The 53426-nt window shown below is 45.7% G+C and overlaps 3 protein-coding genes and 1 pseudogene across 3 annotated transcripts; 2 read left to right on the top strand and 2 right to left on the bottom strand.

Moving 5' to 3' along the window:
• Nucleotides 1-6734: 6734 nt before the first annotated feature.
• Nucleotides 6735-16961, bottom strand: LOC124027447 (early nodulin-like protein 2). The gene is made up of 6 exons (XM_046339871.1): nt 16822-16961; nt 12585-12767; nt 12275-12385; nt 7115-7150; nt 6901-6999; nt 6735-6771 (listed from the first exon to the last, which is right to left on the bottom strand). The coding sequence occupies exons 2-6, from the start codon at nt 12737-12739 to the stop codon at nt 6735-6737; spliced, it is 438 nt and encodes a 145-aa protein (XP_046195827.1). The 5' UTR covers nt 12740-12767; nt 16822-16961.
• Nucleotides 16962-18194: 1233 nt separating this feature from the next.
• On the top strand, nt 18195-35806 carry LOC124027445 (annotated as a pseudogene).
• Nucleotides 35807-39605: 3799 nt separating this feature from the next.
• On the bottom strand, nt 39606-45107 carry LOC124027444 (protein aurora borealis-like). Its single transcript, XM_046339870.1, has 10 exons — nt 44993-45107; nt 44512-44679; nt 43702-43808; nt 42096-42226; nt 41782-41892; nt 41378-41631; nt 41059-41215; nt 40731-40823; nt 40143-40699; nt 39606-39849 (listed from the first exon to the last, which is right to left on the bottom strand). Exons 2-10 carry the CDS (start codon nt 44662-44664, stop codon nt 39670-39672), a joined length of 1743 nt encoding a protein of 580 aa, XP_046195826.1. The 5' UTR covers nt 44665-44679; nt 44993-45107; the 3' UTR covers nt 39606-39669.
• Nucleotides 45108-45136: 29 nt separating this feature from the next.
• Nucleotides 45137-47410, top strand: LOC124027448 (mitotic-spindle organizing protein 1). The gene is made up of 3 exons (XM_046339872.1): nt 45137-45410; nt 45745-45890; nt 46798-47410. The coding sequence occupies exons 1-3, from the start codon at nt 45356-45358 to the stop codon at nt 46810-46812; spliced, it is 216 nt and encodes a 71-aa protein (XP_046195828.1). The 5' UTR covers nt 45137-45355; the 3' UTR covers nt 46813-47410.
• Nucleotides 47411-53426: the final 6016 nt, after the last annotated feature.

The raw sequence follows: 53426 nt of genomic DNA, 5'->3' as shown, positions 1-53426 counted from the left end.
TGTTAGGTATGGACTAGAGGAGAGTCTGGGTTGGAGTCAGGACTGACCTGTTAGGTATGGACTAGAGAGGAGAGTCTGGGTTGGAGTCAGGACTGACCTGTTAGGTATGGACTAGAGGAGAGTCTGGGTTGGACTAGAGTTGGAGTCAGGACTGACCTGTTAGGTATGGACTAGAGGAGAGTCTGGGTTGGACCCTGTTAGGTATGGACTGTTGGGTTGGATCAGGACTGACTATGGAGAGAGAGTCTGGGTTGGAGTCAGGACTGACCTGTTAGGTATGGACTAGAGAGAGAGTCTGGGTTGGAGTCAGGACTGACCTGTTAGGTATGGACTAGAGAGAGTCTGGGTTGGAGTCTGACCTGTTTGGAGTCTGGGTTGGGTCAGGACTGACCTGTTGGGTATGGACTAGAGGAGAGTCTGGGTTGGAGTCAGGACTGACCTGTTAGGTATGGACTAGAGGAGAGAGTCTGGGTTGGAGTCAGGACTGACCTGTTGGGTATGGACTAGAGGAGAGTCTGGGTTGGAGTCAGGACTGACCTGTTAGGTATGGACTAGAGAGGAGAGTCTGGGTTGGAGTCAGGACTGACCTGTTAGGTAGAGGAGAGTCTGGAGTCAGGACTGACCTGTTAGGTCTGGAGAGGAGAGTCTGGTTTGGAGTCAGGACTGACCTGTTAGGTATGGACTAGAGGAGAGTCTGGGTTGGAGTCAGGACTGACCTGTTAGGTATGGACTAGAGAGGAGAGTCTGGTTTGGAGTCAGGACTGACCTGTTAGGTATGGACTAGAGGAGAGTCTGGTTTGGAGTCAGGACTGACCTGTTAGGTATGGACTAGAGAGAGAGTCTGGGTTGGAGTCAGGACTGACCTGTTAGGTATGGACTAGAGGAGGAGAGTCTGGGTTGGAGTCAGGACTGACCTGTTAGGTATGGACTAGAGGAGAGTCTGGGTTGGAGTCAGGACTGACCTGTTAGGTCTGGAGAGGAGAGTCTGGGTTGGAGTCAGGACTGACCTGTTAGGTCTGGAGAGGAGAGTCTGGGTTGGAGTCAGGACTGACCTGTTAGGTATGGACTAGAGGAGAGTCTGGGTTGGAGTCAGGACTGACCTGTTAGGTATGGACTAGAGGAGAGTCTGGGTTGGAGTCAGGACTGACCTGTTGGGTATGGAGGACTGACCTGTTAGGTAGGAGTCTGGGTTGGAGTCAGGACTGACCTGTTAGGTCTGGAGAGGAGAGTCTGGGTTGGAGTCAGGACTGACCTGTTAGGTATGGACTAGAGGAGAGTCTGGGTTGGAGTCAGGACTGACCTGTTAGGTATGGACTAGAGGAGAGTCTGGGTTGGAGTCAGGACTGACCTGTTAGGTATGGACTAGAGAGACCTGAGAGTCTGGGTTGGAGTCAGGACTGACCTGTTAGGTATGGAGTCAGGACTGAGAGGAGAGTCTGGGTTGGAGTCAGGACTGACCTGTTAGGTATGGACTAGAGGAGAGTCTGGGTTGGAGTCAGGACTGACCTGTTAGGTATGGACTAGAGGAGAGTCTGGGTTGGAGTCAGGACTGACCTGTTAGGTATGGACTAGAGAGGAGAGTCTGGGTTGGAGTCAGGACTGACCTGTTGGGTATGGACTAGAGAGAGAGTCTGGGTTGGAGTCAGGACTGACCTGTTAGGTATGGACTAGAGAGAGTCTGGGTTGGAGTCAGGACTGACCTGTTAGGTATGGACTAGAGGAGAGTCTGGGTTGGAGTCAGGACTGACCTGTTAGGTATGGACTAGAGGAGAGTCTGGGTTGGAGTCAGGACTGACCTGTTAGGTATGGACTAGAGAGGAGAGTCTGGGTTGGAGTCAGGACTGACCTGTTAGGTATGGACTAGAGAGGAGAGTCTGGGTTGGAGTCAGGACTGACCTGTTAGGTATGGACTAGGAGGAGAGTCTGGGTTGGAGTCAGGACTGACCTGTTAGGTATGGACTAGAGAGGAGAGTCTGGTCTTGGAGTCAGGACTGACCTGTTAGGTATGGACTAGAGAGGAGAGTCTGGGTTGGAGTCAGGACTGACCTGTTAGGTATGGACTAGAGGAGAGTCTGGGTTGGAGTCAGGACTGACCTGTTAGGTATGGACTAGAGAGGAGAGTCTGGGTTGGAGTCAGGACTGACCTGTTAGGTATGGACTAGAGAGGAGAGTCTGGGTTGGAGTCAGGACTGACCTGTTAGAGGAGAGTCTGGGTTGAGTCAGGACTGACCTGGGTATGGACTGAGAGGGAGAGTCTGGGTTGGAGTCAGGACTGACCTGTTAGGTATGGAGTCTGGGTTGGAGTCAGGACTGACCTGTTAGGTATGGACTAGAGGAGAGTCTGGGTTGGAGTCAGGACTGACCTGTTAGGTATGGACTAGAGGAGAGTCTGGTTTGGAGTCAGGACTGACCTGTTAGGTATGGACTAGAGGAGAGTCTGGTTTGGAGTCAGGACTGACCTGTTAGGTATGGACTAGAGAGGAGAGTCTGGTTTGGAGTCAGGACTGACCTGTTAGGTATGGACTAGAGGAGAGTCTGGTTTGGAGTCAGGACTGACCTGTTAGGTATGGACTAGAGAGGAGAGTCTGGTTTGGAGTCAGGACTGACCTGTTAGGTATGGACTAGAGAGGAGAGTCTGGGTTGGAGTCAGGACTGACCTGTTAGGTCTGGAGTCAGGACTGACCTGTTAGGTATGGAGAGGAGAGTCTGGGTTGGAGTCAGGACTGACCTGTTAGGTATGGACTAGAGAGGAGAGTCTGGGTTGGAGTCAGGACTGACCTGTTAGGTATGGACTAGAGAGGAGAGTCTGGGTTGGAGTCAGGACTGACCTGTTAGGTATGGACTAGAGAGGAGAGTCTGGGTTGGAGTCAGGACTGACCTGTTAGGTATGGACTAGAGGAGAGTCTGGGTTGGAGTCAGGACTGACCTGTTAGGTATGGACTAGAGAGGAGAGTCTAGTCTGGGTTGGAGTCAGGACTGACCTGTTAGGTATGGACTAGAGAGGAGAGTCTGGTTTGGAGTCACTGACCTGTTAGGTATGGACTGAGAGGAGAGTCTGGGTTGGAGTCAGGACTGACCTGTTAGGTATGGAGAGGGAGAGTCTGGGTTGGAGTCAGGACTGACCTGTTAGGTCTGGAGAGGAGAGTCTGGGTTGGAGTCAGGACTGACCTGTTAGGTATGGACTAGAGAGGAGAGTCTGGGTTGGAGTCAGGACTGACCTGTTAGGTATGGAGAGGAGAGTCTGGGTTGGAGTCAGGACTGACCTGTTAGGTATGGACTAGAGGAGAGTCTGTCTGGGTTGGAGTCAGGACTGACCTGTTAGGTATGGACTAGAGAGGAGAGTCTGGGTTGGAGTCAGGACTGACCTGTTAGGTATGGACTAGAGAGGAGAGTCTGGGTTGGAGTCAGGACTGACCTGTTAGGTATGGAGAGGAGAGTCTGGGTTGGAGTCAGGACTGACCTGTTAGGTATGGACTAGAGAGGAGAGTCTGGGTTGGAGTCAGGACTGACCTGTTAGGTATGGACTAGAGGAGAGTCTGGGTTGGAGTCAGGACTGACCTGTTAGGTATGGACTAGAGAGGAGAGTCTGGGTTGGAGTCAGGACTGACCTGTTAGGTATGGAGAGGAGAGTCTGGGTTGGAGTCAGGACTGACCTGTTAGGTATGGACTAGAGGAGAGTCTGGGTTGGAGTCAGGACTGACCTGTTATGTATGGACTAGAGGAGAGTCTGGTTTGGAGACAGGACTGACCTGTTAGGTATGGACTAGAGGAGAGTCTGGTTTGGAGTCAGGACTGACCTGTTAGGTATGGACTAGAGAGGAGAGTCTGGTTTGGAGTCAGGACTGACCTGTTAGGTATGGACTAGAGAGGAGAGTCTGGGTTGGAGTCAGGACTGACCTGTTCATGGAGAGTCTGGGTTGGAGTCAGGACTGACCTGTTAGGTATGGAGAGGAGAGTCTGGGTTGGAGTCAGGACTGACCTGTTAGGTATGGACTAGAGAGGAGAGTCTGGGTTGGAGTCAGGACTGACCTGTTAGGTATGGACTAGAGGAGAGTCTGGGTTGGAGTCAGGACTGACCTGTTAGGTATGGACTAGAGAGGAGAGTCTGGGTTGGAGTCAGGACTGACCTGTTAGGTATGGAGAGGAGAGTCTGGGTTGGAGTCAGGACTGACCTGTTAGGTATGGACTAGAGAGAGTCTGGGTTGGAGTCAGGACTGACCTGTTAGGTATGGACTAGAGAGGAGAGTCTGGGTTGGAGTCAGGACTGACCTGTTAGGTATGGAGAGGAGAGTCTGGGTTGGAGTCAGGACTGACCTGTTAGGTATGGACTAGAGAGAGAGTCTGGGTTGGAGTCAGGACTGACCTGTTAGGTATGGACTAGAGGAGAGTCTGGGTTGGAGTCAGGACTGACCTGTTAGGTATGGACTAGAGGAGAGTCTGGTTTGGAGTCAGGACTGACCTGTTAGGTATGGACTAGAGGAGAGTCTGGGTTGGAGTCAGGACTGACCTGTTAGGTATGGACTAGAGGAGAGTCTGGGTTGGAGTCAGGACTGACCTGTTAGGTATGGAGAGTCTGGGTTGGAGTCAGGACTGACCTGTTAGGTATGGAGAGTCTGGGTTGGAGTCAGGACTGACCTGTTAGGTATGGACTAGAGGAGAGTCTGGGTTGGAGTCAGGACTGACCTGTTCGGTATGGACTAGAGTCTGGTTTGGAGTCAGGACTGACCTGTTAGGTATGGAGAGGAGAGTCCGGGTTGGAGTCAGGACTGACCTGTTCGGTATGGAGAGTCTGGGTTGGAGAGGACTGACCTGAGTTGGAGTCTGGGTTGGAGTCAGAGAGGGCGGGTCAGGGAGTCTGGTCTCTAAACTGAGAGAGGAGAGAATGAAGAAGAGTCGTTATGGTGTCGCTGACCCTGCTCAGTCCTGATTCATTTAGGATTTTAGACATCTCTGACAGTTGACCAAATCTCCGGACACATTTTATCGGAATCACAGTTTGGAGATAAAAGTTATTTAAAGTCATAAAGGGCAAGAAGATACATTAAACACTTTTTTAGTTAATCTTCATTATTATTTTAGAATTCATCAAATATTCATTATTATTTTAGAATTCATTATATATTCATTAGTATTTTAGAATTCATTATATATTCATTATTATTTTAGATTTCATTATATATTCATTATTATTTTAGAATTCATTATATATTCAGTTTGAAATCCGGAGAACAACATTTCCTGGCATAGAGCCAACATGGAAATGAATCGTTTTGGAAATATTTAGAGAATTCCAAAAACAAATCTTCCCCCTTGTGACAGCCTGGTCTCATAGACTAGACGTAACATAGTAAAAATAATTCCAGGGCTCTAATCCGTATGATATGTTACCTTGGGTATGGTTACGGCAGGGTAGCCTAGTGGTTAGAGCGTTGGACTAGTAACCGGAAGTTCAAATCCCTGAGCTGACAAGGTACAAATCTGTCGTTCTGCCCCTGAACAGGCAGTTAACCCACTGTTCCTAGGCCATCATTGAAAATAAGAATTTGTTCTTAACTGACTTGCCTAGTTAAATAAATAAAATAAAAAACATAAGACAGAAGGTTATTAAGGCAAAACCCCAAATGTTGCGTGTTCGAATCTCATCATGGACAACTTTAGCATTTTAGCCAATTAGCAACATTGCAACTACCTTTTAATTTAACTCCTAATCTTAACTCTAACCCCTAGCCTAGCTAATGTTATCCACCTAGCTAACATTAGCTTTAGCCACCTAGCCAATGTTAGCCACCTAGCCAACGTTAGCCACCTAGCCAATGTTAGCCACCTAGCCAACGTTAGCCACAACAAATTGAAATTCGTAACATATCATACATTTAGAAAATTCCAGCTGTGCTGGGTGGAGATGAGAGTACATGGCCATTAAGTCCAGATCGTTCTTCAAGATGTTCAAACGTTCATAGATGACCAGCAGGGTCAAATAATAATCACAGTGCAGAGTTAAAAAGTAAGAACATAACAAAGGAAACAGTAACACAATAAAATAACTGTTCATTGTTGTCATGACTTTGAATGCATACTGCCAATCATCAATGTTCATTATGTCAGAAGTACCTGATCTCACTGATTACAACTTGGGACATTGGAGGTGGTGGTGGAGTTGTTGGAGGTGGTGGTGGAGTTGTTGGAGGTGGTGGTGGAGTTGTTGGAGGTGGTGGAGTTGTTGGAGGTGGTGGTAGTGGTAGAGTTGTTGGAGGTGGTGGTGGTGGTAGAGTTGTTGGAGAAGGTGGTGGTGGTAGAGTTGTTGGAGAAGGTGGTGGTGGTAGAGTTGTTGGAGAAGGTGGTGGTGGTAGAGTTGTTGGAGAAGGTGGTGGTGGTAGAGTTGTTGGAGAAGGTGGTGGAGTTGTTGGAGGTGGTGGTGGTGGTAGTTGTTGGAGGTGGTGGTGGTGGTGGTAGAGTTGTTGGAGAAGGTGGTGGTGGTAGAGTTGTTGGAGAAGGTGGTGGTGGTAGAGTTGTTGTTGGAGGAGGTGGTGGTGGTGGTAGAGTTGTTGTTGGAGGAGGAAGTGGTGGTGGTAGAGTTGTTGGAGGTGGTGGAGTTGTTGGGACTGCCGGGGGCTCTTCATCAGTGATGTGGGTAATGGCGTAGGGGAGTACCTCTGGAGGGCTTAGTGGGGAGTAGAATAGTTTTTTGGGGGAGGAAAAGACCTTTGCAGTAAAGAGGGACATGGATGGGCTCTTCAGCGATGGATGGATGGGCTCTTCAGCGATGAGATTCTACAAAACCACACGGAAATAAAACAAGAGTTTTGGTCAGTTACTGTAATACAGCATTAAATAAAAGCTCACAAACACAATCAAACTTTAAACTCATGTAAAGTCACTTGTTCTATGTGTCTGACTTACGTGGGGGAGTTTAGGGACTTTGGGGAGTTTAGGGACTTTGGAGAGGTGCTCCCAGGACTCATGGCTGTCTTGGGATCGTTCATGCTCTTTGAGGTGGTGCTGGGAGGAGAGCGAAGACCGTCACGGTTGAGTACACTATTAGGAGGGTCTGACACTTTTTTTTCTGAGTTTGGTACAATTTTAGTCCCCTGAGTTCGAATTTTGACCTTTTTACCTTAAAACAGTCTTGGTCTTCGGAGGAAGTGGAGGGCTGAGGTAAAACGAAACAAACGAAAAACACATACAAACACAAAAATCAGTTTAAGGAAAACATTGACTAGCAGATAGTAGATATCTAGTTAAACACTGTGACTACCAGATAGTAGATATCTAGTTAAACACTGTGACTACCAGATAGTAGATATCTAGTTAAACACTGTGACTACCAGATAGTAGATATCTAGTTAAAAAACACTGTGACTACCAGATAGTAGATATCTAGTTAAACACTGTGACTACCAGATAGTAGATATCTAGTTAAACACTGTGACTACCAGATAGTAGATATCTAGTTAAACACTGTGACTACCAGATAGTAGATATCTAGTTAGAGAAAACACTGTGACTACCAGATAGTAGATATCTAGTTAAACACTGTGACTACCAGATAGTAGATATCTAGTTAAAGAAAACACTGTGACTACCAGATAGTAGATATCTAGTTAAACACTGTGACTACCAGATAGTAGATAGCTAGTTAAACACTGTGACTACCAGATAGTAGATATCTAGTTAAACACTGTGACTACCAGATAGTAGATATCTAGTTAAAGAAAACACTGTGACTACCAGATAGTAGATATCTAGTTAAACACTGTGACTACCAGATAGTAGATATCTAGTTAAACACTGTGACTACCAGATAGTAGATATCTAGTTAAACACTGTGACTACCAGATAGTAGATATCTAGTTAAACACTGTGACTACCAGATAGTAGATATCTAGTTAAACACTGTGACTACCAGATAGTAGATATCTAGTTAACACTGTGACTACCAGATAGTAGATATCTAGTTAAACACTGTGACTACCAGATAGTAGATATCTAGTTAAAGAAAACACTGTGACTACCAGATAGTAGATATCTAGTTAAACACTGTGACTACCAGATAGTAGATATCTAGTTAAACACTGTGACTACCAGATAGTAGATATCTAGTTAAAGAAAACACTGTGACTACCAGATAGTAGATATCTAGTTAAAGAAAACACTGTGACTACCAGATAGTAGATATCTAGTTAAACACTGTGACTACCAGATAGTAGATATCTAGTTAAACACTGTGACTACCAGATAGTAGATATCTAGTTAAACACTGTGACTACCAGATAGTAGATATCTAGTTAAACACTGTGACTACCAGATAGTAGATATCTAGTTAAACACTGTGACTACCAGATAGTAGATATCTAGTTAGAGAAAACACTGTGACTACCAGATAGTAGATATCTAGTAAACACTGTGACTACCAGATAGTAGATATCTAGTTAAACACTGTGACTACCAGATAGTAGATATCTAGTTAAACACTGTGACTACCAGATAGTAGATATCTAGTTAAACACTGTGACTACCAGATAGTAGATATCTAGTTAAAGAAAACACTGACTACCAGATAGTAGATATCTAGTTAAACACTGTGACTACCAGATAGTAGATATCTAGTTAGAGAAAACACTGTGACTACCAGATAGTAGATATCTAGTTAAACACTGTGACTACCAGATAGTAGATATCTAGTTAACACTGTGACTACCAGATAGTAGATATCTAGTTAAACACTGTGACTACCAGATAGTAGATATCTAGTTAAACACTGTGACTACCAGATAGTAGATATCTAGTTAGAGAAAACACTGTGACTACCAGATAGTAGATATCTAGTTAAACACTGTGACTACCAGATAGTAGATATCTAGTTAAACACTGTGACTACCAGATAGTATATATCTAGTTAAACACTGTGACTACCAGATAGTAGATATCTAGTTAAACACTGTGACTACCAGATAGTAGATATCTATTTAAAGAAAACACTGTGACTACCAGATAGTAGATATCTAGTTAAACACTGTGACTACCAGATAGTATATATCTAGTTAAAGAAAACACTGTGACTACCAGATAGTAGATATCTAGTTAAACACTGTGACTACCAGATAGTAGATATCTATTTAAAGAAAACACTGTGACTACCAGATAGTAGATATCTAGTTAAACACTGTGACTACCAGATAGTATATATCTAGTTAAACACTGTGACTAGCAGATAGTAGATATCTAGTTAAACACTGTGACTACCAGATAGTAGATATCTAGTTAAACACTGTGACTACCAGATAGTAGATATCTAGTTAAACACTGTGACTACCAGATAGTAGATATCTAGTTAAAGAAAACACTGACTACCAGATAGTAGATATCTAGTTAAACACTGTGACTACCAGATAGTAGATATCTAGTTAAACACTGTGACTACCAGATAGTAGATATCTATTTAAAGAAAACACTGTGACTACCAGATAGTAGATATCTAGTTAAACACTGTGACTACCAGATAGTATATATCTAGTTAAACACTGTGACTACCAGATAGTAGATATCTAGTTAAACACTGTGACTACCAGATAGTAGATATCTAGTTAAACACTGTGACTACCAGATAGTAGATATCTAGTTAAACACTGTGACTACCAGATAGTAGATATCTAGTTAGAGAAAACACTGTGACTACCAGATAGTAGATATCTAGTTAAAGAAAACACTGTGACTACCAGATAGTAGATATCTAGTTAAACACTGTGACTACCAGATAGTAGATATCTAGTTAAACACTGTGACTACCAGATAGTAGATATCTAGTTAAACACTGTGACTACCAGATAGTAGATATCTAGTTAAACACTGTGACTACCAGATAGTAGATATCTAGTTAAACACTGACTACCAGATAGTAGATATCTAGTTAAACACTGTGACTACCAGATAGTAGATATCTAGTTAAACACTGTGACTACCAGATAGTAGATATCTAGTTAAACACTGTGACTACCAGATAGTAGATATCTAGTTAAACACTGTGACTACCAGATAGTAGATATCTAGTTAAACACTGTGACTACCAGATAGTAGATATCTAGTTAAACACTGTGACTACCAGATAGTAGATATCTAGTTAAAGAAAACACTGTGACTACCAGATAGTAGATATCTAGTTAAAGAAAACACTGTGACTACCAGATAGTAGATATCTAGTTAAACACTGTGACTACCAGATAGTAGATATCTAGTTAAACACTGTGACTACCAGATAGTAGATATCTAGTTAAACACTGTGACTACCAGATAGTAGATATCTAGTTAAACACTGTGACTACCAGATAGTAGATATCTAGTTAGAGAAAACACTGTGACTACCAGATAGTAGATATCTAGTTAAACACTGTGACTACCAGATAGTAGATATCTAGTTAAACACTGTGACTACCAGATAGTAGATATCTAGTTAAACACTGTGACTACCAGATAGTAGATATCTAGTTAAACACTGTGACTACCAGATAGTAGATATCTAGTTAAACACTGTGACTACCAGATAGTAGATATCTAGTTAAACACTGTGACTACCAGATAGTAGATATCTAGTTAAACACTGTGACTACCAGATAGTAGATATCTACACTGTGACTACCAGATAGTAGATATCTAGTTAAACACTGTGACTACCAGATAGTAGATATCTAGTTAGAGAAAACACTGTGACTACCAGATAGTAGATATCTAGTTAGAGAAAACACTGTGACTACCAGATAGTAGATATCTAGTTAGAGAAAACACTGTGACTACCAGATAGTAGATATCTAGTTAGAGAAAACACTGTGACTACCAGATAGTAGATATCTAGTTAAACACTGTGACTACCAGATAGTAGATATCTAGTTAGAGAAAACACTGTGACTACCAGATAGTAGATATCTAGTTAAACACTGTGACTACCAGATAGTAGATATCTAGTTAAACACTGACTACCAGATAGTAGATATCTAGTTAAACACTGTGACTACCAGATAGTAGATATCTAGTTAGAAAAACACTGTGACTACCAGATAGTAGATATCTAGTTAGAGAAAACACTGTGACTACCAGATAGTAGATATCTAGTTAGAGAAAACACTGTGACTAGCAGATAGTAGATATCTAGTTAAACACTGTGACTACCAGATAGTAGATATCTAGTTAAACACTGTGACTACCAGATAGTAGATATCTAGTTAAACACTGTGACTACCAGATAGTAGATATCTAGTTAAACACTGTGACTACCAGATAGTAGATATCTAGTTAGAGAAAACACTGTGACTACCAGATAGTAGATATCTAGTTAGAGAAAACACTGTGACTACCAGATAGTAGATATCTAGTTAAACACTGTGACTACCAGATAGTAGATATCTAGTTAAACACTGTGACTACCAGATAGTAGATATCTAGTTAGAGAAAACACTGTGACTACCAGATAGTAGATATCTAGTTAGAGAAAACACTGTGACTACCCGACGCCGAGCGCCGCCCGTACATAGGAGAGGACCCGACGCAGAGCGCCGCCTGTACATAGGAGAGGACCCGACGCCGAGCGCCGCCCGTACATAGGAGAGGACCCGACGCAGAGCGCCGCCCGTACATAGGAGAGGACCCGACGCCGAGCGCCGCCCGTACATAGGAGAGGACCCGACGCCGAGCGCCGCCCGTACATCGGAGAGGATCCGACGCCAGCGGAAGCCGTGACAACTCCTGTGTTCCAACGTCACGTTGTGTTAGCTCATCCAAGTTTATAATTTTAAAAGGCTAATTGATCATTAGAAAACCCTTTTGCAATTATGTTAGCACAGCTGAAAACTGTTGTCCTGATTAAAGATGCAATAAAACTGACCTTCTTGAAATTAGTTGAGTATCTGGAGCGTCAGCATTTGTGGGTTCGATTACAGGCTCAAAATGGCTAGAAACAAAGAACTTTCTTCTGAGAAATGAAGGCTATTCAATGCGAGAAATTGCTAAGGAACTGAAGATCGCGTACAATGCTGTGTACTACTCCCTTCAAAGAAAGACGCAAACTGGCGTTGTGCACTGGGGCCTCCCACTCCCAACTGAGCAAGAGGACAAGTACATTAGAGGGTCAAGTTTGACGAACGGACACCTCACAAGTCCTCAATTGGCAGCTTCATTAAATAGTACCTGCAAAACACCAGTCTCAACGTCAACAATGAAGAGGCCACCCTGAGATGCTGGCCTTCTAGGCAGGAACGCTGCTAAGATAAACACAATGCAAATGTACCTCTTGGTCAGATGGTTGACTGGGGTGCTGGGGCTGGCAGGGACGGGCTGGCAGGGATGGGCTGGCAGGGACGGTCTGGCAGGGATGGGCTGGCCCACCTCCGACTGCAGGCTGTGGTTAGCATTAAACAGACAGAGGGAGATGGATGTTAGAGAGAGAGAGAATTTTACCAAATTTGACATTGTCAAATCATTTAGATGTTTGACATTGGTAAACTTCTAACCATGGTGACAGTGTCAGTAGATTTGAGACAGCTCAGAACCTCTCCACACAGTGAGTGTGTGTGTGTGTGTGTGTGTGTCCCACTTACTCCACTTGCTCCTCCTCCTCCTCCATGCTGCTTCTGATCCAGCTGTTGTCTTTCAGCAGACTGGTCTTCTTCCTGCTGCTGTCAACGTTGTTCTGACTGGCACTCATCTCCTGACTCCTTCTGACAGGCTTCGACTTCTGACTGAAAACAGACATCGCAGAAAGCAGGCGAGGATGTTCCAGTCTGTGCTAGAAGAAACATGAAATGTAACAGAGATATCGGTGTGATGAACACTCACAACCTGGGTCACCTGCTACGTTTCAACATTCCAATGACCTGTCCTGAGGACATACCTGCATGTGGAGGTATCTGTTTTATGATGAACGCTTCCTGATGTGGTTAAGAATGGTGTGCTAGATGGTATGTTTGATTATGCAATAATGTTCAACACACAGAGCCTAAGTTATGATTGAACAATCACAAACTTAAATGGTTGAGAACAGCAGAATTTGTTTCACTGTGGCTTAATAGTGTTGCTATGGCTTAATAGTGTTGCTATGGCTTAATAGTGTTGCTATGGCTTAATAGTGTTGCTATGGCTTAATAGTGTTGTTATGGCTTAATAGTGTTGTCAGGGCTTAATAGTGTTGTTAGGGCTTAATAGTGTTGTCAGGGCTTAATAGTGTTGTCAGGGGTTAATAGTGTTGTCAGGGGTTAATAGTGTTGTCAGGGGTTAATAGTGTTGTCAGGGGTTAATAGTGTTGTCAGGGGTTAATAGTGTTGTCAGGGGTTAATAGTGTTGCTATGGCTTAATAGTGTTGTTATGGCTTAATAGTGTTGTTATGGCTTAATAGTGTTGCTATGGCTTAATAGTGTTGTTATGGCTTAATAGTGTCATGGGTTAATAGTGTTGTTATGGCTTAATAGTGTTGCTATGGCTTAATAGTGTTGTTATGGCTTAATAGTGTTGTTATGGCTTAATAGTGTTGCTATGGCTTAATAGTGTTAATAATGTTACTTACCCTACATTATTCATCTCATATGCATATGTATATACTGTACTCTACAACATCGACTGCATCCTTATGTAACACATGTATCACTAGTCACTTTAACTATGCCACTTTGTTTACTTTGTTTACTTTGTCTACACACTCATCTCATATGTATATACTGTACTGGCCATCTAATGTATGTGCTCTGTACCATCACTCATTCAATATCCTGTACATGTTCCTTATCCCCTTACACTGTGTATAAGACAGTAGTTTTGGAATTGTTAGTTAGATTACTTGTTGGTTATCACTGCATTGTGTAGAAGCACAAGCATTTCGCTACACTCGCATTAACATCTGCTAACCATGTGTATGTGACAAGTAAAATTTGATTTGATTTAGTGTTGTTATGGCTTAATAGTGTTGCTGTGGCTTAATAGTGTTGTTGTGGCTTAATAGTGTTGTTATGGCTTAATAGTGTTGTTATGGCTTAATAGTGTTGTCATGGCTTAATAGTGTCATGGCTTAATAGTGTTGCTATGGCTTAATAGTGTTGCTATGGCTTAATAGTGTCATGGCTTAATAGTGTTGCTATGGCTTAATAGTGTTGTTATGGCTTAATAGTGTTCTTGTGGCTTAATAGTGTTGTTGTGGTTTAATAGTGTTGGTATGGCTTAATAGTGTTGTTAGGGCTTAATAGTGTTGCTATGGCTTAATAGTGTTGTCAGGGCTTAATAGTGTTGTCAGGGCTTAATAGTGTTGTTATGGCTTAATAGTGTTGTTATGGCTTAATAGTGTTGCTATGGCTTAATAGTGTTGCTATGGCATAATAGTGTTGTTATGGCTTAATAGTGTTGCTATGGCTTAATAGTGTTGTTGTGGCTTAATAGTGTTGCTATGGCATAATAGTGTTGTTATGGCTTAATAGTGTTGTTGTGGCTTACTAGTGTTGTCAGGGCTTAATAGTGTTGTCAGGGCTTAATAGTGTTGCTATGGCTTAATAGTGTTGCTATGGCTTAATAGTGTTGTCAGGGCTTAATAGTGTTGTTGTGGCTTACTAGTGTTGTTGTGGCTTAATAGTGTTGTCATGGCTTAGTGTTGTCAGGGCTTAATAGTGTTGTTATGGCTTAATAGTGTTGTCAGGGCTTAATAGTGTTGTCAGGGCTTAATAGTGTTGTCATGGCTTAATAGTGTTGTCAGGGGTTAATAGTGTTGTCATGGCTTAATAGTGTTGTCAGGGGTTAATAGTGTTGTCAGGGGTTAATAGTGTTGTCAGGGGTTAATAGTGTTGCTATGGCTTAATAGTGTTGTTATGGCTTAATAGTGTTGTTATGGCTTAATAGTGTTGCTATGGCTTCATAGTGTTGTTATGGCTTAATAGTGTCATGGGTTAATAGTGTTGTTATGGCTTAATAGTGTTGCTATGGCTTAATAGTGTTGTTATGGCTTAATAGTGTTGTTATGGCTTAATAGTGTTGCTATGGCTTAATAGTGTTAATAATGTTACTTACCCTACATTATTCATCTCATATGCATATGTATATACTGTACTCTACAACATCGACTGCATCCTTATGTAACACATGTATCACTAGTCACTTTAACTATGCCACTTTGTTTACTTTGTTTACTTTGTCTACACACTCATCTCATATGTATATACTGTACTCGATACCATCTACTGTATGCTGCTCTGTACCATCACTCATTCTTATCCTTATGTACATTGCCTATCCCTTACACTAGTGTTGTTTTGGCTTTAGTTAGAATAGTGTTGTTATCAGGGCATTAAACTAGTGTTTGCTACACTGGCTTAACATCTGCTAACCATGTGTTGTGACAAGTAAAATTTGATTAATTTAGTGTTGTTATGGCTTAATAGTGTTGCTGTGGCTTAATAGTGTTGTTATGGCTTAATAGTGTTGTTATGGCTTAATAGTGTTGTTATGGCTTAATAGTGTTGTCAGGGCTTAATAGTGTTGCATGGCTTAATAGTGTTGCTATGGCTTAATAGTGTTGTATGGCTTAATAGTGTCATGGCTTAATAGTGTTGCTATGGCTTAATAGTGTTGTTATGGCTTAATAGTGTTCTTGTGGCTTAATAGTGTTGTTGTGGTTTAATAGTGTTGGTATGGCTTAATAGTGTTGTTAGGGCTTAATAGTGTTGCTATGGCTTAATAGTGTTGTCAGGGCTTAATAGTGTTGTCAGGGCTTAATAGTGTTGTCATGGCTTAATAGTGTTGTTATGGCTTAATAGTGTTGCTATGGCTTAATAGTGTTGCTATGGCATAATAGTGTTGTTATGGCTTAATAGTGTTGCTATGGCTTAATAGTGTTGTTATGGCTTAATAGTGTTGCTATGGCATAATAGTGTTGTGATTGCTTAATAGTGTTGTTGTGAGAACTGTGATAACAGGGCTTAACACTTGTCAGGGCTTAATGCCATGGCTTAATAGTGTTCTATGGCTTAACAAACAAAGTTAAACATCTTACAGAAAAACATGGCTTACAGGGCTTAATAGTGTTGTTAAATCCAGGGCTTAAACTGTTGTCAGGGCTTAATAGTGTTGTCATGGCTTAATCAATGTCATGGGTTAATAGGATCATGGCTTAATAGTGTTGAAACTCAATAGTGTCATGGGTTAATAGTGTTGTTATGGCTTAATAGTGTTGTTATGGCATAAAAGAGACCACTACCATAATAGTGTTGTGGCTTAAAGTGTTCCTAGGGCTAAAAGGGTGTTATTAGGGCTTAAAGTGTTGCTACCAAAGAGTGTTGCTATGGCATAATAGTGTTCCACTACTTAATAGTGTTGCTATGGTATAATAGTGTTGCTATGGCATAAAAGTGTTGCTATGGCAAAGAGACTTGCTATGGCAAATAGTGTTGCTATGGCAAATAGTGTTACTACCAAAGAGCTACTACCATAAGAGACCACTATGGCAAAGAGTGTTGTGGCTACCAAAGAGAACTACTAAGAGACCACTGACCATGCCATAACCTTTCCTGAACAAACAACGTTAAACATCTCAGAGAAACACTACAAAGAAGTCCCACTACCAAAGATGACTCTCAGTCAATATCATGACCATAATTTCAAACTGAGAAACTACAGCAAAGAGACCACTACCAAAGAGACCACTACCAAAGAGACCACTACCAAAGAGACTACTACTAAAGAGACCACTACCAAAGAGACCACTACCAAAGAGACTACTACCAAAGAGACTACTACCAAAGAGACCACTACCAAAGATGTACCCTCTTTATAGAAAATGATAGATGTATCTGTTTAACTCACCGTGAAGAAGACCAGTGTTCACAATAGTGGCTGATGGTCGTGGATTAGAGGATTTTCTCTCTCTCTCTCTCTCTCTCTCTCTCTATCTTTCTGTAACTCTCTCTGTCACTTTCTCTATTTCTCTTTCTCTCTCTCTCTCTTTCTCTCTCTCTCTTTCTCTCTCTGTCTCTTTCTTTCTCTCTCTTTCTTCTCTCTCTCTCTCTCTCTTTCTTTCTCTCTCTCTCTCTCTCTCTCTTTCTTTCTCTCTCTCTGTCTCTCTCTCTGTCTCTCTCTCTCTATCTTTCTGTAACTCACTCTGTCTCTCTATCTTTCTGTAACTGTCTCTGTCTCTCTCTCTTTCTCTCTCTCTCTGTCTCTGTCTCTCTCTCTCTGTCTCTCTCTGTCTGTCGCTCCCCTTTCTGTCCTGAAGGGTAAGGATAGGGGTCAGGGAGGGAGGTGTGTCATGCTCTGAGCCAGAACAGTACACACATTTAAACCTGAAAGGTGAGTTACCTGAGTTGACTTATCAGTGAGACTAGAAAACCACTGGAGGATGATCATAAAGAACTGATGAGGACTAAACTCAACGAGCTGCTCTACAGCGCAACAACAGTGGTGATCATGGATGTGTGGCTGCCATTAATTAAGGGATGTAGCAATGGCTACATGTTGCTGTTTTGAATCCTGTGTATTATGGCATTGCGACTGACCTGAGGCAACCTGTGTGTGACACTTAATATGCATTAAACAAAGAGAGTGACGTCATCTTTGATTGAAGTCATTACACTATTCATGAAAAAAAAGTTACACACTTTGTCATAATCAGCACATAATGTAATAACTAACTGTAGTAACTATTACATTATGCTCAAAAATGTTATTACATTATGCGTTCAGCATATTTATTACACATTATTGGCAATTTATTACATTATCAGCATTTATAAAATGTTAAACGTAAAAGTTATTACATTATTACCAGATATTCCATTATTGTCAGTTATTACATTATCTGTCGCTACTGACCGTATAGATTTCAAGGAAACAAGATGACGTATCCACCCTGATTATGCATGCAAGTGTTGTTGATGAGCACTTGCACTGTGTCTATGACACTCCAGCCCGCAACGGCGCTGTAAATGCTTCTTGACGTTGGTTTGCACACCGCCATTCAAATGAAGAAGAAAAAGAAGATGGCCTTAAAAGGTTTTACACAGAGTTGGAAAATATTATATTATGACATATTTAATTATCTATCATAAAATTCCCCCTATATTGTTTTTAAAATACACACATGTCATTGATATATGTATAAAAAGTACACAAAGTATCTGGTAACTTTCACAATAGAATATGAATCAGATATGATCCGTCACAAGAAACCCCGGGAACGTTTTTATCTTCCCTCCCCTCCACGTGTGTACATCGGTCTCGGGTGGAATGTTTGTTGATGTACACCTATGAGTAGAAACGTATCAAAATTACTGTTGTAATATATATTTATCGGAGTAATGTTGAAATCAAAAACTTTCGTAAAGAAAACCCGATCAGGCGGGATCATGAAAATAGTCCGTGAGCATTACCTGCGAGACGATATTTGGTGCGGAAGTGAAGTTTGTACAGAATGCAAGCAAGAAGAGACTGTGTTGCAGAAAGACGCTTGCATTGAAAGCAACTTGTGTTCTTTCCCACACTATTTACTCCCAGACACAAATATTGTGTTGAGCCAGGTAAGTTACTGTGCAATAATGTCTAACGTAAACGTTATTATTAACAACAAATCAATACAATAAAAGTACATGTCTAAAGTAAACGCTAGATTTTCCCACCGCATCACTACAGTTTTACATTCACACGCCTCTAGTGAAAGTGTGAACCCCACTTATCGAGCTCAGGGTTTCGCAAATTCGGTCCTGCCCCCGTCCCCCGGTGGCACGTTCTGGTTTGTACCCTACCCAGCTGATTAAAATAATCAAAGCTTGATGATGAGTTTGATATTTGAGTCCGCTATGTAGTGCTGGGGCAAAAACCCTGATCTAGCTAACACTAATTTGACTAACTTTCAGGTGTGACATTCTACCACGCTGAGTCAGTATCCCTTTTAATGTCTGTAGATTGATATCCTGGAGGATCCCTTGATCAAGAACGTGATCATTCTGCAGACTGTACTCCAAGAGGTCCGCCACAGGAGCGCTCCCATCTACAAGCGGTTGAAAGACATCCTTCACGACAAGGAAAAACACTTTTACACTTTCACTAACGAACATCACAGGTAGAAAATAGATATACTGTTTGCCTTAGATAACTGACTGTTTTGTAGTGATTTAAGAGGGTGCACCCTAACTTGGTTTTGAATCAGTGACCCTTGGGGTTATCCCACCACTGACGCCAATGTAGCAATTGACTGAAATAAGTTGGAGCAAGACTGAAGTCAGCATGTTTCCCAACCAAAACAGTTTGGGAGAGTTTGCGTATATTAAACGACAAACAACATTTAGTTTGTTTTTGTTTGTTTTTTGGACTTGGGCAAGGTTTCTTAAACTGTTCTTATTCACGTTTTCTCTTGAGAAATACTGCACCTAACAACCTAATCAGATGAAAAATTGCGTGACTAAGATCTCCTAGGCAAAAAAGTAAATTTAGCTCAGGCTAGTCGCCAGCCGAACTGAAGCATGTTGACTCCTTAACTGTCCATCCATTTGTGATCAATGCTTTTCAAAGCGACGTATGGTTGTATTCTTCTGTTCCAGAGAAACGTATATAGAGAGAGAGCAGGGGGAAAGCGCCAACGATCGTAATGACAGAGCCATCCGCATATCTACCAAGTGGTACAGTGATCACCTGAACAACACCCCCACGGACAAGAGGTTAAAGGTTGTTTTGCTGACCAACGACCGGGGCAACAAGGAGAAAGCAGAGGAGTCCGGCCTGCTCACATACAGATGTAAGAAACAAGACACCTCCGTTACCTCAGTACCCCAAGATGAGACCTCTGTTCTTACCTCAGTACCCCAAGATGAGACCTCTGTTCTTGTCTTTAATATCACAATATCTGTTACCTCAGTACCCCAAGATGAGACCTCTGTTCTTACCTCAGTACCCCAAGATGAGACCTCTGTTCTTGTCTTTAATATCACAATATCTGTTACCTCAGTACCCCAAGATGAGACCTCTGTTCTTACCTCAGTACCCCAAGATGAGACCGGTGTTCTTGTCTTTAACCTTAAACACAAGGTCACAATACTAGGTGTGTTCAATATGTCGACTACGTGTTTACTCTAGTAGATGTGGACTACGTGTTTACTCTAGTAGATGTGGACTACGTGTTTACTCTAGTAGATGTGGACTACGTGTTTACTCTAGTAGATGTGGACTACGTGTTTACTCTAATAGATGTGGACTACGTGTTTACTCTAGTAGATGTGGACTACGTGTTTACTCTAGTAGATGTGGACTACGTGTTTACTCTGGTAGATGTGGACTATATGTTTACTCTAGTAGATGTGGACTACGTGTTTACTCTAGTAGATGTGGACTACGTGTTTACTCTAGTAGATGTGGACTACGTGTTTACTCTAGTAGATGTGGACTACGTGTTTAATAGTAGATGTGGACTACGTGTTTACTCTAATAGATGTGGACTACATGTTTACTCTAGTAGATGTGGACTACGTGTTTACTCTAGTAGATGTGGACTACGTGTTTACTCTAATAGATGTGGACTACATGTTTACTCTAGTAGATGTGGACTACGTGTTTACTCTAGTAGATGTGGACTGCGTGTTTACTCTAGTAGATGTGGACTACGTGTTTACTCTAGTAGATGTGGACTACGTGTTTACTCTAGTAGATGTGGACTACGTGTTTACTCTAGTAGATGTGGACTACGTGTTTACTCTAGTAGATGTGGACTACGTGTTTACTCTAGTAGATGTGGACTACGTGTTTACATCCGTGGACTACGTGTTTAATAGTAGATGAGGACTACGTGTTTGATAGCCAACCCTAGATGTGGACTACGTGTTTGACTCTACAAGGTAGATGTGGACTACGTGTACACAATATCACATTTACTAGTAGATGTTACTGTTTACAGCAGATTTTAGATTCATAGAGAAAGTGTTTACTCTGTAGATGTCATAGAGAAAGTTTACTCTGGTAGATGTCTGCGAGTTTACTCTGGTAGATGTGGACTAGAGCGTTTTACTCTGGTAGATGTGGACTACGTGTTTCTGCATATTCATAGATGTGGATCTGCATATTTTACTCTAAAGATGTGGCCTCTGTTTTCATAAAGATGTGGTCTGTTTATTCATAAAGATGTAGACTCTGTTTATTCATAAAGGTAGATCTGGATATTTTACTCAGTTAGATCTGGACATATTTTATAGAGATGCCGATCTGCATATTCATAGAGATGTGGATCTGTTATTCATAGTAGATCCGCCATCTTCATCCGTTAGATCTGTATCCATACAGGTGAGATCTGCATAGTCTGATAGCCAACCCTGAGCTGGTGGATCATAAAGCTTAGATCTGCATATTCGATGACAAGGTAAGCTGCATATCTACACAGATATCAGTTAGATCTGCATATTCATAGAGACAGCTATTTTGCATATTCATAGAGAAAGTTAGATCTGCATATTCATAGAGACAGTTAGATCTGCATATTCATAGAGAAAGTTAGATCTGCATATTCATAGAGAAAGTTAGATCTGCATATTCATAGAGAAAGTTAGATCTGCATATTCATAGAGACAGTTAGATCTGCATATTCATGGTTATTCCTGTAATTTATCCCTTTAATTTCTCTCTCCCTCCCCCAGAATGAGATCACCAGCAGTAAGGTGTTGTTCCCGGAGCACCTGCCCCTGTCTAGGATCCAGTCTGGGATTAAGAGTGGGACCTTCCAACAGGGAACGTTCCGGGCTAGCAGAGACAACTACCTGGAGGCTACTGTGTTCGTCCACGGAGAAGGAGATGACAGTACAGAGGTGAGTGCTGCTGAAGCATAGCTCGTGTTCATTAGTGGATTCTGGCCGTGTAACCTGACATAGAAGTATGGAACATTCTTTAAGTCCTCCAACAGTTGCTGAATATTTCCTCCTGGTTAGTTAACTCCTCTGTTCATGTACCTGGTTAGTTAACTCCTCTGTTCATGTACCTGGTTAGTTAACTCCTCTGTTCATGTACCTGGTTAGTTAACTCCTCTGTTCATGTACCTGGTTAGTTAACTCCTCTGTTCATGTACCTGGTTAGTTAACTCCTCTGTTCATGTACCTGGTTAGTTAACTCCTCTGTTCATGTACCTGGTTAAAAGTTAATCAACAGTATCTGTTCATGTACCATTGGTTAGTTAAATCCTTTGTGCTGTTCATGTACCTGGATGGGGATGAGTGAGTGAGTGATTGGATGGGAAATGTAAACGAAGTACAGCGTTGGTTACCATTAACTCCTCTTCCTGTCCCGCCCCTGGTTAGATTAACTCAGAACCTCTGTTCCATGTACCTGGTTGCTGTGGAGATCCTCCTCTGTTCATGGGTGGCTCCGTCCTCTGTGGTGCTGCAGGAACCCTGATGTTCATGGAGGAGGAGGCAGAGTTGAAGAGTCCGTCTGTTCATGTACCTGGTTGGGCATCATCAAGAGGAACTGGAGACCCTTCTGTGGCATGCTCTTCCTGTCCCAAATCAAAGAGGTAAACTAGCATCACTCGCTCTGTTCTGTCAATCAACACATCAATCAAATCAAGCTCTGTTCATTTATCCATGGGATGCATATACCACCATGCTTTGGTTTCTCATGTGATTATTTTTATCGTCTGTTCATGTACCTAGTTTTGTGCTGACTCCTCTATCTCATTGTTCCTGGTCTGTTATACTCCTCTCCCTTCCCAGGCGACCTGTTAGTTTCACCCCACTCCTCTGTTCCCCAGGATCCTGGTTAGAGACTCCTCTGCCACGTTGGCAGGACAGAGGATCATGGTGGCCATGTACCTGGCTGGCCCAACACTCCAGATCATGTATGTGTCTCTCAGGTCCTCTTTATTACAGTTGGGCTGCTCAGATGATCATTATGGGATATCAATGCCTGGAGAAGTGTGTGATGTACATGGTTGTGCAGCTCGACTGCAATGAAGAGGACCTGGAACGCACCTCAATCATAACGGCTTATCTCTCTGTTCGGTCTTTGAGGAACTAGCAGAGACTAGACACCATTCTCTCCTCACCCACCTGGTTCCTTAACTCCTCTCTCCTCCTCTCCCTGGTTCCTCACCCACTCCTCTGTTCATGTACCTGGTTCCTTAACTCCCTCTGTTCATGTACCTGGTTCCTTAACCCCTCTGTTCTCTCCCTGGTCTCCTTAACTCCTCTCTCCTCACCCACCCCTGGTCTCTCCTCACCCACCCCTCTGTTCCTCTCCCTCTCTCCTCCTCTCCCTCTGTTCCTCTCCCTGGGGAAAAGTGAGTGATCATTCTCTTCCTCCTTTCTCCCTTGGATACCCACAATCTTCTCCTCACCCACCCCTGTTCCCTGCCCACCCTCAGGATCTCCTCACCCACCCCTCTCTCCTGATTGGATGGGAAATCCTCTCACCCACCCAGCGTCCTGGTCTTCTCTCTCTCCTCACCCACCCCTCTCTCCTTCTCTCCCTCTCTCCTCACCCCCCTCTCCTTCTGATCCCTCTCTGCAGAACCTCTCCCTCTCTCCTCCTTCTCCCTCTCTCCTTCTCTCCTCTCTCCTCACCCACCCCTCTCTCCTCCTCCTCTGTCCTGCTGCTCTCCCTCTCCCAAGGAGGATGATGTCACAGAGGAGGAGGAGGCGGAGTTGAAGAGTGGTCCCTCTCTCCTTCTCTCCCTCTCCCTTCAGGCAGGGTGGTGGGCATCCTCACCCAGGAACTGGAGACCCTTCTGTGGCATGCTCTTCCTGTCCCAAATCAAAGACCCCTAAACTTCTCATCACCTCGCTCTGCTCTGTCTCCCCTCAACACATCAATCAAATCAAGCCTACATGAGTATTTATCCATCTCTGCATATCTCCACCATGCTCTCTCCTTCTCTCCCTGATCTCCTTTTCTCTCTGGTCTCTCCCTCTTCTCTCCCTCTCTCCTCCTTCTCTCCCTCTCTCCTCCTTCTCTCCCTCTCTCCCCTTCTCCCTCTCCTCACCCACCCCCTCTCTCTTCTCTCCCCCCCTCCTTCTCTCCCTCTCTCCTCCTTCTCCCCTCTCTCCTCACCCAGGCCCTCGTTGGCAGGACAGAGGATCATTCTGGCCCTCTCTCCTCCTCTCCCTCTCTCCAGATCACCCACCCTCTATGTGTCTTCTCTCCCTCTTTATTCTTGGGCTGCTCCTCATGATCATTATGGGATATCAATGCCTGGAGAAGTCTGTGATGTACATCCCTGTGCAGCTCGACTGCAATGAAGAGGACCTGGAACTCTCTCCTCAATCATCCCTTATCTCTCACCCACACCTCTTTCACCCACCCCTCTTTGAGGAACTAGCAGAGACTAGACACCACCCCTCTCTCCCACCCCACCCCTCTCTCCTTCTCCTCCTCCCTCTCTCCTCTCCCACCCCTCTCTCCTTCTCTCCCTCTCTCCTCTCCCTCTCCCCTTCTCTCCTTCTCTCCTTCTCTCCTTCTCTCCCTCTCTCCCTCTCTCTCCTTCTCTCCCTCTCTCCTTCTCTCCCTCTCTCCTTCTCTCCCTCTCTCCTCACCCACCCCTCTCCCTTCTCTCCCTCCTCTCCTTCTCTCCCTCTCTCCTCCTCTCTCCCTCTCTCCTCACCCACCCCTCTCTCTCCTCCTCTCCCTCTCTCCTTCTCTCCCTCTCTCCTCTCTCCTCCTCTCCCTCTCCTCTCCCCCTCTCTCCTCTCTCCCTCCCTCTCTCCTCCTCTCCCTCTCTCCTCACCCACCCCTCTCTCATCCTCTCCCTCTCTCCTCCTCTCCCTCTCTCCCTCTCTCCTTCTCTCCCTCTCTCCTCACCCACCCCTCTCCCTTCTCTCCTCTCTCCCTCTCTCCTCACCCACCCTCTCTCTCCTTCTCTCCCTCTCTCCTCCTTCTCTCCCTCTCTCCTCCTTCTCTCCCTCTCTCCTCCTTCTCCCTCTCTCTCCTCCTTCTCTCCCTCTCTCCTCCTTCTCTCCCTCTCTCCTCCTTCTCTCCCTCTCTCCTCCTTCTCTCCCTCTCTCCTCACCCACCCCTCTCTCCTTCTCTCCCTCTCTCCTCACTCCCCCTCTCTCTCCTTCTCTCCCTCTCTCCTCACCCACCCCTCTCTCCTTCTCTCCCTCTCTCCTCTCTCCCTCACCCACCCCTCTCTCCTTCTCTCCCTCTCTCCTCTCTCCCTCACCCACCCCCCCTCTCTCCTTCTCTCCCTCTCTCTCCCTCTCTCCTCTCTCCACTCTCCCTCTCTCCTCCTCTCTCCTCTCTCCTCTCTCCCTCTCCCTCTCTCTCCTTCTCTCCTCTCTCCTCCTTCTCCCTCTCTCCTTCTCTCCCTCTCTCCTCACTTCTCCCCTCTCTCCTTCTCTCCCTCTCTCCTCCTTCTCTCCCTCTCTCCTCCTTCTCTCCCTCTCTCCTCCTTCTCTCCCTCTCTCCTCCTTCTCTCCTCTCTCTCTCCCTCTCTCCTCCTCTCCTCTCCTCCTCTCTCCTTCTCTCCTCTCCCTCTCCTCTCTCCCCTCTCTCCTCCTCTCCCTCTCTCCTCCTCTCCATCTTCCTCCTCTCCCTCTCTCCTCCTCTCCCTCTCTCCTCACCCACCCCTCTCTCCTTCTCTCCTCTCTCCTCCTCTCCCTCTCTCCTTCTCTCCCTCTCTCTTCACCCACCCTCTCTCCTCCTCTCCCTCTCTCCTCCTCTCAGGGCCATTTTGTTCGTAGCCTGGGAAGTGCAGGGGACAAGGAGACGGAGACGGAGGTGCTACTGCTGGAGCATGATGTCCCTCACCAGGACTTCTCACAGGCCGTCCTCAGTTTCCTCCCCAAGATGCCCTGGAACATCACAGAGGAGGTAACTGCACCGCACAGGGGGGTTCTGTTATGGCGGCCATTTTGTGTCAAGACATATATATCAATGGTTGTCAGCTGGTGGCTACGTTGTTGTAGCTATACCAATCAACAATTTGGTAACACTACTTAAAGCCTGTTGGTATAATTGCATTATGATGTGGTTATAATACTTTATAAAGGCTCATAACATGCTTATAACAGGTAATAATGCATCACTAAACCTTATTTGATCTCCTATCAGGACATGGCTGTGAGAGAGGACCTGAGGAACCTGACGGTCTGCAGTGTGGATCCTCCTGGCTGTACGGACATAGATGATGCTCTGCACTGTAGAGAGCTGCCCAATGGAAACCAAGAGGTAGGACACTGAGCAACTAACACAGTTTACCACAGCATTTTATTGGGACGGGTGAATGTTTGGATGAGGTAACAGAATCTATTTTAATTGGTAATATGGTGGAACAGAAGTGAAAGTTGAGAAGTCATCGTGTGTGTGTTTCTTTGTGGGTTGAAGGTTGGTGTCCACATTGCTGATGTGAGCCACTTCATTCGGCCAGGCAACGCTATGGACCTGGAGGCTGCTAACAGAGGAACTACAGTCTACCTGACTGGAAGGGTACAGACCATCTGTTTCATCACATAGTGACCTTGATGAACCCTAACTAGCTCTTTTAGTGAGTCTTAAATGGCACCCTATTCCCTATATAAGTGCACTATTTTTTTTTTTTACCAGAGCCCGGGTCAAAAGTAGTCCGAAATATATTTTTATTTCACCTTTATTTAACCAGGTGGGCTAGTTGAGAACAAGTTCTCATTTACAACTACGACCTGGCCAAGATAAAGCATAACAGTGTGAACAGACAACAACACAGAGTTACACATGGAGTAAACAATAAACAAGTCAATAACACAGTGGAAGGGAAAAAAAGAGTCTATATACATTGTGTGCAAAAGGCATGAGGAGGGAGGCGAATAATTACAATTTATCAGATTGGACTGTTAAATGATCAGATGGTCATGTGCAGGTAGATACAGGGATCCATTTCAGTGTTGTATTGCTAACACAGCTGATTGTCTCCCACAGAGGATCGACATGGTTCCTGAACTGCTGAGCTCCAACCTGTGTTCTCTACGATCCAGTGTGGAGAGGTGACTTCAATACTTCCTGAAGACATCATATATGTTGTTGTTGTTGTTGTTGTTGTTGTTGTTGTTGTCATTTACCATTAGTGGTGTTCATGGTCTCTCCTCTTGGCAGGCTGGCCTTCTCTTGTATATGGGAGATCAACGACAAGGCTGAGATAGTCCAGACCAGATTCACTAAAAGTGTCATCGACTCCAAGGTAGAGGGAGAGGAAACTCACACATTTGACAATGTAACAGTTGCGATTGAGACGATGTAAGAAATGCCCCTCAGGGATCAATAAAGTTTATTGAATTGAAAGATAATTCTTCCTCCAGGCCTCGCTGACATACGCCGAGGCCCAGATGAGGATTGATGACGCCAACATGAATGATGACACCACCAAGAGCTTACGAGGCCTGAACAGACTTGCCAAGATCCTGAAGAAACGGAGGATAGAGAAAGGGTGAGGTTATGAGACCAGAACAGACTAGACAGGATCCTGAAGAGACAGGATAGAGAGGGTGAGGTTACGAGGCCTGAACAGACTTGCCAAGATCCTGAAGAAACGGAGGATAGAGAAAGGGTGAGGTTACGAGACCTGGACAGACTAGACAGGATCCTGAAGAGACAGGATAGAGAGGGTGAGGTTATGAGACCTGGACAGACTAGACAGGACCCTGAAGAGACAGGATAGAGGAAGGGTGAGGTTACGAGACCTGGACAGACTAGCCAGGACCCTGAAGAGACAGGATAGAGAAAGGGTGAGGTTACGAGACCTGGACAGACTAGACAGGATCCTGAAGAGACAGGATAGAGAAAGGGTGAGGTTACGAGACCTGGACAGACTAGACAGGACCCTGAAGAGACAGGATAGAGGAAGGGTAAGAGGCCTGAATAGACTAGCCAGGACCCTGAAGAGACCGAGGATAGAGGAAGGGTGAGGTTACTAGACCTGGACAGACTAGACAGGACCCTGAAGAGACCGAGGATAGAGGAAGGGTAAGAGACCTGAACAGACTACATTTACATTTAAGTCATTTAGCAGACGCTCTTATCCAGAGCGACTTACAAGCCAGGACCCTGAAGAGACAGGATAGAGGAAGGGTGAGGCTACGAGACCTGAACAGACTAGACAGGATAGAGAGGGTGAGGTTACGAGGCCTGAACAGACTAGCCAGGACTCTGAAGAGACAGGATAGAGAAAGGGTGAGGTTATGAGACCTGGACAGACTAGACAGGATCCTGAAGAGACAGGATAGAGAAAGGGTGAGGTTATGAGACCTGAACAGACTTGCCAAGATCCTGAAGAAACGGAGGATAGAGAAAGGGTGAGGTTATGAGACCAGAACAGACTAGACAGGATCCTGAAGAGACAGGATAGAGGAAGGGTGAGGTTACTAGACCTGAACAGACTAGACAGGATCCTGAAGAGACCGAGGATAGAGGAAGGGTAAGAGGCCTGAACAGACTAGACAGGATCCTGAAGAGACAGGATAGAGAAAGGGTGAGGTTATGAGACCTGAACAGACTAGACAGGACCCTGAAGAGACAGGATAGAGGAAGGGTGAGGTTACGAGACCTGGACAGACTAGACAGGACCCTGAAGAGACAGGATAGAGAAAGGGTGAGGTTACGAGACCTGAACAGACTAGACAGGATCCTGAAGAGACAGGATAGAGAAAGGGTGAGAGGCCTGAACAGACTAGACAGGACCCTGAAGAGACAGGATAGAGGAAGGGTAAGAGGCCTGAACAGACTAGCCAGGATAGAGGAAGGGTGAGGTTACTAGACCTGGACAGACTAGACAGGACCCTGAAGAGACCGAGGATAGAGGAAGGGTAAGAGACCTGAACAGACTACATTTACATTTAAGTCATTTAGCAGACGCTCTTATCCAGAGCGACTTACAAGCCAGGACCCTGAAGAGACAGGATAGAGGAAGGGTGAGGCTACGAGACCTGAACAGACTAGACAGGATAGAGAGGGTGAGGTTACGAGGCCTGAACAGACTAGCCAGGACTCTGAAGAGACAGGATAGAGAAAGGGTAAGAGGCCTGAACAGGCTAGCCAGGACCCTGAAGAGACCGAGGATAGAGGAAGGGTCTGTGATGTCAGTAGTTGATTTCCTTTTCCCTAACTGTTGAAAGAGAAGGATCATTAGAACTGTGGCAGATTGATGTATTCCCAAAGGTGATTAGTTGGTTGATGGATTGATTGTGTTTATTGATCTGGTTGCTGGTGTCATTAATCTATATGTTGTACTCTGTCTTTGTTGGTAATCTAACATGGTGGTTTTCCGTTGTGTGTTTCAGTGCGTTGACTCTCTCCTCGCCTGAGGTTCGCTTCCACATCGACAGTGAGACTCACGACCCCATAGACCTACAGACCAAGGAACTCAAGTACGTTGTTAGGCTTTTAGAATATAGAATTTAAAATAAGGCTTTTAGAATATAGAATTTAAAATAAGGCTTTTAGAATATAGAATTTAAAATAAGGCTTTTAGAATATAGAATTTAAAATAAGGCTTTTAGAATATAGAATTTAAAATAAGGCTTTTAGAATATAGAATTTAAAATAAGGCTTTTAGAATATAGAATTTAAAATAAGGCTTTTAGAATATAGAATTTAAAATAAGGCTTTTAGAATATAGCATTTAAAATAAGGCTTTTAGAATATAGAATTTAAAATAAGGCTTTTAGAATATAGAATTTAAAATAAGGCTTTTAGAATATAGAATTTAAAATAAGGCTTTTAGAATATAGAATTTAAAATAAGGCTTTTAGAATATAGCATTTAAAATAAGGTTCTATTTAAGGGGCTTGAAACTGTGCTGTCGTTTTGACCCTGACTAACGTGGTTTAAACTTCAACAAGTTCAGCTGAATTCACATGAATATTGACAAGCTTTTTGTGGCCTGTCAAAGCATCCTGCTGTTTCCAGTTGTACCTTGTCACTGGGTTATAACATCCAGCAGTAGATCTCTGCTCAGAGACTTGATGTTCACGCTGTATCGGTGGGTTCAAATTCAAATAACTTTATTGTTCCCCAGGGAGACCAACTCGATGGTGGAGGAGTTCATGTTGCTGGCCAACATCTCAGTAGCTCAGAAGATTTATGATGAGTTCTCAGAGTGCGCTCTTCTCAGGAAGCACCCCGCCCCTCCTCCATCCAACTACGACATCCTTAACAAGGCTGCCAAGTCTAAGGTACATCTACGTATTCAGACTGACTAGACCTCAACATCTAAAACAAGTCTAATGACATCTATATATTCAGACTAGACATCTATAACCAGTCTAATGACATCTATATATTCCGACTAGACATCTATAACCAGTCTAATGACAGGTACATCTATAGACAATACTTCTGTCTAAAACACAGTTTTAATAAGACTATCTTTTTTGGGGACAATTGTTCCTTTCCGGGTCGAAGGACAACGAAATAGGGACTGACGTAGAACCTTCAGTGTAATGTAGTCCTAACGTTGTTGTTTCTGACATCAGTCTAATGTAGTCCTCACGTTGTTGTTTCTGACAGTCTAATGTAGTCCTAACGTTGTTGTTTCTGACATCAGTCTAATGTAGTCCTCACGTTGTTGTTTCTGACAGTCTAATGTAGTCCTAACGTTGTTGTTTCTGACATCAGTCTAATGTAGTCCTAACGTTGTTGTTTCTGACAGTCTAATGTAGTCCTAATGTTGTTGTTTCTGACAGTCTAATGTAGTCCTAACGTTGTTGTTTCTGACATCAGTGTAATGTAGTCCTAACGTTGTTGTTTCTGACATCAGTCTAATGTAGTCCTAACGTTGTTGTTTCTGACATCAGTCTAATGTAGTCCTAACGTTGTTGTTTCTGACATCAGTCTAATGTAGTCCTAACGTTGTTGTTTCTGACATCAGTCTAATGTAGTCCTAACGTTGTTGTTTCTGACATCAGTCTAATGTAGTCCTCACGTTGTTGTTTCTGACATCAGTCTAATGTAGTCCTCACGTTGTTGTTTCTGACATCAGTCTAATGTAGTCCTAACGTTGTTGTTTCTGACATCAGTCTAATGTAGTCCTAACGTTGTTGTTTCTGACATCAGTCTAATGTAGTCCTAACGTTGTTGTTTCTGACATCAGTCTAATGTAGTCCTAACGTTGTTGTTTCTGACATCAGTCTAATGTAGTCCTAACGTTGTTGTTTCTGACATCAGTCTAATGTAGTCCTAACGTTGTTGTTTCTGACATCAGTCTAATGTAGTCCTAACGTTGTTGTTTCTGACATCAGTCTAATGTAGTCCTAACGTTGTTGTTTCTGACATCAGTCTAATGTAGTCCTCACGTTGTTGTTTCTGACAGTCTAATGTAGTCCTCACGTTGTTGTTTCTGACAGTCTAATGTAGTCCTAACGTTGTTGTTTCTGACATCAGTCTAATGTAGTCCTAACGTTGTTGTTTCTGACATCAGTCTAATGTAGTCCTAACGTTGTTGTTTCTGACATCAGTCTAATGTAGTCCTAACGTTGTTGTTTCTGACATCAGTCTAATGTAGTCCTAACGTTGTTGTTTCTGACAGTCTAATGTAGTCCTAACGTTGTTGTTTCTGACATCAGTCTAATGTAGTCCTAACGTTGTTGTTTCTGACATCAGTCTAATGTACAGTCTAATGGTCTAACGTTGTTGTTTCTGACATCAGTCTAATGTAGTCCTAACGTTGTTGTTTCTGACATCAGTCTAATGTAGTCCTAACGTTGTTGTTTCTGACATCAGTCTAATGTAGTCCTAACGTTGTTGTTTCTGACATCAGTCTAATGTAGTCCTAACGTTGTTGTTTCTGACATCAGTCTAATGTAGTCCTAACGTTGTTGTTTCTGACATCAGTCTAATGTAGTCCTAACGTTGTTGTTTCTGACATCAGTCTAATGTAGTCCTCACGTTGTTGTTTCTGACATCAGTCTAATGTAGTCCTCACGTTGTTGTTTCTGACATCAGTCTAATGTAGTCCTCACGTTGTTGTTTCTGACAGTGTAATGTAGTCTTAACGTTGTTGTTTCTGACATCAGTCTAATGTAGTCCTCACGTTGTTGTCCCTCCCCTCAGGATATGGTGATCCACACGGACCTCAGTCTCAGACTCTAGAACACACACTCTCTGGATCGACCCAGGTGGAACACAGTCTTCCCTACTTCAACACCTTGCTGTATCCCTGCAACAGACGCTGCATGATGCAGGCTTGTACTTCTGCTCCGGGATGGACAGTGACTTCCACCACTATGGACTGGCCTCTCCCATCTACACACACTTCACCTCACCTATCAGACGGTGAGAACACACACTTCACCTCACCTATCGGACGGCGAGAACACTCTCTCTCTACTCCTGACTGGTCCACCCCCCCTTCTCTACCTCTAACTGGACCACCCCCACCCGCCTTCTCTACCTCTGACTGGACCACACCCCTCCTCTACTCCATCAGACTGGTCCACCCCATCCCCCTTCTCTACCTCTGACTGGACCACACCCCTCCTCTACTCATCTGACTGGTCCAGAACTCACACCCCCCCTCCTCTAGTCAGACTGGTCCGGTCCCCCCTCCCTTCTCTACCTCTGACTGGAACACACCCTCCTCTACTCCTGACTGGACCACCCCCTTCTCTACCTCTGACTGGACCACACCTCCTCCTCACTCCAGACTGGTCCACCACCCCCTTCTCTACCTATCTGACTGGACCACACCCTCCTCTACTCATCTGACTGGTCCACACCCCCACCTCTACTCCTGACTGGACCACACACTTCTCAGACTGACTGGACCACCCCACCCCCCTCTGCTCCTGACTGGTCCACCCCCTCCCTTCTCTACCTCTGACTGGACCACCCCCCTCCTCTACTCCTGACTGGTCCACCCCACCCCCCCCCTCAACTCCTGACTGGTCCACCCCCCCCCTCTCTACCTCTGACTGGACCACCCCCTCCTCTACTCCTGACTGGTCCACCCCCCCCTTCTCTACCTCTGACTGGTCCACCCCCTTCTCTACCTCTGACTGGACCACCCCCTTCTCTACCTCTGACTGGTCCACCCCCCCCCTTCTCTACCTCTGACTGGACCACCCCCTTCTCTACCTCTGACTGGACCACCCCCCCCCTTCTCTACCTCTGACTGGACCACCCCCCTTCTCTACCTCTGACTGGACCACCCCCCTTCTCTACCTCTGACTGGACCACCCCCCCCCTTCTCTACCTCTGACTGGACCACCCCCCTTCTCTACCTCTGACTGGTCCACCCCCCTTCTCTACCTCTGACTGGACCACCCCCCCCTCTCTACCTCTGACTGGTCCACCCCCTTCTCTACCTCTGACTGGTCCACCCCCCTTCCTCTACCCTGACTGGTCCCCCACCCCCTTCTCTACCTCTGACTGGACCACCCCCACCCCCTTCTCTACCTCTGACTGGACCACCCCCTTCTCTACCTCTGACTGGACCACCCCCCCCTTCTCTACCTCTGACTGGTCCACCCCCTCTTCTCTACCTCTGACTGGTTCCACCCCCACCCCCTTCTCTACCTCTGACTGGACCACCCCCACCCCCTTCTCTACCTCTGACTGGACCACCCCCTCCTCTACTCCTGACTGGCCCACCCCCTCCTCTACTCCTGACTGGCCCACCCCCTCCTCTACTCCTGACTGGACCACCCCCTTCTCTACCTCTGACTGGACCACCCCCCCTTCTCTACCTCTGACTGGACCACCCCCTCCTCTACTCCTGACTGGTCCATCCCCCTCCTCTCTACTCCAGACTGGCCCACCCCCTCCTCTACCCTGACTGGCCCACCCCCCTCCTCTACTCCTGACTGGACCACCCCCCTTCTCTACCTCTGACTGGACCACCCCCTTCTCTACTCCAGACTGGTTCGTCCACACCCCCCTTCTCTACCTCTGACTGGTCCACCCCCCTTCTCTGACTCTCTGGTCCACCCCCACCCCCCTTCCTCTACCCTGACTGGTCCACCCCCCTTCTCTACTCCTGACTGGTCCACCCCCACCACCCCCTTCCTCTACCCTGACTGGTTCTGATGTGATTGTAACCTCTACAGATACTCTGACATCATCGTGCATCGGCTGCTGGCTGTAGCCATTGGAGCAGACAGCACTTACCCAGACCTGATGGACAAACACAAGCAGTCTGCCCTCTGCAACAACCTCAACTACAGACACAAGATGGCCCAGTACGCCCTCCTCTGTAGCCTACCACACACAGGTACTGGACTCACCCAACACACTGACCTGTTAGAGCCTCTAACCTTCCACACACAGGTACTGGACTCACCCAACACACTGACCTGTTAGAGCCTCTAACCTTCCACACACAGGTACTGGACTCACCCAACACACTGACCTGTTAGAGCCTCTAACCTTCCACACACAGGTACTGGACTCACCCAACACACTGACCTGTTAGAGCCTCTAACCTTCCACACACAGGTACTGGACTCACCCAACACACTGACCTGTTAGAGCCTCTAACCTTCCACACACAGGTACTGGACCCACCCAACACACTGACCTGTTAGAGCCTCTAGCCTTCCACACACAGGTACTGGACTCACTATTTAACCAGGAAGTCCCATTGAAGACGAGGGACCCATTTTTACAAAAGGACAACTAGGTCATATTCATTAGTGCACCGTAGCAAAATGCTCTGCAACGGAAATTGGAAAAATAACATATCTTACTGGACATTTCCGGGTAGTCTCCCTGTTTCCATCTGTTTGACGAGATAATGTGTCGTTTCCTCCAGCTGTTCTTCAAGAGCAGAGGCATCCTGAACGAAGAGGGCTTCATCCTGTTTGTGAGGAAGAACGCCATCATCGTCCTCATCCCTAAGTTTGGTCTGGAGGGAACGGTGTTCTTTGAGAACAAAGATAAACCCAGCCCCAAACTGATCTTCAACGAAGAGGTATCCTCGTTGTGTCAGAGAAAATTAAAGCTTTTTTTTGTGTGTGTATGGATCAACTGTAACTCTGTGTGTGTGTGTATGGATCAACTGTAACTCTGTGTGTGTGTGTGTGTGTATGGATCAACTGTAACTCTGTGTGTGTGTGTGTGTGTGATCAACTGTAACTCTGTGTGTGTGTGTGTGTGTGTATGGATCAACTGTAACTCTGTGTGTGTGTGTGTGGATCAACTGTAACTCTGTGTGTGTGTGTGTGTGTGTGTGTGTGTGCAGGCTCCTAGTCTGACGGTGGAGGGCCACTCCTTCAATATGTTTGACAAGGTCAAAGTGACCATCAGTCTGGATGCGTCCAACGTCCAGCACCAGAAGATCAGGATGTCCCTGGTTGAACCTGTGGTACGTTTGTTGTTTCAAACTGAATCTCTCTGTAATTACAGAGATCCCATGGTGGCAATTTCCATGAAGTTATGAACTAAAACCATGTTCAGGTAACGGTTTGTGTCCGACGAGGTAAAATAGCCTTGTCATGTCACTCATTTCAGGCTTGGACATGTAACTGATATGGTTGTTGTTTTTCTAGATCTCTGGAGTGAGTGTGGCGCCGTCTGAACCAGAACCAGAGGTCAAGAGAGCTAAACTGGACCGTTGAACAACCCCATCCTCAGACTGAAACTCTTCTCCTAGTTCAGTTTAGAGTTATTTTAAATGTCTAGCTTTTCTCTTCTACATTACAAGCACAGAACATCCTGTGGTTAATATGACTTTAAAACCTTCAGTCAGAACCTTTTTTTCCTTGACCTATAGAAAGTCATCCTTCCAGGTAAATGTTAATGGGATGATTTACTGTGGCAAGACATAATGACCCATGGGGTTTGTACGGTCTATTCTGGAAGGAATGTTACCTTGTAAAACTCCCAATAAAGCTCTTGGTTTTAGCCCATGTTCCTTTTCTCATCTCTTTGTCTAGTCTCTGTTTTGTGATTGGAGTCGGTGCATTTCATTCACACGTAGCCAGGAAACTGAAGAGTAGCCCAGTTGTACAACATTTAATGTGTCTCAGTGGTCTAGTCAGAACATTACACTCATTCAATAACACTTCCTCCATAAAACATATCAGCTGATGGTGGCTTTGTTTAAAGGGGAGCTCTGCAGTTATACAAATATTTATAACAAAATGTACAATAAATATCCTCAATCACAGTTCGCATTCCCGTAATTGTTTAACTGATTAAAATGATTAATGCTAAATTCACAATCAACAAGAATATAAAATGTATAAATACATAACTGAGTCAATTTTCATCTGTCCCTTGTTCATGTCAACACTACGTTTTCCAAAATAGCACCTTATTCCCAATATAGTGCACTACTGACCAGGGCTCCAAAGTAGTGCACTATATAGGCTGCCATTTCAACTCCACTACGAGGGACAGCTAGCGCCAATAGGAATTCATTTCAAGGTTCATTTGTGCGAATGGCGGCATCTAAACATTGTCACTTAGCCGGGATGTTATTCAGTACACGATTCACTCTAAACAAAAGCGTTTGGCAACAGTTTGTTTCTATTGGACAAATTCAGGTAGGTTCCATGTCTAGAGTAAAGGGTTTCCAACAGAATCCGACTAATGAATACACCCCGACACGGCTGCTTTAAAACATGGCAAAACATCATTGGCTTTAGGTGGGAGGGGCTTCCTTGTGTTCTCCTCCAATCAGCTCACTCAAGGGTGTTGAGGAAAAACAGTCTGGAAAACAAAAAAAGTATTCTCCATAAGCTGTACCACGTCAATCATGGTTGAGCAATGTTTAAACTCACATTAAATACCATCCAATTCTGGTGTCAGAGGAAAACCCTAAACATTGTCAAAGGCTCCAGCAACCAAAGTTATTCTCTCTGCTCCACAGCAAGAGGTACCGGAGTACCAAGTCTGGGACCAAAAGTCTCCTGAACAGCTTCTACCCCCCAGGCCGCCAGACTGCTGAACAGCTTCTACCCCCAGGCCGCCAGACCGCTGAACAGCTTCTACCCCCAGGCCGCCAGACCGCTGAACAGCTTCTACCCCCAGGCCGCCAGACCGCCGAACAGCTTCTACCCCCAGGCCGCCAGACCGCCGAACAGCTTCTACCCCCAGGCCGCCAGACCGCCGAACAGCTTCTACCCCCCAGGCCGCCAAACAGCTTCTACCCCCAGGCCGCCAAACAGCTTCTACCCCCAGGCCGCCAAACAGCTTCTACCCCCAGGCCGCCAGACAGGCCGCCAGACCGCTACCCCCAGGCCGCCAGACCGCTTCTACCCCCAGGCCGCCAGACCGCTTCTACCCCCAGGCCGCCAGACTGCTGAACTACCCCCCCAGGCCGCCAGACCGCTTCTACCCCCCAGGCCGCCAGACCGCTTCTACCCCCAGGCCGCCAGACCGCTTCTACCCCCAGGCCGCCAGACCGCTGACCCCCAGGCCGCCAGACTTCTACCCCCAGGCCGCCAGACCGCTTCTACCCCCAGGCCGCCAGACCGCTTCTACCCCCAGGCCGCCAGACCGCTTCTACCCCCAGGCCGCCAGACCGCTTCTACCCCCCAGGCCGCCAGACCGCTGAACAGCTTCTACCCCCAGGCCGCCAGACCGCTGAACAGCTTCTACCCCCAGGCCGCCAGACCGCTGAACAGCTTCTACCCCCAGGCCGCCAGACCGCTGAACAGCTTCTACCCCCAGGCCGCCAGACCGCTGAACAGCTTCTACCCCCAGGCCGCCAGACCGCTGAACAGCTTCTACCCCCAGGCCGCCAGACCGCTGAACAGCTTCTACCCCCAGGCCGCCAGACCGCTGAACAGCTTCTACCCCCAGGCCGCCAGACCGCTGAACAGCTTCTACCCCCAGGCCGCCAGACCGCTGAACAGCTTCTACCCCCAGGCCGCCAGACCGCTGAACAGCTTCTACCCCCAGGCCGCCAGACCGCTGAACAGCTTCTACCCCCAGGCCGCCAGACCGCTGAACAGCTTCTACCCCCAGGCCGCCAGACCGCTGAACAGCTTCTACCCCCAGGCCGCCAGACCGCTGAACAGCTTCTACCCCCAGGCCGCCAGACCGCTGAACAGCTTCTACCCCCAGGCCGCCAGACCGCTGAACAGCTTCTACCCCCGGCCGCCAGACCGCTGAACAGCTTCTACCCCCGGCCGCCAGACCGCTGAACAGCTTCTACCCCCAGGCCGCCAGACCGCTGAACAGCTTCTACCCCCAGGCCGCCAGACCGCTGAACAGCTTCTACACCCCAGGCCGCCAGACCGCTGAACAGCTTCTACCCCCAGGCCGCCAGACCGCTGAACAGCTTCTACCCCCAGGCCGTCAGACGCGTGACAGCTTCTACCCCCAGGCCGTCAGACCGCTGAACAGCTTCTACCCCCCAGGCCGCCAGACTGCTGAACAGCTTCTACCCCCAGGCCGCCAGACTGAACAGCTTCTACCCCCAGGCCGCCAGACCGCTGAACAGCTTCTACCCCCAGGCCGCCAGACCGCTGAACAGCTTCTACCCCCAGGCCGCCAGACCGCTGAACAGCTTCTACCCCCAGGCCGCCAGACCGCTGAACAGCTTCTACCCCCAGGCCGCCAGACCGCTGAACAGCTTCTACCCCCAGGCCGCCAGACCGCTGAACAGCTTCTACCCCCAGGCCGCCAGACCGCTGAACAGCTTCTACCCCCAGGCCGCCAGACCGCTGAACAGCTTCTACCCCCAGGCCGCCAGACCGCTGAACAGCTTCTACCCCCAGGCCGCCAGACCGCTGAACAGCTTCTACCCCCGGCCGCCAGACCGCTGAACAGCTTCTACCCCCGGCCGCCAGACCGCTGAACAGCTTCTACCCCCCAGGCCGCCAGACCGCTGAACAGCTTCTACCCCCAGGCCGCCAGACCGCTGAACAGCTTCTACACCCCAGGCCGCCAGACCGCTGAACAGCTTCTACCCCCAGGCCGCCAGACCGCTGAACAGCTTCTACCCCCAGGCCGTCAGACGCGTGAACAGCTTCTACCCCCAGGCCGTCAGACCGCTGAACAGCTTCTACCCCCAGGCCGCCAGACTGCTGAACAGCTTCTACCCCCAGGCCGCCAGACGCGTGAACAGCTTCTACCCCCAGGCCGCCAGACTGCTGAACAGCTTCTACCCCCAGTCCGCTGAACAGCTTCTACCCCCAGTCCGCTGAACAGCTTCTACCCCCAGGCCGCCAGACTGCTGAACAGCTTCTACCCCCAGGCCGCCAGACTGCTGAACAGCTTCTACCCCCAGGCCGCCAGACTGCTGAACAGCTTCTACCCCCAGGCCGCCAGACTGCTGAACAGCTTCTACCCCCCAGGCCGCCAGACTGCTGAACAGCTTCTACCCCCCAGGCCGCCAGACTGCTGAACAGCTTTACCCCCAGGCCGCCAGACTGCTGAACAGCTTCTAAGTTAACAATCCCTTTTTATTTTTTTTCTGATCTGGCTTTTAACTTCGTTGGGTTTGGGCTCATCAGCAAGCATTTCACGGTTACCTCAGTCTTAGCGTGGGTTCCGTTACCTCGGTCTTAGTGTGTCTGCTGTGGGTTCCGTTACCTCGGTCTTAGTGTGTCTGCTGTGGGTTCCGTTACCTCGGTCTTAGTGTGTCTGCTGTGGGTTCCGTTACCTCGGTCTTAGTGTGTCTGCTGTGGGTTCCGTTACCTCGGTCTTAGTGTGTCTGCTGTGGGTTCCGTTACCTCGTCTTAGTGTGTCTGCTGTGGGTTCCGTTACCTCGGTCTTAGTGTGTCTGCTGTGGGTTCCGTTACCTCGGTCTTAGTGTGTCTGCTGTGGGTTCCGTTACCTCGGTCTTAGTGTGTCTGCTGTGGGTTCCGTTACCTTGGTCTTAGTGTGTCTGCTGTGAGGGAAGACCTCGTCGGGGTTGTGTGCTGCGTCAAAGGACTCCTTACTCTGGCTGTCTGAACTCGTGGCATCTATCAGGCTGGCGGTGCCAGCGTATGTGTTGTACCCACTGTCCACCTACACAGAACAAACAGGCAGTTCAAATCACTCCCATTAACATGGTCGTCAAAAATACAAGAATAATTCAAAGTACGTGATCCTGCTGTGTACATTCAACCCAATAACATTTTAGTGCAAAAAATGTCAAAAACACAGTGATTGAAACATACATATCAGTGTAACTCTTCCAAAAAAATGTATAAACATGAAAATGCCTTTACTGAAATGTAAAACTGGTGTCCAGCTTGTCAGAGGTCTATTCTGTTGTGATTAGAGCGTTTTAGTCAGTAGACGGCCGTCAGGATACAGACCTGCATGCTGTTGTCATAAGGGATGCTGCTTCCTTCAGCTAGCAGAGACACAAACATATGAGACGCCTCCGCGGCCATCACGCTCGCCCCCACACGGGAGCTGGTCAACCGGACACCAACAGGAGTCACACCTCCTTCCTCCTCCTCCTCCTCTTCCACAGGGAGGTCCACTTCCACCTCGCCGTTCTCCTCCACCTCCTCCTCCATCTTCACTGAGTCCAACAGAGGCTGGTCCATCCCCGAACCCCCATCACACAGCCTCTCCATCCCCAGCAGACCCCCACTGGTCCTGGGTAAACACGGCTCCGGAGAGGGGGAACAGGAGCCCATCTCCATGGGTGGTAGTGAAGTAGGACACATATTGCCCTGGTCCAGGAGGGAAGGGTTGGGGGAGATGGTTGGGGGTGAGGCCCAGCAGTGGGCTCCGGGTCTGAGCTGAGGGTTGACCTGGGTCCGGCCCGGGGGCTGGAGGGAAGGGTTGGGGGAGATGGTTGGGGGTGAGGCCCAGCAGTGGGCTCTGGGTCTGAGCTGAGGGTTGACCTGGGTCCGGCCCGGGGCTGGAGGGAGGAGCAGAAGTGGATGGGGAACAGCCGTCTACGTAGGGGCTCTCTGTACAGGAGTTGATGTCCATGTCTAGGGGAACACCTTCAGGGGTCACGAAGCTCAGCTTCCTCCTCTCTCCTAGACAAGACAGACAATCACGGCATCACTCAAATGACCAACAGCATGGATACCTTTTCACCTAATGACTTGACTCAACAGGTCGAGGTCCGTAAAGATGACTGTGCAAATCTGCACAGACATATTCAATCAGTTTCCATAGATACCGTCTCCAAAGCCGCATCAGGTTTATGGTATAACAGAGCATTTGAGACACAATAAGGACATAAAACACCCCTTTAACAGACTTGTATACCTGCTACGGGTGTCTGTGTGAACTGGGGCCCGATGGGGGACAGGGCAGGGGACTGGAAGCCAGCAGGAGAAGACCGCTCAGGGCACAGGGGGCTGGTGACACTTCCCAGGCTGTAGGTTCGGTAACGACCCTGGATAGGGCTGGACGAGAAAAGACCCTTTGAAACAAAGAGAGAGAGACAGCGTCTCATTAAAACAGCAAGAGAGAAAACAAGTGGTTATGTCTTTATTTGAAATCCTTTGTGATTCTTCCTCACACAGATTCCCTTAATTGTACACACTGGGCAGACACCATTGACATTGAATAGTGGCACACTTACAGTGGAGGGGGTCAGGGCAGACATGCCAGACAACGGGCAGGACAGAGGAGAGGCGCTCATGGGTGAGAGGAAATCTCTATCTCCTCCCCCAGGGGGCTCTCCTTCCCCCCCTCCTCCTTCTGGGCTGGGGGGGTTGGAGGACTCAGAGCCACTCCCTTGGCCGTCCAAAAACAACTTCCGTCTCAGAGACGAGGAGCTCAGGGTCTCCTGAACCTGATCCTGCTGAGACACCTCCTTCAATCTGTAGTATTCTCCTGGGGTGGGCGAGGGACAGCCGAGAGAGAGACACACAGACAGACAGAGAGGTTATTTGAGACCTGATAAGGGTTCTTGGCAGTTGGGTAATATCTGCACAGAGATAAACATGACGTGTATGGAGTGTTCACGGACATGTAAAGGTTTACCTAATATTTTGTCCAGGTGGAAGTCCACAGGTAAGGACAGGACTGTCTGGCAGCCTACTGTGGTCTTTTTAGTTGGTAGTGGCTCTTCTAGTATCAGTGGGGACATGGAACCTGAAGATAGAAGCTCTTACACATTTAACATCCATAGAAATGGCTGAACATAACAGTTACTCAGGAAATAGAAAATAAAACACTATAATGTGTGTGTGTGTGTGTGTGTGTGTGTGTGTGTGTGTGTGTGTGTGTGTGTGTGTGTGTGTGTGTGTGTGTGTGTGTGTAAAGCGACTCAACTCCAACTCATTGGATTCACTTACTCTTCCCAAAGTGCACCTGTGCTGATTTCTGTTTGCTTGTTGGTTCTGTCCATGGTGAAGGCACAATGGCACCTTTAGTGAAAAACTGCTCGATGGCATTCTGACGTTTCTCCTCGATGTCAGAATCCATCCTGGATGTTTTCAAAAAACAAAAACAAAGCTGTTACCAGACCAATAAACCAATACCCCCAACCTCTCAGCAGCGGTTCTATTTCAAAGTGCTCCCCATTTAATATATAATAATAATATATGCCATTTAGCAGACGCTTTTATCCAAAGCGACTTACAGTCATGTGTGCATACATTCTACGTATGGGTGGTCCCGGGGATCGAACCCACTACCCTTGCGTTACAAGCGCCATGCTCTACCAACTGAGCTACAGAAGGACTCGTGTGCATTGTTAACCTTATCCTGGTCAGAGTTCCTCACCTGGTCTGACTGCAGTACAAGGACTGGTTACTAGTTCCTCACCTGGTCTGACTGTAGTACATGTACTGGTTACTAGTTCCTCACCTGGTCTGACTGTAGTACATGGACTGGTTACTAGTTCCTCACCTGGTCTGACTGTAGTACATGGACTGGTTACTAGTTCCTCACCTGGTCTGACTGCAGTACAAGGACTGGTTACTAGTTCCTCACCTGGTCTGACTGCAGTACATGGACTGGTTACTAGTTCCTCACCTGGTCTGACTGCAGTACAAGGACTGGTTACTAGTTACTCACCTGGTCTGACTGCAGTACATGGACTGGTTACTAGTTCCTCACCTGGTCTGACTGCAGTACATGGACTGGTTACTAGTTCCTCACCTGGTCTGACTGCAGTACAAGGACTGGTTACTAGTTCCTCACCTGGTCTGACTGCAGTACATGGACTGGTTACTAGTTCCTCACCTTGTCTTACCTAGGTACAAGGACTGGTTACTAGTTCCTCACCTTGTCTGACTGCAGTACATGGACTGGTTACTAGTTCCTCACCTGGTCTGACTGTAGTACATGGACTGGTTACTAGTTCCTCACCTGGTCTGACTGCAGTACATGGACTGGTTACTAGTTCCTCACCTGGTCTGACTGCAGTACATGGACTGGTTACTAGTTCCTCACCTGGTCTGACTGCAGTACATGGACTGGTTACTAGTTCCTCACCTGGTCTGACTGTAGTACATGGACTGGTTACTAGTTCCTCACCTGGTCTGACTGTAGTACATGGACTGGTTACTAGTTCCTCACCTGGTCTGACTGAGGTACAAGGACTGGTTACTAGTTCCTCACCTGGTCTGACTGAGGTACAAGGACTGGTTACTAGTTCCTCACCTGGTCTGACTGAGGTACAAGGACTGGTTACTAGTTCCTCACCTGGTCTGACTGCAGTACATGGACTAGTTACTAGTTCCTCACCTGGTCTGACTGCAGTACATGGACTGGTTACTAGTTCCTCACCTGGTCTGACTGAGGTACAAGGACTGGTTACTAGTTCCTCACCTGGTCTGACTGCAGTACATGGACTGGTTACTAGTTCCTCACCTGGTCTGACTGAGGTACAAGGACTAGTTACTAGTTCCTCACCTGGTCTGACTGCAGTACATGGACTAGTTACTAGTTCCTCACCTGGTCTGACTGAGGTACAAGGACTGGCGGTGGATATCCTCAGCATCTATGTCCACAGGGAGCAGGCTAGACATCTCATCTATGTCCCATTTAAACTTGGCTGGTGTCTGAAAACAATGATCAAGAAAACATTGAAAATAACAATTCAGGTAGTGATTGAAGGAACGTCACCAGGTGGCTCTGTAAAACAGGTGATTACGTTCACAAGAGGACAATGACAGGACTTCTGAAGGAGACAAACATGTTAACTGACTTGTCCTTCAGGCTATCGAAGTGGGTGAACTACACAAGATATGTATGAGACCAGACCATAAATGTGTACAAAATATTAGATTGACAGACTGACCAGGTGAAAGCTATGATCTTTTATTGATGTCTCTTTTTAAATCCACTTCAATCAGTGAAGATGAAGGGGAGGAGACAGGTCAAATAAGGATTTATAAGCCTTGAGACATGGATTGTGTACATATGCCATTCAGAGGGTGAATGGGCAAGACAACAGATTTAAGTGCATTTGAACGGGGTCTGCTAGTAGGTGCCAGGGCACCTGTTTGAGTGGCCAGAACTGCACCACTGCTGGGTTTTCACAGTCAACAGTTTCCAGTGTGGATGAAGAATGGTCCACCAAACAAAAGACATCCAACCAACTTGACACACCTGTGGGAAGCATTGTAAAGTGAACATGGGCCAGCTTCCCTGTGGAACGCTTTCTACACCTTGTAGTCCATGCCCCCGACGAACCGAGGCTGTTCTGATGTCAAAGGCAATGCAACTCAATGTTTTGTACACTCAGTGTAGGTTTACACTTACGGTTCCGGAGGTCTTGGAGGACTTGAAGACAGAGGGGCTGGGGACCACGGATTCTTGCAGGCGATGGTAGTCGTTGGGGCTCTCGAAGGGGTTACGGATAGCTGCCCTCCCTGGAGTCTCAGGAGTGATCTGGACATCTGGAAGATCTCCCATAGTCTGGCCACAAACCTGAACCCATTGATGCAGGAATTCAAACATGAATTCAGCTTTGATCCAGTATAAATAGTATGCTAATCTAAGTACTAGAAAGCCAAACAATTACTGTAATACTATCAAGAGAACAAACCTTACTTACGTGAAAGAGTAGCTAGCTAACGTTAGCTAAACTAGCTGGCTGTTGGTCCCACAATCTAGTACATACTTGCTATCCCAAACGTTTCGTTAAATGCCTGGCTAGCTAAGGCTTCGGCAACTATTCTGAGAGGTTCATTTGATAGATCTAATTCGATATGTTATTTTATATTAGAGCCCTGATACTTACAGCAGCTGCAGAAGTTTTCAGCACAACCAAAATAAGGTTCCAGAATCAGTTGTTTCAAACGTTGATTTCAATTTTCCCACAACCCCCATTGACCAATAGAAATTAACAGGAAGTGCCTGATAACCAATCCGATTGAAGATTTCAGAACGCTCCAAATTTACATCGACGTCACTTCCTTTCGCTTGTGTGGTCGTTAGTAAGCTAACTAGCAAAGTATATACTCATGGTAGACTTTATTAACAAATGTACTATTTCTAATTTATCCAAATGACGGGGTTGTGATAGTAGAAGTATTTTTGTAAATCAGCTTGAACTGTTGAAGTTGCTGTTGAGTTAATCTCGGAGGTCCCACACGAACTGATCATGGCTAGCAGTGCTAATGCTAACAACATGAATGCTGTCCGAGAAACGATGGATGGTGAGTTAGCTAACGTTAGCTTGCTAGGTTATGATAATGTCTGTTGTAGAACCTAGATATGTGTTTTTACCAATGTGACACACTATTGATTGCAATGCCAGAAGATTGGCTTGACAGTAAGGTAGTTAGCTAGGTAACTTTAGCTAGCTAGCTAGCTATTTATCACATTTCGTTCTGTACCCATGGCAACAGTCCACCACACAACAGTATTAGCGAGGACACTTACCTTGAAAGGCGACATGGTTTAAACAATACAGCTCGTTATGTGCCAGACACTGGGTATCTAGGGTGCCAATTTCATGTTCTTATTTTCTCTCCTACTTTTCCCCACAAGTGCTGCTGGAGATCTCTAGGCTATTGAACACAGGACTGGACATGGAGTCTCTGTCTATCTGTGTCAGGCTGTGTGAGCAGGGCATCAACCCAGAGGCCCTGTCTTCTGTCATCAAGGAGCTACGTAAAGCCTCCGATTCACTAAAAGTAAGGCCATGTTCAGGGGACAGGGATAGGTACTTACAGAATGGAGTCAATAGAGACACAATAGGACAAGGTTGTCCACACTTTTGAGAACCAAATGTTGTCTGTACCAAGTTTGTCATGTGGGCCCTGCTATAGAGACTCAATAGGACTAGGACTAAATGGACTCTGCTCTGTACAGGACCGTAGCTCTCCAGGAACAGGGTTGGAGAGCCCTGTATTAGACTCTGCCCTGTACAGGACCGTAGCTCTCCAGGAACAGGGTTGGAGAGCCCTGTATTAGACTGCCCTGTACAGGACGGTAGCTCTCCAGGAACAGGGTTGGAGAGCCCTGTATTAGACTCTGCTCTATACAGGACGGTAGCTCTCCAGGAACAGGGTTGGAGAGCCCTGTATTAGACTCTGCCCTGTACAGGACCGTAGCTCTCCAGGAACAGGGTTGGAGAGCCCTGTATTAGACTCTGCTCTATACAGGACGGTAGCTCTCCAGGAACAGGGTTGGAGAGCCCTGTATTAGACTCTGCCCTGTACAGGACCGTAGCTCTCCAGGAACAGGGTTGGAGAGCCCTGTATTAGACTCTGCTCTGTACAGGACCGTAGCTCTCCAGGAACAGGGTTGGAGAGCCCTGTATTAGACTCTGCCCTGTACAGGACTGTAGCTCTCCAGGAACAGGGTTGGAGAGCCCTGTATTAGACTCTGCCCTGTACAGGACAGGGTCAATTGCTGTGGTTGTCCTTCACATAACTGCCACTGTTTTAATGAGTCCATTATGCTTCAATCTGATAGGCTAGATTTATTTCTGACTGGATCTAGGTACCTCCATCTCTGTCTCACCACTGTGTTGCACCTGTCGTCACAAACTTAATGTGTAAAAAGAATCTGCCAATATTTGTCTGCCTTCTGTTCCAGGCCTCTGACAACTGAAGATCTGAGACGGAGCCCAACAAAACAATTCTGCTGAGCGGAAGTCTTTTCACGCAGTCAAGTTTCACAATATTGCCAAATAGTGAGCGTCTATTACCCTGACCTATTCCTCGTGCCTCTGGATTTGATCCCTGGCTTCATTTGGAGAAATATGGTGTGTGTTTAACATTTGGTCTGGCAACATCAGGGGCCAATTCTCCTTGTGTTCCTGTCATCAGCTTGGTGTGCAATCTGACAATATGAATGACTGCAATGCCCTGATATCCAGTGTTTCAGTATCCCTCCCTCCCGCAATCATATAGGTTGTCAGTTCAGTCGTCTTTCTTCTGACTGAAGGAAGCCTAATGATTGGCACTCCCCATCATCACACAGTGCTACAATGATGGGTTGTTTTCAATTCCTTCATGGCTTTTTGGATGTGTAAAAAAAAAAGTCTTATTTATTGCGAATTGTGTGTAGTTTTATATGAATTTAATGTCTGTTTTTTTTCCTTCAATGTCTGGCATGTCAAAGTTATTTTTTCTCTATCTCTCGAAGTGTCCAGGATTGGCAATGATGGATGGAACTCAATATTAAAAGTAGTTGCATTTTATATCCACCAGGTGGCAGTGTCTCTTTACTTACTCATTAGATCATGATAGTTCAGAAGTACTATACTTTTTTAAATATTTTTTTTATTTCACCTTTATTTAACCAGGTAGGCTAGTTGAGAACAAGTTCTCATTTGCAACTGCAACCTGGCCAAGATAAAGCATAGCAGTGTGAACAGACAACACAGAGTTACACATGGAGTAAACAATTAACAAGTCAATAACACAGTAGGAAAAAAAGGGGGGGAGTCTATATACATTGTGTGCAAAAGGCATGAGGAGGTACAGTTTACCAGTAGAAAAGTTTACTTAGTTAAATTAAAAAGAGTCATAAGTGTAGATACTAAATCCTCCAAGTCCTCTGTCTGCAATGTTCTTCTGTTGAGGAATTCTCTGAAAAGGACTGGACTCCTGAGTGACGTAGTGGGTCTAATGCACTGCATCTCAGTGCAAGAGGTGTCACTACAGACCCTGGTTCGATTCCAGGCTGTATCACAACTGGCTGTGATTGGGAGACCCATAGGGCAGCATCCACAATTGGCCCAGTGTCATTAGGGTTTGGCCGGGAAGGCTGTCATTGTAAATAAGAATTTGCTCTTGACTTGCTTAGTTAAATATCTTTCAATTGGAGATCTCAGGAAAATGTCTCTGCACAAGTAATAAGAAGGAAGAAGGTAGGGAACTAGTGGGTAACTAGCCCCCCCTAAGAACAATGTCTAATTGCTGACACAAAAAGCTACATTTGGAGAAAAAAATTGTATGTGGATGAAGGTCATTGCTTTGGCGAATAAACTATAGAGGGAAATAAATGGCTATTCACTTTTTTAGTTTAGTTATTTTATGAAATGTTTTTAGGAAAGGGGTGTTTTAAAGTGCCTGCAGTGCCAGTTAACACGGTAGCAGATTGTGCCAGTTACCCCGGTAGCAGATTGTGCCAGTTACCGCGGTAGCAGATTGTGCCAATTACCGCGGTAGCAGATTGTGCCAGTTACCCCGGTAGCAGATTGTGCCAGTTACCCCGGTAGCAGATTGTGCCAGTTACCCCGGTAGCAGATTGTGCCAATTACCGCGGTAGCAGATTGTGCCAATTACCGCGGTAGCAGATTGTGCCAGTTACCCCGGTAGCAGATTGTGCCAGTTACCCCGGTAGCAGATTGTGCCAGTTACCCCCGGTAGCAGATTGTGCCAGTTACCCCGGTAGCAGATTGTGCCAGTTACCCCGGTAGCAGATTGTGCCAGTTACCCCGGTAGCAGATTGTGCCAGTTACCCCGGTAGCAGATTGTGCCAGTTACCCCGGTAGCAGATTGTGCCATAGGGTTTCACACAAGTGTGTTAAAATCCATGTAATCAGTTTAATTTAGACATTCTTTAGTAAGTAATACTGAAAAGCTAAGTCTAGTTGTTTTTATTTGAATTATTTGAATAAAATATGTGGGGGGGGATGGTGTCATCATTAATATCTGCACTATGAAGAGATTTGATGTAAAGTCCCTTTTTAACTCACCTGCACATTCATTTTCTTTGCTCTTTGTTCCTTTTCAATACAATCCATGATGTACAATTGCACTAAATATGATTTGAATAATGCCAGGTTTTAAATCCCAGCAGTCTTTAAAATTTCATTCAGGATCAAAAGGTTTTCAATAGTTGTTTTTAATTCATTAAAAAAATCTTAATTGGAATGAATATAACTAATAATATAGAATGACAATAGGGTATAACATTTAATAACTGAACTAATGAATTCAGTGTAACATTGATGTGGCAGCTTTCTTATGTTCTGCTATTGCATTTGTACATACAGCACCTGTCAAACGTGTGTAACTCCGACTCATTCAATGGTTTTTTCTTTATTCGGACTATTTTCTGCATTGTAGAATAACAAGGCAAAGGGTGGCTACTTTGAAGAATCTCAAATATAAAATATATTTAGATTTGTTTAACACTTTTTTTGTTTACTACATAGATTCTATATGTGTTATTTCATAGTTTTGATTTCTTCACTATTATTCTACAATGTAGGAAATAGTCAAAATAAAGAAAACCCTTGAATTAGTTGGTGTGTCCAAACTGTTGACTGGTAGTGTAGGTCACAAATAAATCTATCCCCAGTCAAATTGGAGCACAACTCATGAGTTCCACTCCTACACTGCTCAGACCTAATCCAGTCCCCACCTGTTACTGAAAACAGGGAGAGATGCCAATTTAAAAACTGCTGCACTCATCCAACATATTACTACTTTACTCAAAAATAATCTGCATGTTTCTCTCTTGATTATTTATCTTAAGGCTCTCCTACTTGTATATTTAAAGAACAATTATAGATCTAACTATATTTGTATATATCTACAACTTTTTCAACATTTCAAATAATTTAATCAATTTATCACAAAATCGTTTTGTTGAAATATCTCCAAAAGTTGTGATGAGGACATTTTTGTTGTTGCGTAAGAGCAGTGACAGACTAGGGAATGTGTTGGGAGGGGCAGTAACCCCTACTACCTTAATATTGGGTGGGTGTTGTAGTTGAATAAGAGCAGTGACAGACTAGGGAATGTGTTGGGAGGGGGCAGTAACCCCCTACTACCTTAATATTGGGTGGGTGTTGTAGTTGAATAAGAGCAGTGACAGACTAGGGAATGTGTTGGGAGGGGGCAGTAACCCCCTACTACCTTAATATTGGGTGGGTGTTGTTGTTGAATAAGAGCAGTGACAGACTAGGGAATGTGTTGGGAGGGGGCAGTAACCCCTACTACCTTAATATTGGGTGGGTGTTGTAGTTGAATAAGAGCAGTGACAGACTAGGGAATGTGTTGGGAGGGGGCAGTAACCCCTACTACCTTAATATTGGGTGGGTGTTGTTGTTGAATAAGAGCAGTGACAGACTAGGGAATGTGTTGGGAGGGGGCAGTAACCCCTACTACCTTAATATTGGGTGGGTGTTGTAGTTGAATAAGAGCAGTGACAGACTAGGGAATGTGTTGGGAGGGGCAGTAACCCCTACTACCTTAATATTGGGTGGGTGTTGTTGTTGAATAAGAGCAGTGACAGACTAGGGAATGTGTTGGGAGGGGCAGTAACCCCCTACTACCTTAATATTGGGTGGGTGTTGTTGTTGAATAAGAGCAGTGACAGACTAGGGAATGTGTTGGGAGGGGGCAGTAACCCCCTACTACCTTAATATTGGGTGGGTGTTGTAGTTGAATAAGAGCAGTGACAGACTAGGGAATGTGTTGGGAGGGGGCAGTAACCCCTACTACCTTAATATTGGGTGGGTGTTGTTGTTGAATAAGAGCAGTGACAGACTAGGGAATGTGTTGGGAGGGGCAGTAACCCCTACTACCTTAATATTGGGTGGGTGTTGTAGTTGAATAAGAGCAGTGACAGACTAGGGAATGTGTTGGGAGGGGGCAGTAACCCCTACTACCTTAATATTGGGTGGGTGTTGTTGTTGAATAAGAGCAGTGACAGACTAGGGAATGTGTTGGGAGGGGGCAGTAACCCCTACTACCTTAATATTGGGTGGGTGTTGTTGTTGAATAAGAGCAGTGACAGACTAGGGAATGTGTTGGGAGGGGGCAGTAACCCCTACTACCTTAATATTGGGTGGGTGTTGTTGAATAAGAGCAGTGACAGACTAGGGAATGTGTTGGGAGGGGGCAGTAACCCCCTACTACCTTAATATTGGGTGGGTGTTGTTGTTGAATAAGAGCAGTGACAGACTAGGGAATGTGTTGGGAGGGGGCAGTAACCCCCTACTACCTTAATATTGGGTGGGTGTTGTTGTTGAATAAGAGCAGTGACAGACTAGGGAATGTGTTGGGAGGGGGCAGTAACCCCCTACTACCTTAATATTGGGTGGGTGTTGTTGTTGAATAAGAGCAGTGACAGACTAGGGAATGTGTTGGGAGGGGCAGTAACCCCTACTACCTTAATATTGGGTGGGTGTTGTTGTTGAATAAGAGCAGTGACAGACTAGGGAATGTGTTGGGAGGGGGCAGTAACCCCCTACTACCTTAATATTGGGTGGGTGTTGTTGTTGAATAAGAGCAGTGACAGACTAGGGAATGTGTTGGGAGGGGGCAGTAACCCCCTACTACCTTAATGTTGGGTGGGTGTTGTTGTTGAATAAGAGCAGTGACAGACTAGGGAATGTGTTGGGAGGGGGCAGTAACCCCCTACTACCTTAATATTGGGTGAATGCACCAATTTGTAAGTCGCTCTGGATAAGAGCGTCTGCTAAATGACTTAAATGTAATGTAATGTAATGTAAATGTTTTTTAAGGGTTGCAAGATGAACTGTTAACAAGGCTACTGGTTGCAGGTAGTTGTTCCCTTCAGCAGGGCCCTTCCAAGGTGCCCTGCACAGTGGCTGAACATTTGTTTCCTGTGTTGTGGGAGCAGTAAGACACATGTGGTCTATCAAATACAGTCAGGCATTTAATAGATATATCTACCCAGGCAAACCGTATGTAGTGTATTGGCATCTCTGGGTTGGGGCCCCCAGTCTATCATCAAGACAAATGATGGGCATCACAGACTCGTTTTAATCTCCATAACAAGAGACTCACTGTGTTGGAAATTAATGAAAACAAGATTGTCTTTCATTTGAGTTGATGTGAAACGCGCAGGCAGCCAGCTGCTAAATGTGGAGGAATGAAGAAGAGAAGAAGAATCAACATTTAGCTTCGGTAGGTGAGAAAAGACTTCCATTTGTTCCCCGCCGCTGGCTCGGAGATAAATTAGCTTGTTTGTCTACCAGCCATCTGTTTGGTATTTGATATGTGCTGCGCACGGGACCCAACGTATCGAATACGGCGCGAGATGAACAGCATCATCATCATCTTGAGGCTGTAAATATGAGAGTTTATCATCATCATGTTGTAGGCTACAATAATAGTTGATGACCAATGGGGATGTTTGATACAGCCAGCTGTGGCTGCTGAGACTAACCATATTACAATCAATGATGATTACATTACAAATATATTGTAGGCCTACAGTTAATGATGGAAATCAGACCTGTCTTTGTTATCATCACATTTCCAAATAGCTCAATCGTCTGCTTGTAGCACTGAAAGCGGCAATCAGCCGTAGTCTGTCCCTGTCCCCCCCCTGTTTCGCCCCCCACCCCTGTTCCGGTAAAGGCTGAGGGATGGGGCTGGAGAAGTTTCACCGATCTACAGTTTATAGTTAGAGCTATTGATGCAAGGACTGACCATCCATGATAATCAACATATTCATTTGAACCATGTTCATATCGTGTTTGTTTCCATGTACTTTGTTTATAAACACTGTAGTAAAACAAGCTTATATTTTGGGTTCTGAAGGGGTGGAGCAGTTGAACTGAGTTCATGAGGCATTTATACTTTATATTATTCAAGAATCAATGGGTCCATATCATTCATTTATACAAATTAAGTCCAAAATGGATGAAGCAACTGCTGATTTCCCCTTTAAACATTGTGCCCTTCAGCATCAGTTACTCAGTAAACAGTGGACTTCCTAGAAGTCTTTTTCCATTGACTCAGTGAACGTTACAGCAGTTACTTCAACCCTGGGCCTGTAGTCAGATCAACAACGAGTGACTCTTCCTCAGGAACACAGCCTAGCAACTCCATTACCATTAGTTGACTGAAGAAGAGAGCAGTAGGGTCTGACAGCAGTTACTTCAACCCTGGGCCTGTAGTCAGATCAACAACGAGTGACTCCATTACCATTATTTGACTGAAGAGGAGAGCAGTAAGGTCTGAAAGGTGTCCTTGCCCCCTGTTTTTAATCAAGCCTAATACAATTAAAGTGTGTGTTTCTGTCAATAAAAAGAAGCCGGGTTTTGGGCGGAGCTGGTCTTGACTCCTGCTGTTTGCTTTGTTCATTAACAGGAGATGAGCAGATGGCTGCTGGTCTGCCTCCTCTCTCTACCCCATGTCGCTCTGCCTCTCCCTGTCTGTCTGTCTCTCTCTACCCTGTCTGTCTGTCTCCTCTCTCTACCCTGTCTCTCCTCTACCCTGTCTGTCTCCCTC

The sequence above is a fragment of the Oncorhynchus gorbuscha genome, unplaced genomic scaffold, assembly GCF_021184085.1.
Source record: "Oncorhynchus gorbuscha isolate QuinsamMale2020 ecotype Even-year unplaced genomic scaffold, OgorEven_v1.0 Un_scaffold_3238, whole genome shotgun sequence".
In the NCBI taxonomy this organism is placed as follows: Eukaryota; Metazoa; Chordata; class Actinopteri; order Salmoniformes; family Salmonidae; genus Oncorhynchus; species Oncorhynchus gorbuscha.
Note: the sequence above shows the minus strand (reverse complement) of the source record. Positions and strands in the feature narration are given on the sequence as shown.

Excerpts from the sequence above, each read along its gene's own strand:
- LOC124027447 (XM_046339871.1), bottom strand. The coding sequence starts at position 12,739 with ATGTCTGTTTTCAGTCAGAAGTCGAAGCCTGTCAGAAGGAGTCAGGAG. Across the intron at positions 12,386-12,584 it reads GAGGAGGAGGAGCAAGTGGA|CCTGCAGTCGGAGGTGGGCC; the intron begins GTAAGTGGGACA and ends TGCTAACCACAG. Across the intron at positions 6,772-6,900 it reads AAGTCCCTAAACTCCCCCAC|AATCTCATCGCTGAAGAGCC; the intron begins GTAAGTCAGACA and ends GTGGTTTTGTAG.
- LOC124027444 (XM_046339870.1), bottom strand. The coding sequence starts at position 44,664 with ATGGGAGATCTTCCAGATGTCCAGATCACTCCTGAGACTCCAGGGAGG. Across the intron at positions 41,893-42,095 it reads ACAGGTGCACTTTGGGAAGA|GTTCCATGTCCCCACTGATA; the intron begins GTAAGTGAATCC and ends TTCTATCTTCAG. Across the intron at positions 41,216-41,377 it reads CTGCCCTGACCCCCTCCACT|GGTCTTTTCTCGTCCAGCCC; the intron begins GTAAGTGTGCCA and ends TTTGTTTCAAAG.
- LOC124027448 (XM_046339872.1), top strand. The coding sequence starts at position 45,356 with ATGGCTAGCAGTGCTAATGCTAACAACATGAATGCTGTCCGAGAAACG. Across the intron at positions 45,411-45,744 it reads TGTCCGAGAAACGATGGATG|TGCTGCTGGAGATCTCTAGG; the intron begins GTGAGTTAGCTA and ends TTTCCCCACAAG.